We start from the raw sequence: 72,089 nt of genomic DNA on the forward strand, positions 1-72,089 counted from the left end.
CCTTTGAGCATATGATTTGGGATTGTTATGAACATTCTGGAATGGGGTCACTACGAGGATGAATGAAGTTCTTTTGATACATCTGGACTTTGATTTATACAACTGTCATTTTGGGTGAAGATGACATGGTGGAGGATCTCTCTTTTCCGCAGAGATGTTGGTTTTTCAGGACGTCAAATTCTGCAAAGAAAATCATATTGAGAAAATGGAAAAGTGATGACAGACCGACAATTTCAGAATGGATGGATGATCTGAAACAAGTATCCAGAATGGAGAGATTGATTTTATACAGGGATAAGAAAATGAACTTGTTTGATCAAATTTGGGGCAGATTTTTTGATTTATAAGACTGTTGTTTTCTTGGTTTAGATCTAACCCATAATTTTCCTATAGGGATGGTGTATTCATAAATGTGATGATCATGGCTTTATGTTTTATGTTCACTTATTGGCTGTATATTTTGTGTTGTATTATATTTAAAATCAATAAGCATGTAAAAAAAGATCCTTCAGTAATGGTGGCAGCTATTGCAGAAGTATGAAGAAAGGTGATTTGCACATTAAAATGCAGGTGCAAAACACCAGTTGCCTCGGAGTTCCTCGATAGAAGCAAACACAAAATGAAGCGACCATTATAAAATGTTGAAGAATTGTTGGTAGCACCAGGATAAGCAAATATATAGCTGGTCATGTAACAACAAATACATATGTCTTAAAAGATGCAAAAAAAAATAATGAACCATATAGAAAAACCAACAAGTAGATGAAAATTTGAACAACTAAATAACAATGCTGTGATGCATAAAATACAACGTTTCAATGCACATTCCTGGTAATATCATTACATTTACAAACGATTCGAGGAAAGACTAGAAAGAATAGAAAGGTTATCAAGGGATCAGAATCAACGGATAGGAATCAGTATCCTGCCCAAAAATATGAATACCATGTTCTGCAAACTCAATAACAGACACTGAAGGCCCGTGTTATGAGTATGGATGGCTGAAGTGGTCCCTTGAATACTGCTTATTTGTAATATTTTACCTAATTATGAGTTGTGATCACATATGACATTTACCTAATGAGGTATGTAGACAGTTACTGCAGAGGCAAATATGTGTAATTTACACCAATTTAGGACTTTCTCAGCACCCATGCAGTAAATACCCTACATATTTTTAGTGTTGGCTACCATGTGGTGCTAAAGGCTCCACTCGTGAGCCATCACATGTAAAATGGATTAAAGTTATGTTCAGTAGTAACCCTCTAGGGTTCACGTCAGGATCTTTCAGTTTTTCAAGAATGGCTGTGCAATCTGTTCTGTCTGTTCGAGGACAAGATGTTTGTTGGAGGTCAAGGCAAGTGTGCCAGTAATTCAAAATGAATAGTAGGAGATGATGGGGAAAATCAATATTGATTTTATTTGCTAAAGTTTGCAGTCTGTTGTGAACGTGTGACCTTGACTGGAGCACATGGAAAAAGACTAGGCAGCTACAGCAGAGAAGTACATACATATGTTATGTTATGTTATGTTCCCCAAGGAGAAGGTGATTCACAGCTGGCTTTATTTATTTGGATTTATAAAGCGCCCAGTGGCCCGGAGGCATTGTGGTGCTGTTACAGTATATTCACTTAATAACACAGCAATACAAGTTATAACAGATATTTCATGTGCAATAGTAAAGGTTAACATGACATAGCTGATGGTGGTCCAGGTTACAGAGGAACAGTCTTGGAGGCAGTACATTTAGCAACTAGTCTAAGGGCCTCATCACGAGTTGGGCGGTAATAGCCCTACAGCCAACCCCCCCGGCGCTATTAGCACCAGATCATGGGTTTGGCTGTAATGGAATTCCCATTCCCCACTGAGCCCATTCGGGAATGCCCCATTCCCAATAGGGATCAATGTGGAATTTTCACGCTCTTACAGCCGGCGGATTTCCCGCCGCTGGTAATAGCACAAATTTTCGGCAGATTTCCCCCCAGCTCAGAGCTGGGGAGAAATCTGCCGAAGCCCTGATTTGGCAGACCCTTAAATCTGGTGGTAATAGCGCGACCGCCGGATTTAAGGGTTACCGCCAAACTCGTGATAAGGCCCTAATTATATTGCTTAGTTTTAAGCACCTTCCTGAATATTATAAGAGATTGTTCATTTCTTAAGCTGATTGGGGCTAGGACTTCAAAGCTGGTGCCGCCAGCTTTCGCTCTTTTAAAGCCTGGGACTGAGAGTAGGTGACCCTATTGGTCACATTTTGGTCTGTAGGCTGGTGCCTGGTGAACTCTGTCTGCTAGGTATGCTCATCTTTGGGTGAGAGATCTCCATTACTGGGCCCAGGAAAGAGAATTCCAGAATCAAGGATATCGGTTAGCTTCATAATCGTATTACACACACTTCCCTCCTTACAGACACACAAACACACACACACACACACACACACACACACACACGCACACACTTAACAAAAGCACAGAACATAAGAACTGCAAACGTGCCCATGAACCTGGAATAATACCTACGAACAGTAGATCTAACAATGCAGAAATCCATTTGCAAGTTTCTTATTGTACTTCAAACAGAAGAACAATGTATACTAGGTTAGACCAGCATTGTTCATATAGCCTAGCGTAGGTAAGAGAGAAGAGTTGCAGTCAAAAATTTGCACCCAGTGCCGTCTGTCTGAATATCAGCTCCCGCCCGTTTTGCCATAGGAATTGCTTACAACTTTTCAGCATGTTTTGGACAAGGGACAGGGGAAAAGATTTAGACATCGCATGCATTCTTAAATGTCCCCTCTGTAAATGATTACCTAACACTTTTCGGTTTTGAAATGTTTAAAATATTGTAATAACGTAAAGTACACATTCTTATCAGTAATTACAGAAAATATATTGTGTGGCTATTCAAACACCACCGTTCTAACCAATGAACAAACTACTTTAATTCGGTAAAGTAAATAATGTGGGAACATTGAATATATTAGAGAGAGTTGTGGGTGCGGTCTATGGTGCATTATGGCTAGGAAGGCATCATGCATGTTCCTGCAGGGTGAGCAATAGGTTCTATTATTACTAAACAGTTGTTTGAAATGGTTGAAATGGAAACTAAAATGTGATGGGTGGCTGAGTGAGACGGGAAAGAGAATTGGGTATGAGCGTGGGGAGAAACAGGAATTGGAGAAGTGTAGGAAAGATGGATGCATAGCTGGGAGTGGGGGGAAGGAGGAAGGACACCCAGATGAAGGTGATGGGCATAGCAAACAGAAACCAAGCATGTTAAGGAAGCCTCTGAACAATGTAGCCACTTTGGGGATATAAATAAATGAGTAATACAAAAGTCAGACAATCTTATTATGACGATTGCCTTGAAGAACATAGAAGGAGAAGTGATGTTGAGGTTTTAAGATGGAAATGAAATCAAAGAATAGGAGCGTGGAGAAGGAAGGTCACAAAGAATAGGAGCGTGGAGAAGGAAGGTCACAAAGAATAGGAAAGTTGAGATGGAAGGTCACAAAGAATAGGAAAGTGGAGATGGAAGGTCACAAAGAATAGGCACGTGGAGAAGGAAGGTCACAAAGAACAGGAAAGTGGAGATGGAAGGTCACAAAGAATAGGAAAGTGGAGAAGGAAGATCACAAAGAATAGGAGAGTGGTGAAGGAAGGTCACAAAGAATAGGAGCGTGGAGAAGGAAGGTCACAAAGAATAGGAAAGTGGAGATGGAAGGTCACAAAGAATGGGAGCGTGGAGAAGGAAGGTCACAAAGAATAGGAAAGTGGAGAAGGAAGGTCACAAAGAATAGGAAAGTGGAGATGGAAGGTCACAAAGAATAGGAAAGTGGAGAAGGAAGGTCACAAAGAATAGGAGAGTGGTGAAGGAAGGTCACAAAGAATAGGAGAGTGGTGAAGGAAGGTCACAAAGAATAGGAGCGTGGAGAAGGAAGGTCACAAAGAATAGGAAAGTGGAGATGGAAGGTCACAAAGAATAGGAAAGTGGAGATGGAAGGTCACAAAGAATAGGAGAGTGGAGAAGGAAGGTCACAAAGAATAGGAAAGTGGAGATGGAAGGTCACAAAGAATAGGAGAGTTGTGAAGGAAGGTCACAAAGAATAGGAGCGTGGAGAAGGAAGGTCACAAAGAATAGGAAAGTGGAGATGGGAGGTCACAAAGAATAGGAAAGTAGAGATTGAAGGTCACAAAGAATAGGAAAGTGGAGATGGAAGGTCACAAAGAATAGGAGCGTGGAGAAGGAAGGTCACGAAGAATCGGAAAGTGGAGATGGGAGGTCACAAAGAATAGGAAAGTAGAGATGGAAGGTCACAAAGAATAGGAAAGTGGAGATGGAAGGTCACAAAGAATAGGAAAGTGGAGATGGAAGGTCACAAAGAATAGGAGAGTTGTGAAGGAAGGTCACAAAGAATAGGAGCGTGGAGAAGGAAGGTCACAAAGAATAGGAAAGTGGAGAAGGAAGGTCACAAAGAATAGGAAAGTGGAGATGGAAGGTCACAAAGAATAGGAAAGTGGAGAAGGAAGGTCACAAAGAATAGGAGAGTGGTGAAGGAAGGTCACAAAGAATAGGAGAGTGGTGAAGGAAGGTCACAAAGAATAGGAGCGTGGAGAAGGAAGGTCACAAAGAATAGGAAAGTGGAGATGGAAGGTCACAAAGAATAGGAAAGTGGAGATGGAAGGTCACAAAGAATAGGAGAGTGGAGAAGGAAGGTCACAAAGAATAGGAAAGTGGAGATGGAAGGTCACAAAGAATAGGAGAGTTGTGAAGGAAGGTCACAAAGAATAGGAGCGTGGAGAAGGAAGGTCACAAAGAATAGGAAAGTGGAGATGGGAGGTCACAAAGAATAGGAAAGTAGAGATTGAAGGTCACAAAGAATAGGAAAGTGGAGATGGAAGGTCACAAAGAATAGGAGTGTGGAGAAGGAAGGTCACGAAGAATCGGAAAGTGGAGATGGGAGGTCACAAAGAATAGGAAAGTAGAGATGGAAGGTCACAAAGAATAGGAAAGTGGAGATGGAAGGTCACAAAGAATAGGAAAGTGGAGATGGAAGGTCACAAAGAATAGGAGAGTTGTGAAGGAAGGTCACAAAGAATAGGAGCGTGGAGAAGGAAGGTCACAAAGAATAGGAAAGTGGAGATGGGAGGTCACAAATAATAGGAAAGTAGAGATTGAAGGTCACAAAGAATAGGAAAGTGGAGATGGAAGGTCACAAAGAATAGGAAAGTGGAGAAGGAAGGTCACAAAGAATAGGAAAGTGGAGAAGGAAGGTCACAAAGAATAGGAAAGTGGAGATGGAAGGTCACAAAGAATAGGAAAGTGGAGAAGGAAGGTCACAAAGAATAGGAGAGTGGTGAAGGAAGGTCACAAAGAATAGGAGAGTGGTGAAGGAAGGTCACAAAGAATAGGAGCGTGGAGAAGGAAGGTCACAAAGAATAGGAAAGTGGAGATGGAAGGTCACAAAGAATAGGAAAGTGGAGATGGAAGGTCACAAAGAATAGGAATGTGGAGATGGGAGGACACAACGAATAGGAAAGTGGAGAAGGAAGGTCACAAAGAATAGGAAAGTGGAGATGGAAGGTCACAAAGAATAGGAGAGTGGTGAAGGAAGGTCACAAAGAATAGGAAAGTGGAGATGGAAGGTCACAAAGAATAGGAGAGTGGTGAAGGAAGGTCACAAAGAATAGGAAAGTGGAGATGGAAGGTCACAAAGAATAGGAGAGTGGTGAAGGAAGGTCACAGAGAATAGGAGCGTGGAGAAGGAAGGTCACAAAGAATAGCAAAGTGGAGATGGAAGGTCACAAAGAATAGGAGAGTGGTGAAGGAAGGTCACAAAGAATAGGAGCATGGAGAAGGAAGGTCACAAAGAATAGGCGCGTGGAGAAGGAAGGTCACAAAGAATAGGCGCGTGGAGAAGGAAGGTCACAAAGAATAGCAAAGTGGAGATGGAAGGTCACAAAGAATAGGAGAGTGGTGAAGGAAGGTCACAAAGAATAGGAGCATGGAGAAGGAAGGTCACAAAGAATAGGCGCGTGGAGAAGGAAGGTCACAAAGAATAGGAAAGTGGAGATAGATGGAAGGTCACAAAGAATAGGAGAGTGGTGAAGGAAGGTCACAGAGAATAGGAGCGTGGAGAAGGAAGGTCACAAAGAATAGCAAAGTGGAGATGGAAGGTCACAAAGAATAGGAGAGTGGTGAAGGAAGGTCACAAAGAATAGGAGCATGGAGAAGGAAGGTCACAAAGAATAGGCGCGTGGAGAAGGAAGGTCACAAAGAATAGGCGCGTGGAGAAGGAAGGTCACAAAGAATAGGAGCGTGGAGAAGGAAGATCACAAAGAATAGGAAAGTGGAGATGGAAGGTCACAAAGAAAAGGAAAGTGGAGACGGAAGGTCACAAAGAATAGGAGAGTGGTGAAGGAAGGTCACAAAGAATAGGAGCGTGGAGAAGGAAGGTCACAAAGAATAGGAGCGTGGAGAAGGAAGGTCACAAAGAATAGGAAAGTGGAGATTGAAGGTCACAAAGAATAGGAGAGTGGTGAAGGAAGGTCACAAAGAATAGGAGCGTGGAGAAGGAAGCTCACAAAGAATAGGAAAGTGGAGATGGAAGGTCACAAAGAATAGGAGAGTGGTGAAGGAAGGTCACAAAGAATAGGAGCGTGGAGAAGGAAGGTCACAAAGAATAGGAAAGTGGTGAAGGAAGGTCACAAAGAATAGGAGCGTGGAGAAGGAAGGTCACAAAGAATAGGAAAGTGGAGATGGAAGGTCACAAAGAATAGGAGAGTGGTGAAGGAAGGTCACAAAGAATAGGAGCGTGGAGAAGGAAGGTCACAAAGAATAGGAAAGTGGTGAAGGAAGGTCACAAAGAATAGGAGCGTGGAGAAGGAAGGTCACAAAGAATAGGAAAGTGGAGATGGAAGGTCACAAAGAATAGGAGAGTGGTGAAGGAAGGTCACAAAGAATAGGAGCGTGGAGAAGGAAGGTCACAAAGAATAGGCGAGTGAAGAAGGAAGGTCACAAAGAATAGGTGCGTGGAGAAGGAAGGTCACAAAGAATAGGAGCGTGGAGAAGGAAGGTCACAAAGAATAGGCACGTGAAGAAGGAAGGTCACAAAGAATAGGTGCGTGGAGAAGGAAGGTCACAAAGAATAGGAAAGTGGAGAAGGAAGGTCACAAAGAATAGGCGCATGAAGGAAGGTCACAAAGAATAGGTGCGTGGAGAAGGAAGGTCACAAAGAATAGGAAAGTGGAGATGGAAGGTCACAAAGAATGGGAAAGTGGAGAAGGAAGGTCACAAAGAATAGGTGCGTGGAGAAGGAAGGTCACAAAGAATAGGAAAGTGGAGAAGGAAGGTCACAAAGAATAGGCGCGTGAAGGAAGGTCACAAAGAATAGGTGCGTGGAGAAGGAAGGTCACAAAGAATAGGAAAGTGGAGATGGAAGGTCACAAAGAATGGGAAAGTGGAGAAGGAAGGTCACAAAGAATAGCAAAGTGGAGATGGAAGGTCACAAAGAATAGGAGCATGGAGAAGGAAGGTCACAAAGAATAGGCGCGTGGAGAAGGAAGGTCACAAAGAATAGGCGCGTGGAGAAGGAAGGTCACAAAGAATAGGAGCGTGGAGAAGGAAGATCACAAAGAATAGGAAAGTGGAGATGGAAGGTCACAAAGAAAAGGAAAGTGGAGACGGAAGGTCACAAAGAATAGGAGAGTGGTGAAGGAAGGTCACAAAGAATAGGAGCGTGGAGAAGGAAGGTCACAAAGAATAGGAGCGTGGAGAAGGAAGGTCACAAAGAATAGGAGAGTGGTGAAGGAAGGTCACAAAGAATAGGAGCGTGGAGAAGTAAGCTCACAAAGAATAGGAAAGTGGAGATGGAAGGTCACAAAGAATAGGAGAGTGGTGAAGGAAGGTCACAAAGAATAGGAGCGTGGAGAAGGAAGGTCACAAAGAATAGGAAAGTGGTGAAGGAAGGTCACAAAGAATAGGAGCGTGGAGAAGGAAGGTCACAAAGAATAGGAAAGTGGAGATGGAAGGTCACAAAGAATAGGAGAGTGGTGAAGGAAGGTCACAAAGAATAGGAAAGTGGAGATGGAAGGTCACAAAGAATAGGAGAGTGGTGAAGGAAGGTCACAAAGAATAGGAGCGTGGAGAAGGAAGGTCACAAAGAATAGGAAAGTGGTGAAGGAAGGTCACAAAGAATAGGAGCGTGGAGAAGGAAGGTCACAAAGAATAGGAAAGTGGAGATGGAAGGTCACAAAGAATAGGAGAGTGGTGAAGGAAGGTCACAAAGAATAGGAGCGTGGAGAAGGAAGGTCACAAAGAATAGGCGAGTGAAGAAGGAAGGTCACAAAGAATAGGTGCGTGGAGAAGGAAGGTCACAAAGAATAGGAGCGTGGAGAAGGAAGGTCACAAAGAATAGGCGCGTGAAGAAGGAAGGTCACAAAGAATAGGTGCGTGGAGAAGGAAGGTCACAAAGAATAGGAAAGTGGAGAAGGAAGGTCCCAAAGAATAGGCGCGTGAAGGAAGGTCACAAAGAATAGGTGCGTGGAGAAGGACGGTCACAAAGAATAGGAAAGTGGAGATGGAAGGTCACAAAGAATGGGAAAGTGGAGAAGGAAGGTCACAAAGAATAGGAGAGTGGTGAAGGAAGGTCACAAAGAATAGGAGCATGGAGAAGGAAGGTCACAAAGAATAGGCGCATGGAGAAGGAAGGTCACAAAGAATAGGAAATTGGAGATGGAAGGTCACAAAGAATAGGAAAGTGGAGATGGAAGGTCACAAAGAATAGGAGAGTGGAGATGGAAGGTCACAAAGAATAGGAGAGTGGTGAAGGAAGGTCACAAAGAATAGGAGCGTGGAGAAGGAAGGTCACAAAGAATAGGCGCGTGGAGAAGGAAGGTCACAAAGAATAGGAAAGTGGAGAAGGAAGGTCACAAAGAATAGGAGCGTGGAGAAGGAAGGTCGCAAAGAATAGGAGCTTGGAGAAGGAAGGTCGCAAAGAATAGGAAAGTGGAGATGGAAGGTCGCAAAGAATAGGAGCGTGGAGATGGAAGGTCGCAAAGAATAGGAAAGTGGAGATGGAAGGTCACAAAGAATAGGAGCGTGGAGATGGAAGGTCGCAAAGAATAGGAAAGTGGAGCTGGAAGGTCACAAAGAATAGGAGCGTGGAGAAGGATGTGGGCATCCAGGAGAAGGGAGGGTTAGGAAGGAGGGACAGATTGAGAGCATAGAGGAAAGATGCCCTGCCTGATCAATGCTGCTCTGTTTTAAGTGTGTATGCATGATCTGCTGTGGGAACACCATCACAAGACACAATGCTGCTAAGGTTAGGCAGAATAACCTATTTTGAATCAGGATATGGAATCTCCTAAATCAGGATGCGTTAGGGCTAAACAGGGGTAAACTCAGCAAGTTAACAACTGGGAGCTGCTCTCTGATGCAGCTCAAATTCCATCTCGTGGGTTCAATGCGCGTTAGAGATGTGGAATATTTTGAGAACAAAATACAGACACAGCAAGATGGAGACGGGTATTGAGTTGTAGGCTTGCCAAAAATGTACCCCAAAGTCACTGTACATTACAAAACCTAAGCAAAGTTTCCAAATGTACGTCCCACTACCTGGCCATCAGCTGCCACCATGGAAGAGAGCAGGCTAAAGGTAAAGAGAGTGCAGAAAAACAACAGAGGGAGGAAGAGTGAAAGAGGGGAAGAGCAAAAGAAGCCTTTTTTTTAATTAGCCAAACCTTTTGAAAAAAGATCATCATGGTTGACTGTTGACATGCAAGGGCCATACATCTTACCTGGGAACAGGTAGACAGTTGAGAGGGAAATTAAATGCATATTAAATAAATAATAGAGTATCCCGGGCAAACATGCATTATGACATATCAGGATAATCACTACATCATCTAACGGGACTGGTGTAAATTGCTTAGGGCTGCCAGAATATGTACAGTTTCTTCCGTTTAATTACCAATAACTCAGTAAACCTCTTTTACATCTATATTACAAACGTATTTTTACATTTCTCAGATCTGGATATCATATCCCTGGGGCTTGTTCTGTATATAAACTCTGAGCGTGACTGTCACAGCTCGAATCTTCAAAGGTTATTGTGCAGTTCCTTCAAATGTAATTTTTTATTTTTTATTTTAAAAGGCCAGGCTACGAAATTGCTTTAAAATAGGTTAGGTGTACTGGGCTATGAAGCGTAGCTAAGGTGACAACCACTATCACTATGGCTACTAAAAGGCACTCATAATTGGAAGATAATGTGGGAAATGTACCTTTTATCATTTCCTGCTGTTCACTTGCAGAGCTCTAGAGACGAGTCAACACAGATGTCCATTTTGTGGCTTTTCAAAGTTTGTGTTGTTTGCTGAATGTAAAGAACTGTTCAAATAGCTGGTAGATGTGATCTTACAGTTACACTCACTGACATACTAAAGAGTATTCTTTTGTACACGGTTTGCAGTTTTCATTGCCCAGAAAGAAGCTGCTTGTTTCAGGTTAATTGATTAGGAAGTCTTATGCAGACTAGACAAGATAAACCTTAGTGAAAGCACAGTATTTGCATTTGTTCATTCTCATTAAGTTAATTCTATGTTGTGGACGTAGCCATATAGCAGTATAGGCTATTCGGATATGGCGTGGGATGAACACGGCAAACGATGTGCACAATGTGTGAAAGTTTACAGACATTAAGCTAGCAGAGATTTACAAGCCTGAGGCAGAGATTGAGGGTACCATAATTGCAGCTCATCATGGATAATGTGGTCATAGATTCAGGATGCTTGGCTCTCTTGGCCTTGTGTGTGGGATTGTTTATTTGAATGCAGCTACTTATTTTATCTGTGTTTATATAAAAGTGAAATGTAGGGATATGTGTGTGTGTGTGCGTGTCTGTTTGAAATGCTCAGCATACTTCCCAACATGCTACAAACTGGCGTCTGGGTAGGTTCTGTGGTGTAGACAATGTAATACGTATAAAATAAAACTTTTTTAAGATTTATTTTTTAAGCAGCCTGCAATTCTTACCCTTGCCATATGGCTCTTTCTGCCGTAGATCTGCCGCAGTTCTACGTTCAAAGTTCAACGTTCCTAAAGTTTATCAGTTCATGAAAATTTGACAGTTCATTGTTCCTAAACTTTCCACACTATCAGCATTCTAGCTGACATTAGCGGTACTTTTGAAGTCATATGGGTGACACAAAACTGTGTTTTTGTAGTAATGCGGTTGACAGGAAACAGTGCCTGCAATGACTTTGTCTGTCACATCATGTCAATAGGCTCATGATAATTACAAAAACTTAATTTCCCACGGAAGTTGCTGAATGTTAGCCGTACACGTCTGCGTACTGCACTTGAAGCTTACATGGTTCAGCCCTACATGTACTGAACTTATATTGAGGTTGCTGCTGCCTCTGCTGTAGATCAGGACACCAATAATGTTGTGTCACAATCTCAATGTTACAACTCAAAGTAGCTGGAACCGATTTGCTGGAAGCATGCAGCATGATTTTCTGTTGGTCAGCTTTAATTTGCTTGCTCCAGAGTTGGAAACACAGACAATTTGTTCTCACTAGCTCCTACATGAAAGACCTGCTATATTGTCTACAAAGAAGCATAGGTTTAGTTCATTATAAAAAACATCAAACTTGGACTGAATTGGGAATTACTGTGCAAAGCACCTGCTATATCATATAACAATAAAAATATATTTTGAGCTTCAACCTGGCTTCAGGGAGAAGTGAAGCACAGTAATACAGGATTAGAGGCATACATTACAGGGATGACATTCTTTCAACATAGCATTAATAACCTTCATGGTATTTTAGCTATAAAGTAATAGTTAACATTTACAGTTAAAGGGAAAATGTAATTGTCCTTGAAGGAGTCATGGGGGACAAGTGAGGGTGGTCATCAGGATGAATACTGGGCTTGGTGGGTTTTCCTAAGGGAGGTCGATGTTATAGTGTGTGTGAAGAAGGTGCTGCTTGATGAAGAGGGTCTTGATATGTTTTCTGAATGTATGAGGTTAGGGTCAAATCTGATGACAGGTAGAATGTTCCACACTCCTGGGGTCATGGGCCGAGAATGATTGTTTTGTGGCTCTTTGATTTGTTAAAATGTTTGCGGCTCCAGTCTTGCCACATCCTGACTTGTTCTGAGATGTTGACTTTGTCTGGCAGGTAGGATGGAGCGTGCTTCTTAAAAGATTTGTTTAGCCAATGAAGTTCAATGAGCCAATGAAGTTCAATGAGCGTGTTAGCAGGGACCTATGATGAGTCAGGTAGTGTCATGGGCAGACACTTCTCATAGGTTGCAGGGCATGTCCTCAATCCAGGTAAGTTGGAATTTGGTGTTTCATGAGGAATTAGGCAAGATCTTTCCCGAACTGTCTGAGATGAGAAGTGTCTTTACATCACCAGGATCTTGCTCCACCTTTACATTCAAACATTAAAAATATCGAACCTAAATAGCCTGGCATATAATAGCAGTAATTGTGTCAGCTTTCGTCAAAGCCATGAGTTCTAAATCACTACGGTACCGATAGTTACTTAATTGACATATTATTTCCGAACGTAGGAAGCTTATTTAAAGCAGCTGCCCCTTGAAGCTAGAGTCTAAAAATAGAAAGATAAGTCTAATTAACCTCTTAACTGCTGATGTTTAATTTGTGCATTTATAAAAAACTTCCAAGAAACAAAGTGAAACCACTTTGCTAAGAAAGGCACATCTCAGTTAGCCCCAAATAGGTTGCTAATCTTTAATATATTAGAGATTCGGTATCCAGTTTATGCTACAAAAGTAATGAATTTCAAAGAAATATTTTCCAAAGAAATATTTTAGCAGGAATTGTTTAATTCACATTCCTGTAATAGTTGCCGCCAAAATTTGTTCATGTAAATCACACAATGAGTTTGCATCTCAAATTGCCCATAATACTCTAGTGCCAATGCATTTCGGAATTAATCCTTCTTCAGGGCAGTATCATAGCAACAAACAATTAATATAGCATGACTTATTACATTGTTAATAGTACATGTACATACAACAGCCATTGTTTAAGGGTTATTACAAAAATCACATACCAATCCGCGAATCACGTCCATTTGTAGAGATAATGAGAAAAGCAAAACGGAATACCAATTAGTTAACTGGAGTACATGTGCATATTCTCTCTTTCAACTATGCGTGCGTGTCATACCTTGGTCATGCCGAACGCTGAAATCGTGGTGTTGTGCGAGGATACAACACGATCTACAAAAAAGTTTAACAAAAACACTATGTCATCCTCAAGTCTTTCCGTAGGTAAGGCCTGTAAAATCTAATTATTGCTGCTGTACTTACTAAGCTTCTGTTGTGCACAAAGCGTGACCGCAGAGTGAGCCGCTTGCAACGGGCTAGCGTTAGTTTCCCTTTCGTTTTAAAGGTTACCATGGAGACGGTGCGAGGCGTCGTGGTCCAGTTTGGAGCACGTACGCCTCGCGCCCCACCCTTGGGTGCAAGCCAGGGGGCGGGGATGTCTCCATGGTGACCAACCCATTCGAAGTAGACGCGCGTGATTGTAATCTCATGTCTACTGAGCCAGAGCAATTAGGGGACTGGCAGTGTGTATTCATTTAGCGGATCCTAATAATGTATGCAAGGCTAAAGGTTCAAAGTGACTTAATCTGGGAAGTAGGGCGTATGAAAGTAAATAATCCATAGTAATCCAACTCTGGAACATGTATTCTATTACTATGATGTTATTTAAGCAATGAGTTTTCCACTATTATGATGACATAAACCTAGATCTCGTGTAATCTTAGAGAAAGACGTGGCAAGGAATATAAAATGCGGTTAAATAGCGGAACAATAGCAGCGGTTGTTTTCATAGAAAATATCGATCTACTGTAAATAAAATATAGAGTTGATTCTCTTCTACAGACATGATATTACAAGAAACACATAAAGTTTATTTCTTCATTGAGCCCCCTTGGAGTAAGGGAACTCAGACGGTCTATCCAAAAGGATTCTCTTTGATCCATTTTCCTTTGGAAATTCTCGTGGGTGTCTCTTTTCGAAACCACTTCTAGGATAACAAAGCGGATTTGAGCCAGGTTGTGTCTCTTCTCATCCCAATGTCTTGACACCGCTGAGTTCAGATTGTGGTTCCTTATGCATGATCTATGTTCATTCCACCTAAATTTTGCTACTCGTAATGTCTGACCTACATAGTACAGTCCACACGGACACTTGATGGCATAAATCACATTAATAGAATCACATGTAGCGAAATCTTTCAATCTGATTGTCTCTCCTGTATGGGGGCCCTTTATTAGAGTATCCTGCTCCATATTCTGCTGTTAGGATCCCACTTTGCAGATCTTTGCATATTGATGGTCCTGTTTACAATGTGAGTAATGGCACTCCTAAAAGTAAGTATATGGAAAATATAAAGTACCCTACCAGAAATTATGAAAACTATGCATTTGGCTTTCGGGTATAGTGGTGGTAAAAATGGTGAATACAATCAAGAAAATAAATCTAATTTGACGATGTTTTTACAGCGGATTAAGTATGCAGCACAAGTAAAAGGGTTTCATTTATTTTGCTGGCACACTGGCCAGCAAACTTTAATTTACCAACCATACTGAACATTTTCCATCAAACACTTGTATACATATATTTATGCACCAACAAACTAGGTAGCAATCCCGGGTCAAATGTGTATTTGCAGATTTGGTTTCTAGCCACGAAAATATGAAGACATCCAAGTAGAACATGTTACACTAACTCGAAAGCAATAGAACTCTTGCTGCATTTTTGCATAAACCTTACTTTTTTTGAAAAAATGCAAAACCTTTGAGAATGAAAGCTTCATCCCTTAACGTCTACAGCTACATTTGTTACGTTTTTTTAAATGTACTCTATTGGGAAAACAGTAGACATGTAGTCAACAATGTTATGAAAATAGCAAAACAAAGAAACATCCACATTTTCACTGCTGCTTAATTTGATGCATTGATTTAAGAAAGGCACCACTGTTCAGGGTATACTATCTTTAATGTTTTTCAACTTTTACCATTGTTTAAATCAAGTAAGGCAGTTATATCTACCCTTGTTCACTTCAAGAGTCTTTTCAGAGGTTGCATTTCCTCATCACAGTCTTAGCATGAGAAAGCAGTCTCCTTGATCCCTGTAGAGTATATTTTGGGCAAAGCTCTGCAACCTGTGGCTCTCCAAATTGTTAGGAACAATACTCCCAGGATCCCTCTCATATAATATACTGGGTAAGGCTGGTTACAGTTGTAGTCCAACATATGTGGAGACTCAGGGGTTGCAGGCCTCTGTTCTAGAAGTGTTTGACTACCCAGATCGCCATCTTGTACATCAAATTGTCATGCACACAGACAATCTGTCTTTGATGTTTTTAGATGAACCTGCAAGAAATCGCACGTGGTGATGTTTTTTCCATTGATATTAAATACATTACAAAATTCACATTGCAAGGACATTGTACTCCATTGTGAAAGGTAACTTAAACATATAGTTCAAGTCGAGTGTAAAAGGGATTGTGTTCTATCTAAGCTACAGATATATTGAAACAAACTTGTTTTGTGGCATTCTCTTCATAAGGGTGGTATCAGATAGCTGTCTTTCTCTGGTGCCATGTCAAGCCTCCAGGAATGTTTCCCTTAGTGCAACCCTAGCTGGTGTGAGGATAGATGGGCTGACACCTATTCTCTGGGAGCAAATGAAGACATGAATGTGACACAGTTCTGCTTAGAGGGTAAGGCACAACAGTAACATAATTTGAGGTATCTGACTCTAGGTAATTATGCTTCACCCTTTCCACGACTGTGACGCCTGTCGCCTCAATCCTAACAATGCTACTCCATCTGGAAGGTCACTGTCTTGGATTAGCATATGATATCTCACACTCCCATCACTCGTAGAAGGCATCCCACAAAGCATCAATAGTAGTTATTGGATTTGCCAGGAGAAGGAGAAAGCCCAGTCTCCAATGGAATGAAGGAAGCCCAGACCTAACCCAGCAATTGTGTAGGGGAGATTCATGGCATTGCAAACCATTAGGCAAAGGGACTGCCTCACAGTATCCTGCAATTGAAGATGACAATAGGAATAGAACTATCATATGAAAAAAATTGGCCATTTCTATGAATCTAAGATTACCCCAGCAATATAGGAAGGTCTAATAGCTCTTCTGGAGGACATGTTGGACGTGGCTTCTTGCCAATGAAGCCAGGTGGGTATGTTCCTAGCCCATATAACAATCCAAGGAACACCCAGCAATGATGAGATGTGATAATGATCGATCTCCTGCAATCTGGTATATCAATGTGTGTACATACTACAAGAGGAGAAAGACTAAATTAATGCAATCAATCTTTCATAAGCATGCTCTGCAAACAAAAACTGGGCAAATGTGCCTTGTTTGGAATTTATTTGGGATAAAGTGATCAAAATCAACAATTTCATATGTGGTACTTCTTACATGTTCGAGAAAAAAAACAAATGGTGTGACAAATTCATAAGAAATATGTAACAACATTTATGTGAACACCTTAAAAGACAGGAAGAAAACAAGTTCTGTACACACCTTTACATGAATTACAAAACACTGATTTATTATTTGGATCGCAAACAAAGTTTATCAAACAACGAATGGATATTGCGTAACAAAACCCCACAGTTGTAAGTTTTACCTGAAAGCCTATTGTAACAGGGCAGAGATTTGTACATGATTCTCTGTGTGCTAACACAGGTATATAACAAAACAAAAATATGATTATGTGTTAAAATACTAAATATATCTGCCCTAATTGCTCCTATGCTAGAGATATCTCTTGGGTGGAAACTCTAAATAACAATTTAACCACATGCTTAACAATCTCAAACCACATCAAAATGTCCAATGCTGGAGGAGCCTTCAAGAGACACATCAAGAGCACCAATACACACAGCATACCACACTGGTGTAGCACACATGGTCTGGAATGAGATGCTGTATCTCATGGACAATATACATATGTATGTTCCTGAACAATCTCCTTTGAAATGCGCTCCATTTCATCCTTTCTGCATGCAGAAGAACCTCTCTTTTCTTCGTTCTGTTTTATCCTAATCCAGATTGAATTATTCTTTCTAACAGTTCTACCATTAGACTCAGAAATACTGTAGCTCTTGTGTTAAGTCTCCAGAACACCATAAGTGTATCAGAGTATTGTAGAGTATTGATTGTAGGTAATTTCCCTCTCCCTTCTTCTCTCCTCACTCTTTGTGATGCACTTGCACTGTTTGACAAGTCATTAGTCATAGTATGGTAGTTTACTGATAGCACACTCTTCTCCTCCCCTTTCCCCTCTTCCTCATTCCTTCCTGTCATGCTGTTGACTAGTTGAAATGTCTCTGGCCTAGTATTCTAGTTATCTCTGTTAAGATTATTCAGAATCTTCAAGGCCTAAGAATGACAACTTTATTCCCTTCTCCCCCCCCCTTGAAGTGCTTTGAAGCGCTTCAACTGTGTATAAGCACTTACAACTAAACAATTACAGGATTATCATATCTGACATTCCCTCTCACAGCACAACAGTTCTTCAGAATATTACTATGTGTCATACCTATGACCAGCTGAGCATAATCATCAGATCTAAATGAAATGTTCTGTCACTGTTATAATTTTACGCCGGTATCCAGTGATAATATTGCAGGTAATAATAAAGTATGAATTTACAGAGCTGAACAAATATTGCAAGAAATAACAGAGTGGGTGATAAAATACCTAAAAGCAGAAAAAATATCGAAATAAAGAAAAGAAATGTAATGATAGGGGAGGATTTTAGGTGTAGAAAAACAGATTTAGGTTAAAATTGGTATAAAGGGGAGGGAGAATTAAGAAGAGTTTAGGTGTAGGAGAGGAAAGGATGGGTCAGAGGTCCCTCTCCCGAAAATAGGTATTTTTACAATGTGCACTGTGAAGGGCATTTCAATATGTTTTTATGCATATTTATTACACTTTGTAATTGTACGTCATTGCTATCTCCACTATAAAATGCAAGTAAACCTTTTACGCAGTCTTTGCAGATTTCACCAAAAGGTGTACCCTTGCTTGCTTATATACGGGTCCAGGTAACTAAAGGGACAGCTCAAGGAAAGTGGGAGGACTTAAGAGCTATAATACTGGAAACAAAAGGGTGGCGTCCTACCACATATATTTAGTCGCTTTACATATTCATTTGTTGTATATAGAGAGCTATGTAACTAAGCTAACTCTCATACAGTAGAGGTGAGCAAACAAAACTCTGAACGAAACCACTGTAACTTATTTATTTAGCCAGTGTTATAGAGGTGCAAATGCTATTTCGCATTGTGTTTTCTTGACACTTTTAGAGTTTCATATTCGAGGTCAGATAAAACAGAAGCATTGACTTAATCAAAATGCATGAAGGAATATACATAAACAAACACGCGCTGAGCAGATTTTAAAGCCGTGTCAACATTAGTGGTTAGCCTTAATATGTGACATATATAAAAGAATAGTCTGGAGTTCTTTCATAAGACAACCAACTAAATAATGCACAGGAAGTCAAAAACAAAATCAAAGAATCATTCTTTCTGACATTGAGTGTTTTGAAGTTGACTGGAGGGAAAACGGACCTAGTCGTTGGTCTACGTCTGGTAATGGATCGAATTGTGGTACGGGATGGGGGTAGTTAGCCCTCAAGATGGAGTTGTCCCGTGACGTTTCGGCATGGAAGCCTTCTTCATGGGCCTGGACCGGGTATCCCTGCATGGGGAACAGAACAAGGGGTATGCGCTCAGACTTAGTGGGGAACACCTAAAAACAAGGCATATTAGATCTGGTACTAGCATGTATTAAAATTGAGACCGTAAGGCTGGACAGTGTGCCTGAACTGTGCAGTTGCTTGCAAGCACCAGTTACTGGCCTGGACAACAAGTCGGATGTAGCACTACTTCCAGTGAGGGAGAGGCGTGGGGATCAGACTCCGTTAGGTGGGGGGAGTAGACTCCTTAAAACTGGTGAGGCAACTAGTGTGCTGGATTCACTGGAGGGGTGGAAGATGAGAGAGAACAAGAACACAGGGTGGCTGTCAGTGAATGTAAACAGGTCATGCACAATAATGCACATGGCTGTGTAAAGAGGTGAAGGCAATACCTGTGCTGCTGAGTAAGGAGCTGGTAGAGATGCTGGTCGGCGCAGCGTAAATGGAACACCAAATGCTGCTGTCTGTATAAAAAAATAAAGTGAACTGCCATAAGTGGGGAGAACACACGGTGGTTCATGTGCAGATTCATGAGGTACTAGGTCCTGCATATGATCGTATGGCGAAAGACCCAGAAGAAGAAAGAGCATCATACCTGGGTGTTCGTGGTACGGACCAGGTTGATGTCTGGTCAGTATGGTGGCGGGCATCTGAGAGGCTAAATTCATTTATGTCTCGAGGGCCCTGTGAATAAAAAAACAAAAAAAAAACAACAATCTGTAAGGGCCGGGATTGCTGGCGTGAGCTGGCAGGCGCTGACAATGTGGTGTCAGCCCGGGTGGAAGAGGGCTGACCCAAAGTTGGGAGTCCTCTAAGGGGGGAAAAAGTTACCTGAAGGAGCGGGTGCGTAGCAATCGCACTGGTCGCGGTCTCCATGGGAGCAGCTAGTGAGTGCAGCTGTCCGACGAGAAAGCTGTGCCGCTGTGTCACACTGCGCATGCGCCAAAAGGCAGTGTGTCTGTGAGGGCGCATGCACGCTGCTGCGCGTATCGATGTTGAAATGACAGCTTGAATTGCAACGTCGCGGAAGGAGCGGTGGGCTCAATGATATGTTTGCGATCAAGGATGTGATAATAAGGACCTCCTTGTATGGTGGCAGGTGTGGGGTACACAACCAGGAGATACACATGAAGAATAAAGGAAATTCTAAGAACGTAGCACGACCACTCATGTAGGCGGTAGGTAGTGGTGCCCTGCTAATGTGGTGGCGGTGCTACTGTAGGTCTACTGAGGAGGAAGGAAAGTGTCCGCTCAGTCTACGATGTGGAGGGAATGTAGGGGGCATTGGGTGCATATTGGCGACCCAAGCTAAATGGCCCAAGGGAAACCGGACCAGAACAGCGTGGTTGCGGAGCTGTAGGTGGACCCTATGGGCTGGGTGCTGGAGTACTCATTAAGAGGTAGAATGGGGTGCCGGGACACGAGAGGAGAGATGTGGCACATGTTGACCTCTGGAATGTCACCAGGGGCAGGGGTGACGGGGTGCTGCCCCCCCGTTGGAATGGAAAGAGCAAATAGTCTGGGACCTGGGGCAAAGCCGGGTGTGTAATGGCTCATGTGTAGGTTGTAGGCATCGCTTCATTGAGCCCTTTGGTGGTTGCTTTGATCTTGAAAATCCACCAGGATTCTTTGTGGTTAAGCGCGTTGGAGGCATTCGTGGTGTTGGGAACAGTATCAGTGACCCACCAGTGCATGTCGTCTGCACTATGCTGGTACTCAATGTAGTGTGAGACCAAGGGTACTGTATGGACACGGCAGTGGATCCTCGAGTGATGCTCGCCAATCCTTTTGTTTACTTGTCTCTGGGTTTTTCCTACATACCTCAGACCACAAGGGCATTCGATTATGTAGACAGCATTTGTAGTTTTGCAATTGGAAAAATGTTTTCTCTTCCATCCCTTGTCCTCGATCATAAATGGTGTTGTTTTCTTCGTGAATCTGCATACATTACATGTACCGCAGGGATGGTGCCCCACTATTTCGCGCATGCTCCAGAGTTCCGTTCTTTGGGACTTTTTGTTGAGCCTGGCGTGTGTGAGCATGTCTTTGAGGTTCCTGCCCCGTTTGAGTGCCATCCTCGGGGTTGGTTCATTTGGGAGGCTAAGTTGTACCAGTGGGCAAAATTTTTTGATGGTAGCCTTGAGTCTGGTGGTATTGGGTCCAAAGGTGGTCACGCACATCATCAGATGTTCACTACCTGGATCTTGTGTTCTCGGAGTGAGCAGAGTTTCCCGTGGGATGTGTTGGGCTCTCTTGATAGTGTTGTGAACCAGTTTTTTCGGGTAGCCTCTGTTAAGGAGTTTGCTTTATAGTACAGTAGCATGTTTTTTGTATTGTGCAAGCTTCGTGCAGTTGCGTCGAAGTCATGGAAACTGTCCAAATGGTAAGTTGTTCCTAAGATTGCTCGGGTGATTGCTCCTATAGTGAAGAAGGATGTTCCTGTCTGTAGCCTTCCTAAACAGGGAGCAGATGAGTTTGTTTTCTTTGCCCGTGATTTCAAGGTCTAGAAAGTTGATGCTTAGATTGCTTTTGCAGAGGGTGAATTGAATTTCTGTTGTTTGTTCACTGGCCCAGTTCAGAAAATTGTCCAGAGTGGTATCATTGTCCTGCCATAGAAAATAATATCATCGATATAGTGGTACCACTGCGAGATCTTGTCTCTGAAGGGATTGTTGGTGTTCAAAATATGCTGTTGAATATGCCATGAATATGATAGCCATGCTGGGGGCGAATGCAGCCCCCATACTGGTCCCGCTGACTTGGAGATAGAAAGTTTCGTCAAAGGAAAAGAAATTGTTCGTGAGGGCCAGTTCTAAGAGTTCCACAATGAAGTTCGTCGGGACTCTGGTTTGAGACATGTGATGGGTTAGATGGTAACGGATGCACTCTATGGCAGAGTCTTGTGGGATACTGATGTAGAGGCTGGCGATGTCCATAGTGACCAATGGTTCTCGTGTGGGGTGGAAAGCTTGGTTCTCAAAAATGGAAATCGTGGCCATGGTGTCCCTTAAGTATGTCAGTGTTTCCTGTCTAAGAGGTTTGAGGAAATAATCCACAAACTTGCAGATGGGTTCAAGGATGGACCCACAACCGGAAACTATGGGTCTGCTGGGCGGGTCCAGTTGATTTTTGTGGATCTTAGGGAGGGCATAAAATGCCAGGGTACGTTCCTCCGAGGTGTTGAGGAAGGTCTCTTCCTTGTCGGTTAACTACCCATGTTCGAAAGCAAATTTGGTAGTTTCCTGGATTCTGGTTTTGATTTCCAAGGTGGGGTCTTTCTTCAATTTTTTATAGTTGCTTGTGACATCAAGAAGGTTCCTCACCATGCCTTTGTATTGATTCTGACTTTGTACAACTATACCCCCACCTTTATCAGCCATCTTAATGACTATCTGTTTGTTGGTGGAGGGACTTTTAAGTGCTCTATGTTCGTCTGGGGACAGATTGGATCTTAGTTTGGTGGTGGTAATCTCTTGAAGTTTGGACATTTCCTTGTTGATGCATTTTTCGAAGGTAATAATAGAAGAAGGGACTTCATTTTCTCTAGGGTTGAAACTAGACGGGACCCTTAAGCCTGGGTCATCCTCCCGTTCGCTAGGTTCTTTGTCCTGGAAGAATGCTTTGCGTCGTACTGTTCTGAAGAAAGTGGACAGTTCTTGGTGTAATAAGAACCAGTTGGTCATGCTGGAAGGAACAAAGGAAAGTCCTTTTGTCAAAACCGTAATTTCTGCTTGGGAGAGTAAAATCCCAGATAGATTAAAGATTGGGATGTCTTCTAGTGTCTCTGTTGGTTGCGATGCCCCCTGGATGTGTGCCTCCATTGTTGGTAATTGTAAGGGTAAAAGGGCATGGGCATTGCCGGTAGAGGGCCCCAGAAACATCCTCTGGGGCTCCCTCTCCCTAAAAAAGAAACCTGGGGAGGTGGTGGTTGAAAATAACCTCCTTGTTGTTGTCTTCCTAGGGTCTGTGACTGGTCATCTGACGATCCCGAGCTGGAGGTGTCCGAGAAGGTAACCCGTTTTCTGCGGCCCCTATTGGGCCCAGTCTGATTGGCTGCTCTTTCTTTATCTTATTTGTCTTTGTAGTCTACTGCTAAATAGGGGTAGACATTCTCAATCTTGAAGTTCTCGATATCTTTGACCAATTTTTTATGTTTCTTTTCTAAGGTCAATGCCATGAACTGGTTAAATGTGTTGTTTATTTCTTTTAGTTTGTCGCGTGCATTTTGTAAATCCTCATTGTGGAGGAAGTTCTCTTCTTCTGTGGCTAGCTCCAATTTGATTTTAGCATGTATCCTCTGTGCCCTGGTGATCGTTAAAACCATGAGGTCTCGTGAGCATTTGGTGGAAATTTTGCTGAAACCAAGCATGTATTCCTGGTCCTCCAGGAATAGTGCCGGTTCGTTACGGATCGTGAGTCCCAGGGGGACCATGTTCACCCTTAGATATTCTCTGAGGAAGTGCCCATGTACTTCCGTCCGGAAGCACTTCTTTTTGAGTTTTAACAGGTCATCTCCTGATGCTGCGGAAGCGATGTGTTGTTGGACCCCATCCAGGTTGAACAGAGTGGGTCCCAGAATGATGTCTGAAGTTTCTGCTTCCGAGAAGCTTAGAGTTTGTTCCATGATGGGTGTGCAAAGGTGGGTAGAGCCAGGGGCAGGAACTAGGTGCAGTGCATATACGGGTCCAACCCAGGAACATTTGTATTTGAAATGCATTGTCTTCTTATGAGGGTTATTCCTCAGCTGCTTTGCAGAGATCAGGATGGAAGATTGAACTACAGAAGGAAGTCATCCTCCAATGTTTATGTTTGCACCAAAGGCACGCTTTTTGATTGCCTGCTGTTTTTCTCTGTCTATTTTGTACTCGGCAGCCACATATCTTGATTGTAAGACCAGTGATCAGCGTGCTAAAGCTGTCAGATGTTGATGTAATGGGCAGTGGTGTAGCAAAAAATGTGCAGACTTCCCTGGAAGCGATGCTGAGGGTCCCCCGCTAGACCGGCAACAAATCACAGGTAGCATCACACTCTGGGCCTGCCTAGATTATCACACTTGCGCAATATGCAAAAACATGCTGCTGCAGGCATACGCTGCACACTGCACTAGGAGAAAGATATATATATATGTATTTGAATACATTATGCAGCCAACTTTCTGAAAAAGAAATGGCTAAAAAGCCAGAGCGTTTGCAATTGTTTTGTAGTGTAACACCAATTCAAAAATTCAATACATGCAAGTCACCAACAGTACAAAGGATCATTCATGATTTAATTAATTGAACGCTTTGCTATTAAAAATGCCATGCCACAATGAAAACATGTCCAACTGGCTGCATAATATAGAACAGTCTACACACATAAAAACATATACACTGAATCATGGCACACCGCATTTAGACATACCTAGACTGGTTGCACCAAAATTCCAGTAAAAGCAATAACACTTATCATGGTTATTTAATCTATGTATTTATTTATTAGATTTGTAAAGTGCACTAGCAGCCCAGAGGCATTGAGGCGCTGTTGCAAGAAAGTGTCTTAGTTACAGGATAATTATTTGGTCAGGGTTACACTGAGCGTGGAGCCTACAGTGTAGGGGGCAGATGGTTACATACAGGTTACATTCTTACATGTAGAGGTGATTACTGGTTACATAATCAACAAATCCTTCGAATTTACAACGCATGGTGAGTAGAAGCAAACCGTACAAACAGTATAGGTATTGTTAAAGGAATAGCAGACTATCTATGGCTTTCCTGAAAGCTATGTGTGAATCTATAGTTCTGAGATGGGTTGGTAGGGCATTCCAGTGAAAAGCTGCCATAACAGGGAAGCTAGTGTGATGGTTTCTAATGTGTATTTCGCCTTCCGACCTATTTCCAACATGGCCGCCACTTCTGCACCAGGAAATCGTCCACACCACAGTCTAGTTGAAACTGATTCCAAGATGGCCGCCGCAGCGGTTACCATCGCTAGCATACAGTTCAGGCTAGTTGTTAATTCCCAGGAAGCCTCTCAACCTTCCACCATCACTTCCTGTTTACTCTCTTATAATCCAGCGACAACAGAAGGAAGATGCGTTGCTACTCTCTCAGGAGCCGGCACACGCGTCGTAAGTTCGCCTCACTAGGATTACGAAGACTTTCTCTCCCAACCATTCTTGTCTTCTTTACTCACCTTCTTGCTTTCCATTCCTCCCTTTCATTTCAGAAGGCATTACGGAACCTTTCATTTTCATTTCTGGGATCGATTCTACTTCCAAGCACGGTTAGACCCGGAACCTCCTCCATACCTCCCTCTAGGGAGTCTCTAGGTACAAATCTATTTTCCATCTCACCTCTTCGATCGCCCCCGGTGATCGGACCTCCGTTTCTAACTCCTCATCCTTCCTTTGAAGCAATACATTGTTGGGAACCTCCAGATGCTCCTTATCCACTCAGGCTGGCTCAAAAAGACTTGGAAGTGAAAGGGTAGGCTTTTCTCCTAGTTCATCCTACTCTTATAGGACTAGATACATCCACCCTAAATCTTACGGGTCTTTTCTTTCCCTCATCATAGTGCCATCTTACTTTTGCAATACGACGGAGATTCCTTATCTCTCCGCACTCTTCATGTTTAACGCATGGTAAGCTCTTAGAACCTTCTATAGGAACCCCTCCTTTCCTTACTATCAGGAATAACTGTGTTAATTTTACCCACTATATTTAGCTCAGTTTCAAAGGCAACTCGTCTTAACACCCAGAAGAATATCCAGACCAGATTTCTCACCGGGTCTCCACAGGAAGACAACACACACCAGCAGCTCTTGCAGGGTTTTATTCCCCACAAGGGTTTCCCTCAGAGTTTCACAAAGGACAAGCTCTTGCAGGTCCTTTGAGGAGTTCTCAGGGGGATTTCTCTTACTCTTCGAAGGTTCACGCCGAATTCGAAGAAACACCAGGGTTTCTTCAGACACCTGTTCATCCTACATAATCCCAGGTAGGTGGTCTTTTGTTTCTTCCCAGTGTATTTCGGAACAAATGTGTTGTCTATACAAAACAGTTAACAGCTAGAGCCTCCTGCGCAAATTCTTAGCGTCTTGGGAATGGTGATGCGGCTGGTGTATGCGGTCCAAGTGGGCCTGCTCGCGACCGGTTTGGTGATTCTCTGTGATAAGTACTGGGGGGCAGTGTCGTGGATTCACTTATGTGTGAGGGCAAGAGTTTTAAAGATGATACGCTCTCTGATGGGAAGCCAATGAACTTGTTTTCTGGTTGCAGAAATGTGCTCCCTCTTGGAAATGCCAGTGGCGGCCATGTACATTCTGTATTTTACAGATCTTTTTTGAGGAAGTGCCTGCTAGGAGGGCATTAAAATAATCGAGCCGAGACCTAATTATTGCTCTCGCTATAATGAGGCAGATCTGCTCTGAGAGGAAGGGTCTTGCTGCATTGAGCATTTTGGAATGGTAGGCCACAGCAGATAATATGGCGTTGACCTGCCTGACCATTCAGAGGTTGGAGTCTAAGTAGAACCCCAGGATTTGACCACTTGGGAGACGAGGATTGGAGAGTTGTCAGTTATGAAGAAGCTATACTGTTTGTCGAGTCTATTTATGGTTGCAGGTGTTCCGATTAGTAGGAGTTTGGTTTTTTCACCGTTAAGGCAGAGCCAATTTTCTGCCATCCAGGTTTGGATCGTGGAGTAGATGGAGTTGAGGGTTTCTGTGTCTTATTCCTAGTCACTGGAGAGGGGGATGAGGACCTGCGTGTCATCAGCATAGTTGGTATAGGTAATGTCTTGCACGTCCAGTTTGTTGAAAAGTGGCCTTGTGAATAGGTTGTAGAGAGTGGGTGAAATGCAGGAGCCCTGTTGCACTCCGCATTTGATGATGTTCGGGTGAGCGCAGGCTTGGTTAGAGAAGACTTTCATAACTTTTTCCTGGAGAAAGGAGGTGATCCAGGCTGTGGCCAGGGGGGAGATGTTTGCGGCATTGGAGAGATGATGGCATATGGTATTATGGTACACCAAATTAAAAGCCGCAGATAGACCAAGGAGCAGAAGGGGGGCTGGTGTGCCTGAGTCTCTGAAATCATCCATTTATTTTTGAGGTGTAATAGAGCGGTTTTAGTACCGTGGCCATGATGGAAGCCTGTTTGCCAGAGAACAAGAAGGTTATTATGCTCAAGATATTTGGCCTTGCAAATAAGCTGCTTTGTCAAGCATCTTCAATAGAAAGGGAACTGTGTTGTAGTTTCCTTGTATTTTGCGGTCTAGCAAAGGTTTCTTCAGAAGAGGTTGTACCCAGGCTTCCTTGAGGCAAGTTGGGACATGGCCTGTTGTGAAGGAGGGATTGATAAAGGATGTTAGGAACGGTGCAAGTGTGGGAGTGCAATCTTTGATAAGATGAGCAGGGCATGCATCACATTTCCAGTTGGATGGATTAATTGATTTGAGGAGGGTGATGACTTCTTGTTCATTCATTTCTTTGAAGGAGAAGGGAGGAGAGTCATAGGAGGTGCTACTCTGGAGATAGGCTATTTGGTGGTTGAGTGCTTTTTGGTGGGTGATGATTTTCTCTTGGAGCTTGTCAAGCATGACATCTTGAACATTATTACACCACTCTTTGTCTTTTGTAAGGGTTTCCGGAGTAGGAGTGGGAGTTTCCAGCTCACCGAAGATGGTGAAGATTTCCTTTGTGTTTGATTTTGCGCTTGTAATCATTGTGTTGAAAGAGGTGGCTTTTTCTTTCATTATGGCAGCTTTGTATTTTTTGGAGATATTCTGGAAGGCTAGTTTGGTGGAGTTACTTGGTGTGGCTTTCCACAGGGAGTGTGCTGCCCTCTTCCTGGAGCGCAACATCAAGAAGCTCCTGAGAGAACCAAGCATTATCGTGCTTGGATAGCTTGGCTTTCCTAAGGGCGAGTGGAGTCGATGGTGTCCACTGCTTGGGTGATGATGGAGTTAAAGGAGCTAGCAAGGGTTTCAGGGTCACTGCAAAAAGGAGGTTTGAGGGCAGGAACCACGTGGAAGGGTGTGAGCCTTTCCTTGGTAAGCTGGCAGGAGCTCCTAGTGAGTACGGGTGGGAGGGGGTTAATTTGCTTCAGGGACTCCTTTGGGGTGTTAACGTCAAAATGAATAATGTGGTGGTCAGACCAAGGAGTAGGTGCAATGGCTTTGATCATGATGGGGCAGTTATGGTGAGCCACCCAGTCAAGGGTGCATCCCTTGATGTGTGTAGGCTGCGTGTTTGAAGCCCATGGTGGATAGAGCTTTGTTAATAGTGGCTGCTTGTAAGTCATTGGGGTCATTAAGGCCTAGGTTGAGGTTTCCTGGGATGATGGCTTTAGTGGATTTTTTCAGATTACTCTGGAGTGTGTGCATGAGGGCTTCTTGGAAATCCAGGTCCCAGAGGTCGGTAAACAGTATGGAGGGCGATGGTGCAGTTAGCTGAGGGGTTGACTTTAAGAAGTAAGTAGTCGCTGTTGTAGCAAAGTTCTCCTTCCGCCTTTCTAATCTGTATGGTCTCTTTGGCTATGGTGGTCTTACCTAAAAATAGTGTAGCCTGGGGGGAGGGCTAAGGAAAGAGGAAAGGGGAGGAGATCTAAGTTGTTGCTTATGATAAGTGTGTGAATGTCCAGAGCATGGGCAGGTAGAGAGCGGGCGCTGATAAGGGTGCATCTAAACAGTGGCTGGGTATTAAGAACTGGCCTGGTAGTATCAACAATATCTACATTAGTAGGGGATGGCATGGGGGCATACACAGAGGCATCCGACTTATTGTGCACTGGCAGGAGAGCATACAATGAGACATCAGACTTATTATGCACTAGCAATGTTGTATTAACAACAGCACCAATATCAGGTAAGAGCAGGGACACATACAGAGAGGCATCAGACGTAATAAGCAATGGCACACGCCTTGGTCTACTTCTCCACTCCACCCCAGGGCACCAGTCTCCCATGGTGGCACTTCGAGCCTGACACAGTAGGAAATAAGTGCTGCATCCCAGAGATATATTTTTTCTTGGCCAACACCATTTTATTGCTTTTTACGCTTTTTTAATGATGGTTAAATTGATTGGGTTTGCAAGGATATTCACACTATGAATGGTCCCGTACAGTGTTTATTGTGTTACGTTAGGGATATGATCTTACAATGTTTGTATGTTTCCCTTTCTCTTTTAGTAAAATTGTGCTTTCCTGATGAAGACATTGCTAAATAATTTTCATACGTCGAAACCGATCAAGAAATTGGGGATATGATCGTGTTGTACATCCATTTGATCCACCCCAGAAGTTGACCACATTAGTCATAACTTCAGTGGTCATGTACATTGAATGCACTTTATAAAAATTAAATGTGGCATCTATAACTTTGAGTATGGTCTATCATATATGGATTGTAGTTGGGTAGAAATTTTATGGGTTGTTGTATGTATGGTGGCTGTATATGGACGAATGAGTGAATGATTTATTGTCAACTGTATGAATTGTTTTGTTCTTAATGATTAATTTTCCTGCAATGTAAATAATTTGTGTAAGTGCTGATTAAGTCCCAAATAATTGTCCTATCAGGTTTAATAAAATTATTTTTGATACTTTGCTTATAAATTAAATTCCTCTAGACTATTTCTTCTGAGCTAATCTGTTATATTAATACCCAAGCCCAGAGTGTAGGGTCTCCTGTGTCTTTCAGTGACATATAGATTTCAGCCCTTGCCTGTGCAGGTTATTTTCATTGTTAACTGTGTTTCTATCCTGTTGAGGAATATTGTTTACATTTAGTGTTTCCTTGTGTGTCATTTGGCATACCACTAGTGGTTGGAGTGTAGCAGTGCCATGGCTGAATCAGATACCATCTCTTTTACAGAGGCACAGATAGCGAAACTCATTGACGGGCCCTCATTTTTTGAGAATCTGCAATTGCCGAAACAAAGTCAAGGTACATCAGGTGAAGCCCTGTTAAGTTTAAAAAAGAAACAATTCCGGACAGAGATGCATGGGCATGTGTTAAGCTGGATTTCTGAACTCTGACCTGGAGGGGCAGAGGTTCAGAAGGCCAGTCTAGTTTCTTGGAACAGGGTAACCTCTGGACAAGCCAGACCAATCAGGGTAGCGATGGCGGCAGTCAAGACTAAGTCCAAAGAGGTTTGAGGATGACTGAAAGATCTCAATGAGCACACAGAGCAAGGACACTTACAAATTACTCCAGACAGGTGTTATATTAAAAATATAGACACATTTATTACAAGGTCTTTGTAACATCGACCATAGCAAAGAATCACAATAATACTAAAGTAAACCAAAGCATCACAATCAATACAATATATATACAAGACCGGGGGGACTAAGGAGTTATCAGCATGGAATATGAAGGCCTTCTCACACTCATCAGTCCAAGTTACCTTCTTGGGTTTCTTTGGAGTGGTGAGAGCAGTCAGAGGGGCAGCTATGGTACCATAGTCTGCCATGAAATTTCTGTAATACCCAGTGAGTCCGAAGAAGGCTCTCACTTGGGTCTGTGTAGTGGCGGTAGGCCAGTCTTGTACTGCTTGTACTTTACTGGGTAGAGGCTGTATCCTCCCTCCACCTACTTCATGTCCAAGGTAAACCTCTGAGCCTTGTCCAGTCTGGCATTTACTGGCCTTTATGGTCAAGTGGGCCTGCAGAAGAGCCTGTATCACAATCCCGAGGTGTTTCACATGGTCTTCCCAGGTGGCGCTGAAAACTGCTATATCGTCCAGATATGCAAGACAGAATTCATCCAACCAATTCAACACATGATTCTCAAGCCTCTGGAAAGTGGCAGGTGCATTCTTCAACCCAAAAGGCATTACCCTGAACTGGTAAAGACCCTCTGGAGTTGAGAATGCTGTCTTCTCCTTGGCATGTTCTGCAAGGGCTATTTGCCAATAGCCTGCAGTGAGGTCAAACATGCTGCGGTACTTGGAGGCACCCAAAGTATCCACCAGCTCATCTGTTCGAGGCAAGGGGTGTGCATCTGTCTTGGTGACAGCATTCAGAGCCCTGTAATCCACACAGAACCTCAATTCAGAAGTACCTGCTTTTGGAACCAAAACCACAGGGCTGGACCAAGGACTACTAGAGGGTTCAATCACCCCAAGAACCAACATTTTGTTGACCTCTGTCTTAATGTAAGACCGGACTTTGTCTGACATCCTGTATCCCTACTTTTGGTAGGTACACTGTCTCCTGTGTCTATGTCATGTTTGCATCAAGGTGTCAAACCAGGGGACTGTGAAAAATGGGGGGGGGGAATTGCCTAAGAAAAATTTTCACCTCAGCCTGCTGATCAGAAGTCAGATGAGGGGCCACTCGGACACCCTCAAAGGAGCTATCTGAAGGACTGCTTTGAAAAAGGTCAGGGAGAGGTTCAGACTCCTCCTCCTCAACATCTGAAGCCAATAGCAGTGCTGTGATTTCAACTCTTGGGATGAAAGCCTTCAGCCTATTTACATGGAACACTTTTGGAGCCTATCCAGGCCTTCCAAGGTCCACTAAATAGTTGACCTCACCCAAGGGCTCCACCACTGTGCAAGGGCCTGACCACTTATCCTGTAAAGATCTAGGCCTTATGGGATTCATGATCAGGACTTGCTGATCAGGTGTGAAGTTGATGAGGGAAGCTTTCTGGTCATACCAATGTTTCATCAGAGCTTGTCCTGCCTTCAACTTGTCACTAGCCAGACCCACCAGGAGTACCATCCTTTTTATGTGCCCTAACACATAGTCTACTACGTTGGTAGTAGTAGGGGGAGTTGGCATCTTCCATCCCTCCTTGACTATGGCTAAGGGTCCCCGCACAGGTTGACCAAACAGAAGTTAAAAGGAGCTGAAGCCAACATCCTCTTGTGGTACCTCTCTGTAGGCAAACAGTAAGCATGGTAAACGAAGATCCCATTTTCTTCTTTGGGGTTCTTCCAGAGTCCCAATCATACTTTTCAAGGTCCTGTTAAACCGTTCCAACAGACCATTGGTCAGGGGGTGGTATGCGGAAGAAAACGTACAGGTGACCCCACATTCTTTCCACATAGCCTGCATATACTTTGACATAAAGTTGCTGGATCTGTCAGACACCACTTCTTTAGGGAAGACAACCCTAGTAAAGATGCCAAGTAAAGCTTTTGCAACTGACTTGGCAGTCACAGTTTTCAATGGGATGGCCTCAGGATACCTGGTGGCGTGGTTGACCAGCACCAGGATAAACCTATTGCCTGAGGATCTTTGGGGGTCAAGGGGACCAACAATGTTGATCCCTACCCTCTCAAATGGTACCCCAACTGGGAGTGGTACCAATGGAGCTTTGAATGATGAGCCACTCTTACCAGATAACTGGCAGGAGGCACAACTCCTGCAGTGACTTTCTACTTGCACCCCCATCTTGGTCATTGGGGTCAAATACTTCAGGCATCACCACCTCCTTGTCAGGTCCTGGTGATTGACCAACTACCTCCACCTCAGTGGTAGGCGAGTTAGGGGGAATATTCTCGTTCCCTCTTTTTGGTTTTTTGACTCGTTTAGTCTTGGGTTTCCCCTTTGGCTGGGGCAGGGCATTGGTCTTGGCCAGTGCTGCCCTCGTTTGAGACCTTGTGCAGGGTCTGTCGGCAGAAGGGGAAGGTGGTACCAATGGAGCTTGGATTGTTGAGCCACTCTTACCAGATAACTGGCAGGAGGCACAACTCCTGCAGTGACCTTCTACTTGCACCCCCATCTTGGGCCAGTAGAAGTGCATGGATAACCTTTGCTTGGTCCTCTTAATACCAAGGTGACCAGCAAGGGGCACCTCATGCACCAGCTGCAGGAGGAAGGGTCTTACAGCAAGGGGAACCCCCAACCTCCTATGGTCTCCTTCTGTAGACTCTGTAGGCTCACTATACAGGAGCCCACCTTCCCAATAAATCTGATGCTTCCCAGAGGTTCATCCTCAAGCTGGGAGCAGGCCTGTCTCCTTAGGCCTTCCAGAGATGGGGACTCACGTTGACCTTTACTGAATTCTTCCCTGTCAGGACCACCTTCTAATAACAAATCGTTTAGTTCAGGATGGTCATTGGGGTCAAATACTTCAGGCATCACTACCTCCTTGTCAGGTCCGGGTGATTGACCAACTACCTCCACCTCAGTGGTAGGTGAGTTAGGGGGAATATTCTTGTTCCCTCTTTTTGGTTTTTTGACTCGTTTAGTCTTGGGTTTCCCCTTTGGATGGGGCAGGGCATTGTTCTTGGCCAGTGCTGCCCTCGTTTGAGACCTTGTGCAGGGTCTGTTGGCAGTATCTCCCACAAGCCCTAAAGCTCTGAGATCATTGCCCAACAAGACCTTTCCTGGGACACTCCTCTGAATGCTCACTGGAATCCTGACTGCTGGACCATTGATAGTAAGATTTACAGGTATTACTGGGAACATGAGAGGTGGGCCATCAGCCAACATAGAGTTCTGTTATCGGAGGCTGACCTCCACTACCCAGTGAGTTCTCTTGTGTCTTACCCTTATTTTTCTTTTTGTGGCCTTTTTGGGAAGAAGATTTATCAGTTTAGCCATCCTCCTTATCTTTGGACTTTTTCCCTTCATCCTGCTTACCAGGATGAGTCTTCTCCTTATGGGACACTTGATCTGACACCCATAAATCTGCTGCAATGACTAGCTTCTTAGGATCTATCTCCTTTGAATCTGCCAAATGCTGCTTAAACTCAGGGGAAGAAGATGCAACAATATGTTCCAGTATGACAAGACTTATCATACCTTCAAAGGTAGAAACCATATAACCTTTGACCCAGCCAGTCAAGTTTTTTAAGGATTTAGTTACATAAGATACCCCAGTACCACCTTCTTTTTTCTTATACTCTCTGAATCTTTTTAAGTATTGGGCAGGAGTCTTTCCAAACTTTAAGATGAGAGTTTGCTTCAACATTGCAAAATCTGCTCTCTCAGCTTTCGACATTTCCATAGTGGCACTGCAGCCAGAATGGGGCAGTCTGCTAAGTAACCAGGCAATTTTATCAGCATTGTCAACTTGTTGAACTTCACATGCATACTCAAATGTATTCAGCCAGTCCATAATGTCATTCTTTTCCTCATATAGACTGAGCAGATCTTTGGAAACCTTGGATGAGAGGAGGCCCCAGACCCATGTCCAGGACCCTTGGACCCATTGGCAACTTGAAGCTTGGCCATTTCCAACTGGTGATCCCTGTCTTTTTGTTTTTCTGCCTGCTCTATCTTTAGTTTGGCCATACTGAACTCAAGCTCCTTCTGCCTAAATAGCAGCTCTTGCTTCTTGAATTCCAGTATGGCACCCCATCAGCACTGACAGAGGAAACGTTAGACATTACATCCTCCATGTCTTCCTGGTTACTGTGGACCAGTGCAGTGGCAGAACTATCAGTTCTACCAGTGAGAGCAGCCCCACCTCCTTCTGCACAGTCCTCTGTAGCTATAGCACTAAGCTGAGCTTCGTGCAAGGCCATGATTTTTTGGATCATTTCCATTTTTGTGCCTTGAGAGGAGACGCCTCTCTCAGCACACATCTTTTTCAATGTTTCGTATTTAGAAGCATTTAAAGTTAACAAGGTACGTGTTTCCATATTGTTAGATAGGACTATGGCCTTTAAAAATGTATACTACAACAATTCACTATGTTTCCTGTTAGAAATAACTCAAAATGCCTTCACTAGTATGCAACACTGGATACCTTCAGTCCTATCCCACCGCTGTACACCAATTTGTTAATATGGATTTCTGAACTCTGACCTGGAGGGGCAGAGGTTCAGAAGGCCAGCCTAATTTCTTGGAACAGGGTAACCTCTGGACACGCCAGACCAATCAGGGTAGCGATGGCGGCGGTCAAGACTAAGTCTCAAGAGGGGTGAGGGTGACTGAAAGACCTCAATGAGCACACAAAACAAGGACACTTACAAATTACTCCAGACAGGTGTTATATTAAAAATATAGACACATTTATTACAAGGCCTTTGTTACATCGACCATAGCAAAGAATCACAATAATACTAAAGTAAACCAACACATCACAATCGATACAATATATATACAAGACCGAGGGGTCTAAGGAGTTATCAGCATGGAATATGTAGACCACCTTGATGGGGAGGAAAACGGCAGTGCAAGTAATCTTTAGACCCAGTCCATCATCAGAAATACACCTAACTAAGAGGCAGTCCAAGCCCTACGAAGAGAGGAGCCTTATGCTCAATAGTACCTGTACGCGCTGGTGCCAATGGACAAAATAGGGTCTCTTCCGGGTCTCTGACAGTTCAGGATGGTGGGTGAGGCGATGAAGACCGAGTCCCCACTAGTCAAGCAGGGCCTCCACTTGTGGGCAGAAGCAGGTTGAGATTGCGGGTTGGAGTCGCTGTTTCGCAACAGCAGTAGAAAGGAAATGGGCTCCTGTGCTAGGGGCCACCAGTTGGGGAATGGACTACTCACCGGTCCCCGACGCAGGCAGACCCAGACTTCACCAGTTCAGTTCACGTTGCTGGCAGGTTCAGATGCGACAAGCAGGATGTCTCGACACCGTGTAGATTCCGCGGTAGCAGGTTTCAGAGTCAAGGGGATCACAAAGGCAGCGAATGTGCACAGGTTGTTTCCACAGCAGGGCAACACGGCAACCGCATTTACTCTGGTCCAGGCACACTCGTCTCACTTCAGACCTGGGAATGCCAAGTGTACGAAATTCGGTGTGAGGGTGCCGTGGAAACAGAGCTAGCAGTAGGCCACATTTTGAGGGATTCCCCAAAATGGTGGCGGTGACAGAGCAAACGTCCTGTGTAAACTGCTCAGCCCACTGGTTGGCTCAGGGACACTTCCGAAGAGGCTTACTGGAAGGGTTTGATGAAGGTGCCGAGAATAGTTGGTCCCACTATTCTAATGGGTCAAGACTCTCTGGCACTCCAGACTCTCTGGCACCCAGGATGCGTATTGGGAACAGACATCCCAGCCCACACCCTGGAGACACACACACAAGGCATGCAGAAGCCCACGAAAGCGTTGGGTTTTGCGGGAAAGTGCATGACCAAATAAGGACTGACCCGGGTCGACTCGACCTGGGGAAGTTGAAGGGGTAAGATGGCCGAAGGACAGGTCAAAGAACCTCGTGGCATGGCGATTTTGGAGCCAGGCCACCTATTCGTGCCAAACGCGGTAAGCGCAGATAATATGGCAAAAAAGGGTTCAAAACATAAGATAAATGATAGCTGCCACCAGTCCTGTCGTGACACACCTGCACAGTTCATGATAAGTCCAGCGATAGTTTCTAGGGCCTTTGGAATGACTAGAGGGTCCCAAGAGTGCGGTAAAGTAAGTTACATTGCACTCTTGTTACATGTTGCACAAAAGCTGTAACATGAGGAAAGGACTAAGGGAAACAAAGTCTCCCAGTAATGACTGTTTTAAGGGCATGTCAGTTTCCCCATAAGAATTGAGCGAAAGCCCAGAGGAGTGCAGCAGAGGGCTACACTTCTCTGGCAACTTTTAGATCAGGGTGTAAAACCGCAGCAAAAAGTTTGGGGGTTTCCACATGGAGGGAACATTACATTCAAATATGAAATCTTTCCTAACAACATGTACTGAAAGAAAACCTACAATCTAGTATTATACCACAGGGCCTACAAGTCAAGATTATCCCATGTCTCTTTTTGGATGACAATGAATATAAGGTTGCATTTAGTCAAGAGGCCACTACATGTAGCTGTGACCTTTTAGTATTAACTATAACCACAGCCCAACGAGTTAGTGTCCAAATTATGGAGGCCCTGTTAGAACAAGACAAACTTTCCTTACTAATGTGGCTATTTTGGAAGCCAAAAAAAAACTGGAGCAGATAGAGAAATCTTTCCAGGAATTCAAAGTATAACAATTGAAAAAAACACTAACAAACTTAAGAAAGATATTTATCTTTTTTTTAAAAAAGAGGTTTACCCATATCTTGCAGAAGATTTTAGCCTTCAAACAGTTTGGAAGAATAATGGGGGCCCTAATATGGGCACGAACAATAAGAGATGGGTCACTTTTTCTGACACATCTTCAAGCAATTCAGGAAATTAAGACACGATTAATAAAACAGTGGAAGAGTACCCTTTTTGAGGAAGGGGCAGCTGCAGAGGCACCCCAAGGTCGAGCAGCCCGCCATAGGCCCATGCAGAATGCTCCCCCCCGCAGGGGTTGATGCATCAGGATTTCCAGACGCACAATCAGGCCTACAGATGGTTGATGAAGTGTTGCCCATCTTTAATCTTTCCTCTCGAGTTTTGACACCTTTTAAAATATCTATTCTTAAACAAGGTTTATCTTTTGATCGGACCCAAACTCCTAGTGCGATGTCGTTGATAGGTAAAATTAAAAGTTTCTTGAGAAAACTCAGGTTGCGGTTCTATTTTATGACCGAACTATGATTACTGAACCAAATATTTCTGGGCTGTCCAGACCATCATCTTTCACTCCCAACTCAGTCGACATCCCTCCAGAAGTTGTGATTTTTGAAAAGTTGGTACTTAAAGAAATAGAAGATCTTATACAACATCCAAGAAACCCGCCTGGGCCTAATTTGAAAGAATCGGAATTTCATGCTATAGAAACTTTGGCTCAAGATCCATCTATAGTCATTAAGGCTGCCGACAAAGGTGGAGAGATAGTGGTGTGGAATGTGAATAGCTATGATCAAGAAGTATTAAGACCTTTACATATCCCAGGCCACTATACCAAGATAGCCAATGATCCATCTAGTGGGATTAAGAAAAAGATACTTCAGCTCACAGAAGAAGCTAGTCAGGGAGGTTTTCTTTCAATCAAACAATCTGAATATATGAACTACTCAGAAAAACGTATCCCTCTTTTCTATATTATGCCTAAAGTGCATAAGGATATTAGAAACCCACCAAGACGCCCAATCGTATCGGGATGTGGGACGATACTTGAATCCTTGTCAAAGTATATTGACTTCTTCATTAAGCCTTTAGCTATGGGCACACCTACCTTCCTTTTGGATTCAAGGGACGTTATTAACTTGCTAGAGGGCCTAGCGTTTGATACTAACAAACAAATTCTGGTAACGCTTGACATCGAGGCCCTCTATACAAATATACCCCAAAATAGAACAGTCCATAGCTTAAGAACCATGTTGGATAGACGTCTTCCTCCACATAATGTCCATATGGATTTTCTATGCAAATGTGCTGAGCTAGTCTTACCCAATAGTTTTTTCAAATTCAAAGAAGAATATTTTCTACAAAGCAAAGGTACAGCGATGGGCTGTACATATGCCCCTTACTTGGCCGTTTATTTTTATGGCATTGCTGGAGGAGACGAAAGTCCTGGTCCAATACTAATCCATTCATGGAGCAGATCAAACTATACATTGACAATATTCTAATAATTTGGGAAGGCAATGTGGAATCTTTATTGTTTTTTGTGAAATGGCTGAACCACGTCAACCCAAATATACACTTTATATTCGATTATTCCACATCAAGAATCTCCTTCTTAGACTTGTCTATTTTCAATCAATCTGGCTTCATTTAGACTGAACTTTATAGGAAGCAGATTGAAAGACATACTACACTCAAGTTTGATAGTCTACATCCTACCAGTCTGCTATGTAATTTACCTTTTGGTCTGTTTTTATGACTTTGTTGTAATTGTACTGAAATTACTAATTTCTATAAACATGCAGACATTATGGAAGTGAGACTTCTTGAGCGGGGATACCCAAAAAAACTCATTAAACAGTCTAGGAAAAGTGCACGATATATTAACCGTGAGTCATTGCTCTCACCCAAGACAAGAACTAGCAACCAGGAGCTGATGGTATGTGTGTCCACATTTTGCCAACATAGTAATGCCATTAGAGTCATTATCCTTAAAAGTGGATGATTCTCAATTAATCTGAAACCAAAATGCAAAAACCTTTGTTTGAAATCAAGAAGAGTAAAAACCTTAAGCAGAAAATGACTCGAGCAAGTAGAACATCTTCTAAGGCTACAACTATTAGAGATGTTAACTTTAGCCCAGTCGTGGGTCACTATCCATGTACCTCTTGTATGCCGTGCACTTGCAAAAAGACTACTGTGTTTGTTGCAGAAGGAAAAAACCTGGAACTTACATACTTTTACAACATGTAAAAGTAAAAATGTAATCTATGCGGTGCAATGCACATGTAAAATGTTTTACTTTGGGAAGACCACAAGAGAAGTGAATCTACACATTAATGAACACCACTCGAAAATAACAACACGCAACTTGAATGCTCATATGGTCATGCATTTTGTAGAGATGGGTCACACTGCGGATCAATTACTATGGTTCTGCATAGAAAAAAGTAAGTGCACCCAATGCTGTACAAATGACAAACAATTTGGCTTACAAAGAACAGTTATGGACCTTTAATCTTAAGTCCCTTACGAAATGCTCAACTACAGTTGTATGATACAGGCATCCTTTAGACTGTACATAGTGCCACCTTTGGTTACCCCTCTCGAGTCCATCCGGGGATGGGACGTTACGGCTGTGTCTATTAGGCCACAGGTGCAAGGGCTATCAAGTGATCTGTTTCTCTAGACACCGAGTTTGTACAATTTGAGGCAAAATTGTGGCTCCACAGTCTAATATTGACATCCACTTATGGCCATTATTTTGCCATACTCAGTTCCATGGCAATTACATAGTTCTGTGGCCATTGCTTTGCCTTTTTGGCACTTAGCATATCGTTTGGGTTCTAATATCTGAGCAACCCATAGACATGTGGCTGCACTTTTTTATAGCCTATACTGCTGGATAACGGTTTGTGCTTCAGAGAGTAAGGGGGTAATTCATAGAAATTAGCGCACAAGTGTCGCACGTGGCTGGCGCACAGTGTGCGCGTACGGCTGTCTGCCCCAGCCACGTGCACCAAAACCCATTTCAACGCACAGCGTAGTCATGGATTTTAACATCCATAACTAGCTGTGGTGCAGAGTGTCGCAGCGACCTTGCAGCAGCGCCAGTTATGCCCCCAAACCCGCCCCATGTGCCATGAACAGCGCACAAATCCAGTACATGGCGCAAAGGCCAGAATACAGCCCCCCAACCACGAAAACACATGTAAAACTCCCTGCGCACCCCTCAGAATACACGTACCCCTCTCGCACTAGCGAAATCGTGAGTAAAACTCCCTGCGCACCCCTCAGAATACACGTACCCCTCTCGCGCTAGAGAAATCACGTGTAAAACTCCCTGCTCACCCCTCGGAATACACGTACCCCTCTCGTGCTAGCTAAATTGCATGTAAAACTCCCTGCGCACCTCTCGGAATACACATACCCCTCTCGCGCTAGCGAAATTGCGTGTAAAACTCCCTGCGTACACCTCGGAATACACATACCCCTCTAATGCTAGCGAAATTGCGTGTAAAATTCCCTGCGCACCCCTCAGAATATAGGTACCCCTCTCGCGCTAGCTAAATCGCGTGTAAAACTCCCTGTGCACTCCTCGGAACACATGTACCCCTCTCGCGCTAGTGAAATCGCGTGTAAAACTCCCCGTGCACCCCTCGGAATACACGTACCCCTCTCGCGCTAGCTAAACCACGTGTAAAACTCCCCGTGCACCCCTCAGAATACACGTACCCCTCTTGCGCTAGCCAAATCACGTTTAAACTCCCCGCGCACCCCTCAGAATACACGTACCCCGCTCGCGACAGGTAAATTGCGTGGAAAAAGTCCCCTCTGTGGTGTGGGCTGCCTGTGGGGCATGGCCAGGGTGGATGGGGTGCCTGTGGGGCATGGGGAGAGTGGACGGGCAGCCTGCACGAATGTCGTGGGTGCGCAGAAAGTTTCACACGTGATAGGCCATGTGCAAGCGGAATATGTGTAACGCTCACCTGATTCCCACGGAGGCGCTGGTCTTGGCAGGAAGGTGTCTGTGACTCGAAAGGTGATGTGCAGAACTCGATGGGCTTCTGGGGTCGAACCTCTTTGCACTGTGTGTCGAACTCGTAGGGTGAGGTTTCTGCAGGTGAGAGAATATGGGGGTTAATGGTCTGGGTTGTTCAATGTCCCTCTTCCTCTCTCTCCCGAGCTTCTCCGTAGAGCCCCCAGGTCAACGTACTCACCTTAGATAGGTGAATGCTGGGCTCTCCATCTGCGTCTGGTGCAGGGCGCTGTTGCCAGTTCCTTCACTGGTGAAACATAGGCCTCTTGGACTCAGAGGACCGTTACCGTCGTTAACTGCACGAGCAGTGAGTTTCCAGACACCTTTTTAGTCTTTATAGTCTTTAGGTGCAAGGCACGTTAACATTGAACAGGACTTCGTATAATGCTTTTCTCCCTTTTGTATTGCAGGATTCTTGAGGAAGATGGAGTGAAGCGCCTGGAAATGCGTGAGTAAATGCAAGCGCTCTAACTGTCTTTTCCCTTGCAGCGTAGTTCGTGCTGAAGAGACGCCGGAGTATTTGCAGGCGTTCTATTGCAAAGAGCGCGATGGGCGTAAGTAAATACCTGTCTAATGTCTCTTCTTTTGTCTTTCAGAAGTTGGTTTGCAGCGCCGGAGTCCGCGGAATGCCCGTAAGTAGATACAATGCTTTTATCTCCGCAGGCGGCGATGCAGCGTGAAGAAATCCAGAATTCACTGAGTGCCGGTAAGTAATGACAATGCTTTTGTCTTCACAGGCGGAGGTGCAGCGTGCCGAAATGACCGCAGCCGATGGATCAGGTGAGTAGCCTGCGAGTTAAGGCTGCCTTGCTAACCTGCTGTTTCTTGTCTCTGCAGGTGCTGCTGTCGACTGGATACAGGAATGGTGAGTATGATTCTTGCAGATTCAGGATCGAAAGAAGAAAGGTTGGAACAGACTCGGTGAGCGTTCTGCTGCAGATGCAGAATAACGCGAAGCACGTTTCGTCTATCGGGTGTGGTTTAAATAGCCTTGGAGTGATGAGGCGTCTTCCTCCACGGCCCCGCCTAGGTAAGAAAAGCGTTCCAGTTCCAGAAGCTTTCCAGTGCTGAATCCAGGGAGTGGAGCTTGCCCCACCCAGGTAAGAAAGTAGTTCCTGTTCACAGAGGACTTCTAAGTGGCTGGTAAGTAAGCAGCATGGTCTGCCGCAGGTAAGTCCACCCAAGCATCTGCACACATATTATGAGCCCGGCGCTTCCAGTGCCGGGACAGATGATTCTGATGAGCCTGGTGCCACCGGCGCCAGGACAAGGTCCAAAAGGTCCCCGTGGGGACCGGCTGGTGCCTAGGATTAGGGTTAGGGGCCTGCTTCCAAGGATGTTGGGCTGGTCCTGGCTCCTTGGAAGCAGTGATCATGACAGTACCCCCCCTCAAGGCCCCTCCTAAGCGTGTCTTCTCTGGGGGTTTTGGCTTGTCGGGGTGATTCAGATGGAATCTCTTGACCAGACGAGGTGCGTGGACATATTCTGAGGGTTCCCAAGACCTTTCCTGGGGGCCGTATCCTTTCCAATCAACCAGATAATATAACTTAGATTTGGAGATTTTGGAGTCTAGGATGTTCTTCTCCGTCTACCAAAACAGGTTCTGGGAGTTCAGTCAATCGGGTTTCTGGTTGTACTGGTTTTAATAAGGAGACATGGAATACTGGATGTATTTTCATATGCGCAGGTAATTCCAATTTGACCGCCACCGGATTAACTATGGTAGAGATGGGGTAGGGTCCAAGGTATCTCGGGTTGAAGGTGCGGGGTCCTTTTAGAGGCAGGTGCTTAGTGGATAACCAGACCTGATCTCCTACTGCGTAGTGAGGGGCCTCTTTACGGTGTCGATCTGCTCCTTTTTTGACTTGAGCTTTAGCTCTTTGCAGATGGGCAGTGGCTTCCTTAAAAGCACGGGTAATCTCAGAGTGTAAATGATCCACAGCAGGTGTTTCGAATTCTTGGGGAGGATCCAGATTAGAGGTTCTAGGATTTTGTCCGTATAATAGGAAGAAGGGCGTCTTCCCGGTTCCAGAATAAGTCGAATTGTTGTAAGCGTATTCAGCGATCCAAAGAATATCCTTCCAAGGGTTTTCAGTTTGTTGGAGCATGCAACGCAGATATTGCTCTAGAGTCTTATTTGTCCTCTCGGTTTGTCCGTCAGTTTGGGGATGGTGACTGGTTGATAGTCTTACATCAATTTGGGCTAGACGACAGCAACTTCGCCAAAAGTGGGAGATGAATTGACTTCCCCTATCGGAGATTAAAACCGAGGGAAAACCGTGTAACCGAACGATGTTTTCTAAGAATTCCCGGGCCAATACCGAAGCCGAAGGTAGGCCCTTCAGGGGAATGAAGTGAGCCATCTTGGAGAATAGATCCACGACTACTAAAATGGTATTATACCCTGAGCATGGAGGTAAGTCTGTGATGAAATCCATGGACAGGGTATGCCATGGACAGGGAAGAATATCCAGAGGGTGTAAAAGGCCGGCTGGTTTCTCCTTCTGGCTTTTATTCTGGGCACACACACCACAGGAGATTACAAAGTCTTTAATATCCTTCTTCCATGATGGCCACCAGAAATGTCTTTTGATCTTTTCCATGGTTTTGGTAATGCCAGGGTGACCCTCCATTAGAGAGTCGTGATAACCGGAGATTACTTGTTTTTGCATTTTCTCACAGGGCAAGTACAATCGCCCTTGGAAATATGGTAGGTCTTGATCCACTGAGAATTCTTTTCCCTTTAATTGCCAGTCGTGCAAATCGGCCGGAGTTAGGAGTGACTTGACTGTAGTCTTGATGTCTTCATCAGGATTGAGCGCTGACCAACCCCAAAATCCTTTGTTCTGGGATTATGGGTATTGGTTCTGGATTGGTCAAATGTTCATCTACTCCCATCCGAGAGAGGGCATCTGCTTTTCCGTTTTTACTGCCGGGTCGATAAGTAATTATAAAGTCAAACTCAGCCAGAAACAGAGCCCAGCGAAGCTGTCTGGAAGACTGAGCTTTGGCCGTCTTCAGATATTGTAGATTGCGGTGATCAGTCATTACGGTGACTGTGTGTCTGGCTCCCAAAAGATAATGCCGCCAGGCTTTAAAGGCCGATCTGATAGCTAAAAGTTCCTTGTCTGTAATTGAATGGTTGATCTCGGAAGCCGAGAATATGCGGGACCAAAAGGCTACTGGATGTAATTGGTGTGTGACCGGATCTCTTTGTGATAACACTGCCCCCATAGCAAGGCTAGAAGCATCCGTTTCCACGATGTAGGGGAGTTCTGGGCAAGGATGTTTTAGAACAGGTGCAGAAATGAATTTAGCTTTTAAGTCCTGGAAAGCTTGTTCTGCTTCAGTAGACCATTCAAAACGTTTGTTCTTCTTTAACAGAGCGGTGATGGGCTGGACTATCCGAGAGAATTCAGGAATGAATCTGCGGTGAAAGTTAGCGAAGCCTAACATGCTTTGAACTCCTTTTACCGAGGTTGGTGATGGCCACTTGATGATTGCATCGACCTTCTTTGAATCCATATGAACCCCATTAGGTGACAATATGAATCCCAGGAACTCAACTTCAGTTACGTTGAAAACGCATTTTTCAAGCTTGGCAAAAAGGCTATGTTGACGCAGTCTCTCGAGAACCTTTTTAACGTGTCTCTGATGTTCCTCTTCAGATGATGAATAGACAAGGATGTCATCAATTTAGACAACAACACACACATCTATGAGTTCTCTAAGGACATCGTTCATAAAATATTGTAAAGCGGCAGGAGCGTTACAAAGTCCAAAGGGCATCACTTGATATTCGAATAGCCCATACTTGGTGCGAAAGGCCGTCTTCCATTCATCGCCTTCTTTTATTCGTACCAAGTGGTAGGCTCCTCTGAGATCCAACTTTGTATATATACATGCTTCTTTAACTTGGTCCAGGAGTTCAGGGATCAAAGGTAACGGGTATCTATTTTTAATGGTGATTTGATTCAGGGCGCGGTAATCTATACAAGTCCTAAGGTCTCCTTCCTTTTTCGGAACGAAGAACAAAGCCGAGGAAGCTGGAGATTTAGAAGGACGGATAAACCCGTTAGCTAGGTATTGGTCCAGATATTGTCTGAGGTGAAGATTCTCTGGCTCGGTGAGGGCATACATCCTACTGCAAGGAGGAGTTGTTCCGGGTATCAGGTCTATTTGACAGTCGTAAGACCTATGAGGAGGCAGGGTGTTAGCTTGATCCTTCCGAAAGACATCTTGGAATTCTTGGTAGTCGGGAGGTAATGTGGGAACCTCAGAAGAGATTGCCGCCACTGAAACCTCAGGCAGAGGATAACAAGTGGTAAAACATTCTGGAAACTGAACCGTCTTTGCTCGCCAGTTGATCTGAGGATTGTGCTTCTCTAACCAAGGGATTCCCAGAATGATCCGGAACTGAGAGGCCTTGATCACATCGAACACGATTTTCTCCCGGTGTCCATCTTGGCTCACTAGCGTCACTTCTTGGGTGGCGTGCGTTACTGGTCCGGAGGCTATCTCCGTGCCATCCACAGTAGTAATGACGTCTTTTACTGCCTTAGGGACAAGGGGTAGATTCATCCTTGATGCCATTTCACGGTCCACATAATTGCCGATTGCTCCTTTGTCGATGTAAGCTTCAATTGCATGCAAACGATCCGGACGTGCAGGACTAATGAGGACCATGGGCACCACGAAATGCGAGGTCACGGGACAGATCTTAACGCTCGGCAAGAGGACCTCTACACTTGCCGGGCTAGGTCGTTTCCCTGCTCAGAACTTGTGGTACTGGAATCTGCGGCTCCTACAGCCTTCTTAGCTGGTTTCACTGGACAGTCTCGAAGAAAGTGCCCCGAGTTCCCGCAATAGAGGCATAATTGCAGCTGTCTTCTTCTTTCCCGCTCCTTTTGGGTTAAAGGACCTTTCATCCCCCCTATTTGCATGGGTTCCACAGTGTAAGCTCCCTTAGTAGAAGTCTGTGGTTTAGAAAACACTCGGGTATCAAATTTAGAACGATCAGCCTTCCTGTTCTGTAATCTGTGGTCCAATTGGATGACTAAGTCAATATAGTCTGAACATTCTTGTGGCGGGTTCACAACTTGAGCTAACACATCCTTGAGCTCTCCACGCAGGCCTCTGTAGAAAAGCGTTATTCTCTTATCCTCGGGCCATTGAGTTTCCACTATGAGTCTGTTGAATGAGGCTATATAGGTCAAGAGGTCTTGATTACCCTATCGTAATGAAAGAAGTTCATTGTCCAAGGCCTGCCCTTGTGCATGTCTTGCAAACAGTTTCTCATTGCTGGACTGGAAGGCCTGGAAATCATGTAAAACCGGATCATCCTGGGTGACTAAAGGGATCGACCAATCTGCGTTGCTGCCACTGAGATAAGAAAGCACGAAAGCCACTTTGGTCTGGTCTGTTGGGAATGCAGCTGGTCGACATAAGAAATGTAAGCGGCACTGGTTGATGAACACTACAAATTTCTTTGGGTCACCAGAAAAACGTTCGGGCGGAGCCAAGGGCACATTACCAGGTAGATTGATTTGCACTGGATTTACAGATGATGCAGAAGGATAGCTTCCTCCTGGAGCGGGCAGGGTTGTCTGTCCTGCCTGCGTTTGTAGCAATTGCCTAGCGAGGTCCTCTGTTCGCTCCTTGGAAATGATCAGTTCTCTTCTTAGAGAGCTTGTTTCCTGACGAGCTGCATGTACCTCTGCTCTTAATTCCCCGAGCAACTGGGCTAAGTGATCAGTGTCTGAGGTTTCCATTGCGCCTGGGTAGGAGTTTTGCGGTGGGCTTCGCGTTCTGTAACGCTCACCTGATTCCCACGGAGGCGCTGGTCTTGGCAGGAAGGTGTCTGTGACTCGAAAGGTGATGTGCAGAACTCGATGGGCTTCTGGGGTCGAACCTCTTCGCACTGTGTGTCGAACTCGTAGGGTGAGGTTTCTGCAGGTGAGAGAATATGGGGGTTAATGGTCTGGGTTGTTCAATGTCCCTCTTCCTCTCTCTCCCGAGCTTCTCCGTAGAGCCCCCAGGTCAACGTGCTCACCTTAGATAGGTGAATGCTGGGCTCTCCATCTGCGTCTGGTGCAGGGCGCTGTTGCCAGTTCCTTCACTGGTGAAACATAGGCCTCTTGGACTCAGAGGACCGTTACCGTCGTTAACTGCACGAGCGGTGAGTTTCCAGACACCTTATTAGTCTTTATAGTCTTTAGGTGCAAGGCACGTTAACATTGAACAGGACTTCGTATAATGCTTTTCTCCCTTTTGTATTGCAGGATTCTTGAGGAAGATGGAGTGAAGCGCCTGGAAATGCGTGAGTAAATGCAAGCGCTCTAACTGTCTTTTCCCTTGCAGCGTAGTTCGTGCTGAAGAGACGCCGGAGTATTTGCAGGCGTTCTATTGCGAAGAGCGCGATGGGCGTAAGTAAATACCTGTCTAATGTCTCTTCTTTTGTCTTTCAGAAGTTGGTTTGCAGCGCCGGAGTCCGCGGAATGCCCGTAAGTAGATACAATGCTTTTATCTCCGCAGGCGGCGATGCAGCGTGAAGAAATCCAGAATTCACGGAGTGCCGGTAAGTAATGACAATGCTTTTGTCTTCACAGGCGGAGGTGCAGCGTGCCGAAATGACCGCAGCCGATGGATCAGGTGAGTAGCACTGCGAGTTAAGGCTGCCTTGCTAACCTGCTGTTTCTTGTCTCTGCAGGTGCTGCTGTCGACTGGATACAGGAATGGTGAGTATGATTCTTGCAGATTCAGGATCGAAAGAAGAAAGGCTGGAACAGACTCGGTGAGCGTTCTGCTGCAGATGCAGAATAACGCGAAGCACGTTTCGTCTATCGGGTGTGGTTTAAATAGCCTTGGAGTGATGAGGCGTCTTCCTCCACGGCCCCGCCTAGGTAAGAAAAGAGTTCCAGTTCCAGAAGCTTTCCAGTGCTGAATCCAGGGAGTGGAGCTTGCCCCACCCAGGTAAGAAAGTAGTTCCTGTTCACAGAAGACTTCTAAGTGGCTGGTAAGTAAGCAGCATGGTCTGCTGCAGGTAAGTCCACCCAAGCATCTGCACACACATTATGAGCCCGGCGCTTCCAGTGCCGGGACCGATGATTCTGATGAGCCTGGTGCCACCGGCGCCAGGACAAGGTCCAAAAGGTCCCTGTGGGGACCGGCTGGTGCCTAGGATTAGGGTTAGGGGCCTGCTTCCAAGGACGTTGGGCTGGTCCTGGCTCCTTGGAAGCAGTGATCATGACAATATGTGTATTTGTGGGGTACGCCGGGAGTTTCACATGCGATAGGCCCTGTGCAAGCAGGGTACATGTATTTTGGGGGTGCGTGGGGAGTTTCACATGCAATAGGCCCTGTGCCAGCAGGGTACTTGTATTTGTGGGGTATGCGGGGAGTTTCACACGTGATTTGGCATTTGGGGCCTCCCGGGTGTGCGGTTTTGCCCCCACCCATTGTCCTGCAGGCAGCCCACACCACAGGGGACTACCCTACAACCCTCCCCATGCCCTGCAGGCAGCCTACACCACAGGGGACTACCCTACAACCCTGCCCATGCCCTGCAGGCAGCCCACACACTGGGGACTACCCTACAACCCTCCCCATGCACTGCAGGCAGCCCACGCCACAGGGGACTACCCTACAACCCTCACCATGCCCTTCAGGCAGCCCACACCACAGGGGACTACCCTACAACCCTCCCCATGCCCTGCAGGCAGCCCACACACAGGGGACTACCCTACAACCCTCCCCATGCCCTGCAGGCAGCCCACACCACAGGGGACTACCCTACAACCCTCACCATGCCCTTCAGGCAGCCCACATGGCACCATGCACTTGTGAGCACACTTGTGAGCCCCGACTCATGTCCCCCACCCATCCACCCACTCCCAGTGATGGGCACCTGCCAGCAGGCCCCAACTCATGTCCCCCCACCCACTCACCCACCCACCATTGATAGGCACCTGCGAGCAGGCCCACTCATGTCCCCCCACCCACTCACCCACCCACCATTGACGGGCACCTGCCAACAGGCCCCGACTCATGGCCCCCCACCCACTCACCCACCCACCATTGAAGGGCACCTTCCAGCAGGCCCCGACTCATGTCCCCCTGCACCTCCACCCACCCAGCAGTGACGGGCTCCTGCCAGCAGGCCCCGAATCATGTCCCAACAAACAACCTGTCCTAACAAAACAGAGCCATGTCCCTAAAGCCAACCCTAATCCTCCTTGCTTCCCAGTCCAAGCATGCAACCATCCACAGAACCCACTCCCAAATTACCCATGCCATGATACTCTAAATGAACCACCATGCCCATGCAGGAATGCACAACGGAGCCACACAGTGGCAACACATGACTGAGGAAATGTTCAATAAGACATGCACAAAACCAATGACAGAACACAACACCAATTTAGAAGTTAGAAAAAATGTATAAAAAATATAATGAACTGACTTGAAGGAATTGTAAAATGAAAATCAATGTACAATGAAAGATGAAGAAAAAATAATTGTAAATCCAATGAAGTAAAAAAAAAGAAAAATCATGTACAATAAAAAAGTGGTCCATTGCCAATGTCCATTATAAAATCATAATCCAAATTAAAAGAAACCATTGATCCATGGGAATATAGAAAAAGAAAGTATGTTCAACTATATACAATGAAAGTCCAAATGGTCCATGATCCACAAACAAAAGGAAACCTGCAAAAAAGTCCTATGAAGAAAAAACTATATACACAAAGTGGAGCAATGTCCATTAACTCCAAAATAATAGAAAAACAAAGGAAACCTAAGACTAATGAACTATATACAATGGCGATGGGCAAGTTCTATGGCTCACTCAGTGATATTCCGGGCAAGGGCATCATCAAACTCCATGTCGATGTCCCTGAGGAGGGCCTCTCCCCTGTCCTCGAGATCTCGCAGGGATGCAGTCATAGCCTGAGCCCACCTTAATGCCCTGCGCATGGGGTTCTCCGCCCTGACCATAGTGAAATGTGCATCCTCCACCTGGTGCCGCTCCACATCTATCCGCTGGCCCAACCGCTGCCACACGGAAGACACTCCCATTCCAGAGTCCTCCTGCCCTCCAGCCAATGCCTGCCCCTCTGATGTTGATGGCCCCGAGCCATGATGCCTCCCACTCTGAGCCTGCTGCTGCCTCTGACGCAACTGCCCCTGCCAGCACGATGGCATCCAGGCTGATGGAATCCACCGGCGCCGTTGTGCACGTGCCCTGCCCGATGATGCCGGCACATCCTCCATCTACTGGGGTCCAGTTGCTTGGGTGTCCACCCCTGCTGGACCTCCGACTCCCGACTGTGGCAGGGATGGGATCTCCAACGAGCTGGCTGCGTTGGTCAGTGCAGGTCCACAGGGGGCCCTGGTGGCATCTGGGCCAGAAGACGGCATGGAGAACGACTGGTGCATAGTCTGCACAGAGGAGGAGAGGGCCGCCGGAGTGCCTGACACATGTAGGAAACCCCCGACCATGGCCCCTCCCAACTGGGCCACGTTGGCATGCAGCTCTTTGTGATGACGTGCCTGCTCCCCCCAGGAAGCATGCACGTCATCACGACTGTCACGCGTGTGCAACGCAACACCAATCAGGACGGTCTCCATACGGTCACGGGTCCCCTCGTCTGCAGGTAGAGGAGAGCCAGATGATGTGGACCTCCCCCCTACCTGCGGATGGGACTGGGATGGGGCATCCCTGCTGGTGCATGGTGGTGCTGTCACAGTGTCAGGGACAGTGACATGCACAAGCCCCTCCACGGCGACCTGTAGTGCATCCTTCCCCTGGACTGCACCACTTGCACCATTGGTACCACCCCCACCAGGCCCCATGTGCGGCTCAGTAGAGGCCTCCTCCTCGTCTGTGCACACCACCAACCTGGATGGCTCCACACCGTCTTCCGCCGTCGCAAGCCCCTCTGGGGGCTCACCCACCCCTTCCGCTGCAGCTGTAGTGTCAGTTGTGGCACCAGTCCCCTCTCTCTCGGATGATGGTAATTCCTGGGAGGGTGACTGGGCCTTGCGTCGCCGGCTGGTGGAGGCATCCCCGCCGCTTTGCTCCACAGCGCCGTCTCCGTCCTCTTCTTCACTTGCCTCTGTGTAGAGGGAGACATAGAACACAAGCATCAGGGTACTGTACAATAGTCCCCTAGACAGGAAGCAAGAGCACATGAGTGGCACTGTCAAACGTCACTTCCATCATGTCCCTCCACAAAACATGGGTCAGCGCAGGCATCACACATGCAGAAACAGGCATGGCGGATGCAATGAACATTTGCATCCATGTCCAAAGAACTGTTCAAACATACAATGGCGTGTTGAAAATCACATGCATCATGGGTCATACTGATCACATGCACACACATCACCGTAGTTACATGCATCTGGGCTTGTACATCCCAGACACAGTGGATACAAGGATGATTAGGCTGCATCAGTGATTCAACACATCGTCACAGACATGTGTCATGCATCCATGGCGCTTACAAGTCACACACACGCTACTCAGACACACAAACATGTACACCATACATGTCCATGACAGCAGCACCCATCTCTCACACCCCAACCATGTCCAAGGACAGAGACAGGCATGCATTCATGTGTGCATTCCGCATGCTGCTCCGCATGCTGCTCCGCATGTTGCATTCTAACACATACACCATCGATGTGTTTCATGCATGACTCGTCTCACATGCAGCACCATCATATCCCTGCATGCACACATCCATACATGGCCCATGTCACACATACAGGCAAGTAGCTAACTACCAACACACTGCAACATGCCCTGGTTCACACAGCAATGCATGGCCACTTACCGCTTGACTCCAGACGGGCCTGCATCCTGAGGATCTGGTGGTGAAGCCCCGGGACAAATGCACTCCAGGATCCTCATCTGCTGGTTGTTAAGCTGGCCCCGGCACCCCACTGCATCCGCTGCTTCTAAGAGGTGCCGGGCCCTCTTGAGGGTCCTGGACTTGTAGTCCTCCCAGCGCTTCTGGGCGTGTTTGATGTCGCGGGGTGCCACCCCCTCTGCGTTGATGGCACCCACTATGTTTGTCCAGATCCTCCTCCGTCCTTCCTTGTCGGCGCGCAATGGTGTGAAGAGGGCATCATACTGCCCCAGGACTTGCTCCACCAGGATGCCAACTTCATTGGAAGTGAAGCTGGCAGCCCTCTTCCTCTCACCGCCGAGGCAGGTGTGGGTGGGCAACTGGGTCCTGGTGCTGGGCTGTGGAGCGATGGAATACCAGTCGGGTGTCCTCTGTTCCAGCAGGGGTGGTCACAGCAACTGGACCCGTGGAGATGGCAGATGTGCAGGCGCCAAATGGCAGGGCACGGTGGCAGCAGGTAGGCAGACAGCAGCAGATGGCTTGTGGGAGGATGCTTGGAGGTCTGGGGGGCAGTAATTCGGCCTTCTGGGCAGGAGCGTGGTCTTCCATGTGTTGGGGCGTGGCCAGCTTGATACGCAGTGAATGGGCACATGAAAAAACAGCACGTCAGAGTGTAATTCGAGGAAAGGCCCTTAGCGCGTAAGCGCGTCTGTGATGTGACACGCGCGGGCGTTCCCCTGGCATGGGTTGAAGATCCCACGTGGGTTTCCATCGCTCTGTGCGTGCTTTTCATGGGAAGGGGTGCATGTGTTTTCCAGGCATTGGGGTTCACATGCGATTACTTCACAGCAGGTGGGTGTTGGCTATGCGTTCTTCTTCTACATGTTAGGCAGACGGTGAGTCGCAATTGCTATTTTTCCCACTGCGGGTGTCCATGTTTGTCACGTACCCCTTTTTTTTGGGCATACTATCCTGCGTGTTGATATCGTATGGATTTTTTGTGTTCCTGGCTGCCACAGCGTACTGCGTGTGTTTTTTTACACTCACGTGGGCAACAGGGGTCGCTTATCTCTTTTTCTAGCTTTTCTGGGATGCATGTGCATTGCTTGACACGTCATTTCTCCTAGGGGGTCACAGAACGGGACATTAATCGTAGCTGTATATACGTGTTTTTTGTAAGCGCACACTTTTGTAATGTGCAGCGACGCTACCACCTGCCTTTGTGTGGCGGACGTGTTTAGGCTTGTGCGTGTCTTTGGCCGTGCACAGGTTTTCCCTATTCGATTCCATGAATACGTGTGGTTCGCGTGTGTGTGGGCGTTCCGTGTGCTTGACAGCAGTACATCTCCAGTTACGCCCTTAATTTCATGCGTTGTTCCCCATTCCGCGCCTTACGCTTCGTGTTCCTCCTCCTTTTTGGTGTGTGCGCTAATGTTGTGCGATTTTTCTGTGTGCCTTGCGCACGGCTTTCTGCATGTTGCAATGATGTATGCGCCCGTGTGCGCCACGCATGGGTTTGGCGCACTTCCAGGGGGAAACACGCGCATTGCCTTCCATGATTCGCACGCGTGCACGTGCGCTTGCTTTTTCACGCTTGCGCCGGCTTGCACCGAGATTTTCGGTGTACCTTTCTTCCATGAATCGGCCTCTAAGTAGCGTGTGACGTTTTGCACGTATGGCACCATGTAAGCAGCTTTGTAAGATGCGGCAGAAATCTAGTGCCGTGTCAGTCCGAGACGTGCTCTATCAGGTGACTACTCTCGTGATACGCGGTGGCCGACTAGTTGATTGGAGGAAGCAACGCGAAAGCCTGTTAGATATGTGTTAGAAACGGGTAAAAAACAGAAATACTACTGGTAGGACCCAAAGAATCCCAAAAAAAAAACTGGATGACAAATACAGCTCTTTCAGCATTGAGAATACTACCATTAACACCTCTGCTACAGTGAAAACCCCTGGGGTCTATCTCGACTCCACCCTATCAATGGATAGGCAAGTCAGCGCAATATCATCATCAGCAGCTCTCACATCTAAAAGTATAAATGCTGTGAAACCCTCCCTATGACAGGAGAACCACCTCAATTTCGCAAGAGCCACTATCGGTGTAAAATTGGATTATTGCAACATCCTGCTCCTGAGCACCTCCGCAAAAACATCAGCAAACTACAAACTGCACAAAACAGCGCCCTTAGAGCTGCCCTCAGCATCCCTAGTAGAGAGCACATCTCCCAGGCAAGAAAAGATGCCCATTTGTTCCCTGTCTAAGAATGCATAACATTCAAGGTCCTCACAATCACACACAGATGCCTTGCTCAGACCGCCCTAGCTTACCTAGCTGAAAGAATACACCAGGTCCGGCCCATAGGCCAATACGTGACCAATACTCACACCGACTCTCAATCCCAACATTCAACAGAGCCAAAGCTGGCAGAACCAGGTTTGAAGTACTAGCCCCCAAATCATGGAACTCTCTTCCGCATAATCTAAGAAAGGAAGAATCCCTCACCACCTTCAGAAAAGTTCTAAAAACAAAACTGTTAAACGAACCATACCTTACTGCACCTCGCAATCATTGTTCCTCTGTAACCTTGGAATAACTGTCAACACTGTAATTTCAATGTCTACTATGCAACAAATGACACAACATGCTTAGAGTGAATATTCTGTAACAGCGCCACGATGCACCAGGGCCACTGGGCGCTTCATAAATCCAAATTAAATAGCGTTTGCACGAATTTAGACGGCAGTAAGCTAGCTGCGTCAGACGAAAGGCTTCGTCTCTGGGCCATTGTTGTGCCTAGTTACCAGACCTTTCAAAAGATGTGCGTGGTACACGGTAAGCGGTTCAGACGTTTCAGATGTCATATTGTTAATAAGTATTACCATTGGCAATCTATGGAGGGCTAGCAACTATATCTTATGGGGATTGCGATCCTGAACAATGACAGTTAGGTATATAATAGTGGTGCTTTCTCCATTAGTAGGCACTTGGAGTATGTTATCCGAATTGGTTTTCTGCAGGACAGCATATACAGACGCTTGAACATTAGTGTGCATCGGTCGAGTGCCCATTATACCACTCGAGTATTAGTCCTTTGGGCCAACTGTGGGTGGCAGTATTGATGTCAGTTCATGCTGCCTCCATGAGATTGAGATTAGCCTATTGTACTTATGTATTGCACACCTTTATACCTACACATGTACATGTAATGTATCTCTTTTTCTACCATACAGATGATTTTAGTGCTAGTTGATGCACGAGACTTCCTGATTCGATTATCACCTTGGGTCATGATATAATGAAGCAATATGACCCGAGCAGCGGGGGCATTACCGGCTCAGGTAATGCCCCGGGGCCCATAATAATAGGGCCAAGCGAAGCGAGGGTCATATTGCTATTAGTACCCCGGCCCGCATTATATGAGTGACCGGGGCACTAAAAGCAGCCGTTTCGGGACAGAAAAAAAAACGACCAAGAAAATGGCCGCCGGGGAAGGGAAAATGGGAGTCTGTTTTCTCTTTCCATGGTGGCCTTCGGGAGCGGACGCGCTGGGAACACAAGTGGGGAGGCTCGGAGCGGGGATGGCCCCACTTTGAGCCTCCTCATTGGCTGAGGGGCTGCAACGCCCCCCCGCCGAGGACAAGGCAGCTGGAGTCCAGGCCGAGAATCGAAGGATTCTCGGCCGGGTAAGGACCCGGCTAGAGCCAATCAGAATGCATGTTGCATTCTGCTTCACTCCAGCCGGGTACTAATATCGATTCTTCGATCTCTGTGATGGCAGTTGCACCCCTTTCAATGTGGTAGGTTCTTTGCACTGAGATGCATTATTTCATCTAAGTAGACATGATTGATGGGTGAGCCTTAATTTTATTTTCCCTTATAGGCAGGAGTGTTGTTAGGCCTGGAAAAGACCCGGGGCTAAACTGATGTCGGAACTGTCAGGACTGTGGGCTAGCTAGCCTTTTGGTTGTAGCTCCTGAGATTCTATCCAGGGCTACAACCAAAAGACCAGGGGCTATAGACCCCTTAGCCCCCTCCGCCCACTAGTAACGCCTCTGCTTATAGGAACTGTTGACTTTTTGGCTGCGCTGGCCACTTACGTTGAAGCTTCTGACATATTGGGAAGCTGATGCCTGTTGTTCAGCTTCAAGGTCAGTTATATTATACTGCCTGAGATCCCCTTGCAGGCTATTTCCGCTATTTCTGCAGGCTATGTGTGTGGCACTATGTGGCCACCATAACTAGTAAATGCCATCCCCTTTGGGCATGATCTGGCCAACTCCTTTACCACATTTTATGACTAAAAGCATACCATCCATTCTTTCTTTGACACGGTTGTTTGTTTGTATTATTCATATTTATATAGCGCACAATAGTCCGAGGACTCGTGGCACTTGTTACAAGACAATACTTAGTTACAGAGTAAGGAGGCATGCATTTGTTACATAATGAGCATATTGAGCAGGGACAACAATATATATATAGTTTACAATATAGTTATATTACATTTGAGTTTATATTGCAATATACATGACATGAATAGAGAAGGACGTCGCAGTGCTAGTTGAGGAAAGTGGTCTTGAGATTGTTGCGGAAGATGGAGATGGATGTTTCATCTCTAAGGGAGGTATGGAATGCGTTCCACAATTTCGGTGCAATGTAGGAGAAGCCGAGACCTCCAGCTGTAGCTTTCTTGATGCGTGGTATGTGTAGCTGGTTGGAGTACTGAACTCTGGTGGGACGAGTGGAGGCGGTTCTTTATATAGCTTCAGATAGGTATGTGGGTATGTTGGAGCAGTGTTGTTGATGCATCTGTGTGTAATGGTAAGGATTTTAAGAGTAATATGATCTTTGACCTGTAGCCAACATACTGAACGTCTGGCATTGGATATATGGTCTCTTCTGGGGATGCTCATAGCGGCTCTTAGGGCATTGTTTTGTGGGGTTTGCTGTCTGTGAATGTTCTTGGAGGAAGTGCCAGCTAGAAGAGCGTTGCAATAATCGAGTTCAGCGCCTATAGTTGCTCTGGCTATGGCCAGGCGGTTGGGAGCAGATAGGTAGGGTTTGATGGCGTTGATGAGTTTGGTGCTGAAGGCTGATGCAGAGGCTATGGCGCTGACTTGTTTGTTAATTGATAGGTTTGCGTCAATGTGGACACCTAGAGTCTTGACAGAAACAGAGATGGTTGAATTGTCTATGTTGAAGTTGGCTTATTTGGGGCTCAGCTTAGTTAATGTGTTTTTTCTGACCATGGATGAGAAATTCAGTCTTCTTTCCATTAAGACAGAGGCCATTAATAGCCATCCATGCTTGGACAGTAGCATAGATGTTGTGTAGGGCCGTGGCATCTTGGTGGTTGTGCACACGCCTTGGCCTACTTCTCCACTCCACCCCAGTGCACCAGTCTTCCATGGTTGCACTTCCAGCCTGACACAGTAGTAAATAAGTGGTGCATCCCAGAGATATATTTTTTCTTTGGCTGCACCATTTTTTTGCTTTTTACGCTTTTTCAATGATGGTTAAATTGATTGGGTTTGCAGGGATATTCACACCATGAATGGTCCCTTACAGTGTTTCTTGTGTTACCTTAGAGATAGGATCTTACAATTTTTGTATTTTTCCCTTTCTCTTTTAGTATAATTATGCTTTCCTGATGAAGACCTTGCTAAATAATTTTCATACGTTGAAACCGGTCGAGAAATTGGGGATATTATCGTGTTGTACATCCAATTGATCCACCCCAAGAGTTGACCACATTTGTCATAACTTTAGTGGTCATGTACATTGAATGCACTTTATAAAAATTAAATGCGTCAGATATGACTTTGAGTAGGGTCTACCACATATGGACTGTTGTTGGGTGGACATTTTATGGATTGTTGTAAGTATGGTGGCTGTCTGTGGATGAATGAGTGAATGATTTATTGTCAACTGTATGAATTGTTATGTTCTTAACGATTAGTTTTCCTGCAATGTAAATAATTTCTTTAAGTGCCGATTAAGTCACAATTAATTCGCCTGTCCAAACGATGTATCAGGTTTAATAAAATCCTTTTTGATACTTTGCTTATAAATTAAATTCCTCTGGACTATTTCTTCTGAGCTAATAATGTAGTATTAAAAAAACATTAACAAACATCAGGTGAAGGCAGGGGAGCATACATTGAGGCATCAGACTTATTCAGCAATGCCAATGTAGTATTAACAACATCAGCAAGTGATGGAATGGGAACATTGTGTGCATGATCAGTAGTAGAGTGGTGGACAGGCGTGGCCGTAGTACCCGTAGGTGGAGGAACTTCTGTCTTCAGTGTGGTAATGTTCGGCTTTTCATACAATGAGGCAACTTCGGGAGTTTCAGGTTCAAGCAGTATGGTGATGGCGGGAGGTTCTAGGATATGTGCAAACACCAGAGCCTCTGGTGCAAGAGCTAAACCTTCCGAGTTGTTAGTGGGTGAGGACAGATCACAGATGCAAAGAAAATATACAATGCCACAATAAGAAACAGCTTGACTGGCGGCAGGTAAACACATTTCGAAGGACATCTTTATCAGAGATGCTAAGTTAAAACAAAGTCAAGCCAAACTAAGAAATGACTACGCAAAACAGAGGGGGTCTGGGAAACTCTCTACCAGCATGAACACAACCCATTGACTTGCTCTTGGGTGAGTGGCCCCTTGGAGAATCTCAACCAAGTCTTTAGCTCACTCTTCTTTTCACAAAGAAGACATTTCCCTGCATATCTGTCTTTGTCCTGCCAGGGGCAGTCCAGCACTGAAATGCTAGGCAATTATCCTCTGAACAAGAGTACCACAGCAACCCCATACACATGTTTCAGCCTAGTTAGGCATCATCAGTGAGGTGAAGATGTACCTCTCTAAGAGCAATGAGCAAGAGGTCCACATCTGGATCCCCTGATAACTTAGGGTGAGACCCAAAGTGTCTTGGTATGCAAAACAGAGGGGGTCTGAGAAACTCTTTGCCAGCATGAACAAAGCCCATTCACTTGTTCTTGTGTGGGTGGCCCCTGGGAGAGTCTCAAGCACGTCTTTAGCTCACTTTTATTTTCACAGAGAAGACATTTTCCCACATATCAATCTTTGTCCAGCCCAGGGGCAGTCCAGCACCGAAATGCTAGGCAATTCTCCTCTGAACAAGAGTACCACAGCAACCCCATACACATGTTTCAGCCTAGATGGGCATCATCAGTGAGGTGAAGCTGTGCCGCTCTAAGAGCAGTGAGTAAGGAGTCCACCTCTAGATTCCCCTGGTAACTTAGGGTGAGACCCAAAGTTTCTTGGTATGCAAAACAGAGGGGGTCTGGGAAACTCTCTGCCAGCACGAACACAACCCATTCACTTGTTCTTGGGTGGGTGGCCCCTGGGAGAGTCTCAACCAACTCTTTAGCTCACTGTTCTTTTCACAGAGAAGAAATGTCCCCACATATCAGTCTTTGTCCTGACCAGGGGCAGTCCAGCACCAAAATGCTAGGCAATTCTCCTCTGAACAAGAGTACCACAGCAACCCCATACACGTGTTTCAGCCTAGTTGGGCACCATCAGTGAAATGAAGCTGTGCCTCTCTAAGAGCAGTGGCAATGGGGTCCACATCTGGATTCCCCTGGTAACTTAGGGTGAGACCCAAAGTTACTTGGTATGCAAAACAGAAGGGGGTCTTGGAAACTCTCTACCAGCACAAACACACCCCATTGACTTGTTCTTGGGTGAGTGGCCCCTGGTAGAGTCTGAATCAACCCTTTATCTCACTGTTCTTTTCACAGAGAAGAAATGTCCCTGTATATCAGGATTTGTCCTGCCCAGGAGCAGTCCAGCACCAAAATGCTAAGCAATTCTCCCCTGAACAATAGTACCACAGCAACCCCATACACGTGTTTCAGCCTATTTGGGCATCATCAGTTAGGTGAAGCTGTGCCTCTCTAAGAGTAGTGAGCAAGGGGTCCACATCTGGATTCCCCTGGTAACTTAGGGTGAGACCCAAAGTTACTTGGTATGAAAAACAGAAGGGGGTCTTGGTAACTCTCTACCAGCACAAACACACCCCATTGACTTGTTCTTGGGTGAGTGGCCCCTGGGAGAGTCTGAACCAAGTCTTTATCTCACTGTTCTTTTCACAGAGAAGAAATGTCCCTGTATATCATGATTTGTCCTGCCCAGGAGCAGTCCAGCACCAAAATACTAAGCAATTCTCCTCTGAACAATAGTACCACAGCAACCCCATACACGTGTTTCAGCCTATTTGGGCATCATCAGTTAGGTGAAGCTGTGCCTCTCTAAGAGCAGTGACCAAGGGGTCCACATCTGGATTCCCCTGGTAACTTAGGGTGAGACCCAAAGTTACTTGGTATGCAAAACAGAGAGGGGTCTGGGAAATTCTCTACCAGCACGAGCACAGCCCATTGTCTTGTTCTTGGATGGGTGGCTCCTGGGAGAGTCTCAACCAACTCTTTAGCTCACTGTTCTTTTCACAGAGAAGAAATGTCCACGCATATCAGTATTTGTCCTGCCCAGGGGCAGTCCAGCACCGAAGTGCTAAGCAATTCTCCCCTGAACAATAGTACCACAGCAACCCCATACACGTGTTTCAGCCTATTTGGGCATGATCAGTTAGGTGAAGCTGTGCCTCTCTAAGAGCAGTGAGCAAGGAGTCCACATCTGGATTCCCCTAGTAACTTACAGTGAGACCCAAAGTTACTTGGTATACAAATCAGAGAGGGTTCTGGGAAACTCTCTACCAGTACGAGCACAGCCCATTGTCTTGTTCTTGGATGGGTGGCCCCTGGGAGAGTCTCAACCAACTCTTTAGATGGGCACCATCAGTGAGATGAAGCTGTGCCTCTCTAAGAGAAGTGGCAATGGGGTCCATGTCGGGATTCCCCTGGTAACTTAGGGTGAGACCCAAAGTTACTTGGTATGCAAAACAGAAGGGGGTTTGGAAACTCTCTACCAGCACAAACACAGCCCATTGTCTTGTTCTTGGGTGGGTGGCCCCTGGGAGAGTCTCAACCAACTCTTTAGCTCACTGTTCTTTTCACAGAGAAGAAATGTCCCCACATATCAGTCTTTGTCCTGACCAGGGGCAGTCCAGCACCGAAGTGCTAAGCAATTCTCCCCTGAACAATAATACCACAGCAACCCCATACACGTGTTTCAGCCTTGTTGGGCATCATCAGTGAGGTGAAGCTGTGCCTCTCTAAGAGCAGTGAGTAAGGAGTCCACCTCTAGATTCCCCTGGTAACTTAGGGTGAGACCCAAAGTTTCTTGGTATGCAAAACAGAGGGGGTCTGGGAAACTCTCTGCCAGCACGAACACAACCCATTCACTTGTTCTTGGGTGGGTGGCCCCTGGGAGAGTCTCAACCAACTCTTTAGCTCACTGTTCTTTTCACAGAGAAGAAATGTCCCCACATATCAGTCTTTGTCCTGACCAGGGGCAGTCCAGCACCAAAATGCTAGGCAATTCTCCTCTGAACAAGATTACCACAGCAACCCCATACAAGTGGTTCAGCCTAGTTGGGCACCATCAGTGAAATGAAGCTGTGCCTCTCTAAGAGCAGTGGCAATGGGGTCCACATCTGGATTCCCCTGGTAACTTAGGGTGAGACCCAAAGTTACTTGGTATGCAAAACAGAAGGGGGTCTTGGAAACTCTCTACCAGCACAAACACACCCCATTGACTTGTTCTTGGGTGAGTGGCCCCTGGTAGAGTCTGAATCAACCCTTTATCTCACTGTTCTTTTCACAGAGAAGAAATGTCCCTGTATATCAGGATTTGTCCTGCCCAGGAGCAGTCCAGCACCAAAATGCTAAGCAATTCTCCCCTGAACAATAGTACCACAGCAACCCCATACACGTGTTTCAGCCTATTTGGGCATCATCAGTTAGGTGAAGCTGTGCCTCTCTAAGAGTAGTGAGCAAGGGGTCCACATCTGGATTCCCCTGGTAACTTAGGGTGAGACCCAAAGTTACTTGGTATGAAAAACAGAAGGGGGTCTTGGTAACTCTCTACCAGCACAAACACACCCCATTGACTTGTTCTTGGGTGAGTGGCCCCTGGGAGAGTCTGAACCAAGTCTTTATCTCACTGTTCTTTTCACAGAGAAGAAATGTCCCTGTATATCATGATTTGTCCTGCCCAGGAGCAGTCCAGCACCAAAATACTAAGCAATTCTCCTCTGAACAATAGTACCACAGCAACCCCATACACGTGTTTCAGCCTATTTGGGCATCATCAGTTAGGTGAAGCTGTGCCTCTCTAAGAGCAGTGACCAAGGGGTCCACATCTGGATTCCCCTGGTAACTTAGGGTGAGACCCAAAGTTACTTGGTATGCAAAACAGAGAGGGGTCTGGGAAATTCTCTACCAGCACGAGCACAGCCCATTGTCTTGTTCTTGGGTGGGTGGCTCCTGGGAGAGTCTCAACCAACTCTTTAGCTCACTGTTCTTTTCACAGAGAAGAAATGTCCACGCATATCAGTATTTGTCCTGCCCAGGGGCAGTCCAGCACCGAAGTGCTAAGCAATTCTCCCCTGAACAATAGTACCACAGCAACCCCATACACGTGTTTCAGCCTATTTGGGCATGATCAGTTAGGTGAAGCTGTGCCTCTCTAAGAGCAGTGAGCAAGGAGTCCACATCTGGATTCCCCTAGTAACTTACAGTGAGACCCAAAGTTACTTGGTATACAAATCAGAGAGGGTTCTGGGAAACTCTCTACCAGTACGAGCACAGCCCATTGTCTTGTTCTTGGATGGGTGGCCCCTGGGAGAGTCTCAACCAACTCTTTAGATCACTGTTCTTTTCACAGAGAAGAAATGTCCCCACATATCAGTCTTTGTCCTGACCAGGGGCAGTCCAGCACCGAAATGCTAGGCAATTCTCCTCAGAACAAGAGTACCACAGCAACCCCATACACGTGTTTCAGCCTAGATGGGCACCATCAGTGAGATGAAGCTGTGCCTCTCTAAGAGAAGTGGCAATGGGGTCCATGTCGGGATTCCCCTGGTAACTTAGGGTGAGACCCAAAGTTACTTGGTATGCAAAACAGAAGGGGGTTTGGAAACTCTCTACCAGCACAAACACAGCCCATTGTCTTGTTCTTGGGTGGGTGGCCCCTGGGAGAGTCTCAACCAACTCTTTAGCTCACTGTTCTTTTCACAGAGAAGAAATGTCCCCACATATCAGTCTTTGTCCTGACCAGGGGCAGTCCAGCACCGAAGTGCTAAGCAATTCTCACCTGAACAATAATACCACAGCAACCCCATACACGTGTTTCAGCCTTGTTGGGCATTATCAGTGAGGTGAAGCTGTGCCTCTCTAAGAGCAGTGAGTAAGGAGTCCACCTCTAGATTCCCCTGGTAACTTAGGGTGAGACCCAAAGTTTCTTGGTATGCAAAACAGAGGGGGTCTGGGAAACTCTCTGCCAGCACGAACACAACCCATTCACTTGTTCTTGGGTGGGTGGCCCCTGGGAGAGTCTCAACCAACTCTTTAGCTCACTGTTCTTTTCACAGAGAAGAAATGTCCCCACATATCAGTCTTTGTCCTGACCAGGGGCAGTCCAGCACCAAAATGCTAGGCAATTCTCCTCTGAACAAGATTACCACAGCAACCCCATACAAGTGGTTCAGCCTAGTTGGGCACCATCAGTGAAATGAAGCTGTGCCTCTCTAAGAGCAGTGGCAATGGGGTCCACATCTGGATTCCCCTGGTAACTTAGGGTGAGACCCAAAGTTACTTGGTATGCAAAACAGAAGGGGGTCTTGGAAACTCTCTACCAGCACAAACACACCCCATTGACTTGTTCTTGGGTGAGTGGCCCCTGGTAGAGTCTGAATCAACCCTTTATCTCACTGTTCTTTTCACAGAGAAGAAATGTCCCTGTATATCAGGATTTGTCCTGCCCAGGAGCAGTCCAGCACCAAAATGCTAAGCAATTCTCCCCTGAACAATAGTACCACAGCAACCCCATACACGTGTTTCAGCCTATTTGGGCATCATCAGTTAGGTGAAGCTGTGCCTCTCTAAGAGTAGTGAGCAAGGGGTCCACATCTGGATTCCCCTGGTAACTTAGGGTGAGACCCAAAGTTACTTGGTATGAAAAACAGAAGGGGGTCTTGGTAACTCTCTACCAGCACAAACACACCCCATTGACTTGTTCTTGGGTGAGTGGCCCCTGGGAGAGTCTGAACCACGTCTTTATCTCACTGTTCTTTTCACAGAGAAGAAATGTCCCTGTATATCAGGAATTGTCCTGCCCAGGAGCAGTCCAGCACCAAAATGCTAAGCAATTCTCCCCTGAACAATAGTACCACAGCAACCCCATACACGTGTTTCAGCCTATTTGGGCATCATCAGTTAGGTGAAGCTGTGCCTCTCTAAGAGCAGTGACCAAGGGGTCCACATCTGGATTCCCCTGGTAACTTAGGGTGAGACCCAAAGTTACTTGGTATGCAAAACAGAGAGGGGTCTGGGAAATTCTCTACCAGCACGAGCACAGCCCATTGTCTTGTTCTTGGGTGGGTGGCTCCTGGGAGAGTCTCAACCAACTCTTTAGCTCACTGTTCTTTTCACAGAGAAGAAATGTCCACGCATATCAGTATTTGTCCTGCCCAGGGGCAGTCCAGCACCGAAGTGCTAAGCAACTCTCCCCTGAACAATAGTACCACAGCAACCCCATACACGTGTTTCATCCTATTTGGGCATGATCAGTTAGGTGAAGCTGTGCCTCTCTAAGAGCAGTGAGCAAGGAGTCCACATCTGGATTCCCCTAGTAACTTACAGTGAGACCCAAAGTTACTTGGTATACAAATCAGAGAGGGTTCTGGGAAACTCTCTACCAGCACAAGCACAGCCCATTGTCTTGTTCTTGGGTGGGTGGCCCCTGGGAGAGTCTCAACCAACTCTTTAGATCACTGTTCTTTTCACAGAGAAGAAATGTCCCCACATATCAGTCTTTGTCCTGACCAGGGGCAGTCCAGCACCGAAGTGCTAAGCAATTCTCCCCTGAACAATAGTACCACAGCAACCCCATACACGTGTTTCAGCCTTGTTGGGCATCATCAGTGAGGCGAAGCTGTGCCTCTCTAAGAGCAGTGAGCAGGGGTTCACATCTGGATTCCCCTGGTAACTTAGGGTGAGACCCAAAGTTACTTGGTATGCAAAACAGAGGGGGGTATGGGAAACTCTCTACCAGCACAAACACAGCCCATTGTCTTGTACTTGGGTGGGTGGCCCCTGGGAGAGTTTCAGCCAACTCTTTAGCTCACTGTTCTTTTCACAGAGAAGACATTTCCCCGCATAACAGTCTTTGTCCTGCCCAGGGGCAGTTCAGCACCTATATGCTAGGCAATTCTCCTCTGAACAAGAGTACCACAGCAACCCAATAAACGTGTTTCAGCCTATTTGGGCATCATCAGTGAGATGAAGCTGTGGCCCTCTAAGAGAAGTGAGAAAGGGGTCCACATCCAGACTTTCCTGCTAAGTTAGGGTGAGACCCAAAGTTACTTGGTATGCAAAACAGAGGGGGGTCTGGGAAACTCTCTACCAGCATGAACAAAGCCCATTGACTTGTTCTTGGGTGGGTGGCCCCTGGGAGAGTCTCAACCAAGTTTTTAGCTCACTGTTCTTTTCACAAAGAAGAAATGTCCCCGGATATCAGTATTTGTCCTGCCCAGGGCAGTCCAGCACCGAAATGCTAGGCAATTCTCCTCTGAACAAGAGTCCGACAGCAACCCCATACACGTGTTTCAGCCTAGTTGAGCATCATCAGTGATGTGAAGCTGTGCCTCTTTAAGAGCAGTAAGCAAGGGGTCCACATCTTGATTCCCCTGGTAACTTAGGGTGAGACCCAAAATAACTTGGTATGCAAAACAGAGGGGGGTCTGGGAAACTCTATACCTGCACGAACACAGCCCATTGTCTTGTTCTTGGGTGGGTGGCCCCTGGGAGAGTCTCAACCAAGTATTTAGCTCACTGTTCTTCTCACAGAGAAGAAATGTCCCTGCTTATTAGTCTTTGTCCTGCCCAGGGGCAGTCCGGCACCAAAATGCTAGGCAATGCTCCTCTGAACAAGAGTACCAGAGCAACTCCATACACGTGTTTCAAACTAGTTGGGCATCATCAGTGAGGTGAAGCTGTGCCTCTCTAAGAGCAGTGAGAAAGGGGTCCACGTCTGGATTCCCCTGGACACTAAGGGTGAGACCCAAAGTTAATTGGTATGCAAAACAGAGGGGGGTCTGGGAAACTCTCTACCAGAATGAACACAGCCCATTGACTTGTTCTTGGGTGGGTGGCCCCTGGAGATTCTCAACCAAGTCTTTAGCTCACTGTTCTTTTCACAGAAAATAAATGTCCCTGCATATCAGTCTTTGTCCTGGCCAGGGGCAGTCCAGCACCGAAATGCTAGACAATTCTCCTCTGAACAAGAGTACTACAGCAACTCCATACATGTGTTTCATCCTATTTGGGCATCATCGGTGAGGTGAAGCTGTGCCTCTCTTAGAGCAGTGAGCAACGGTCCATGTCTGTATTTCCCGGTAACATAGGGTGAGACCCAAAGTTACTTGGTATGCAAAACAGAGGGGAGTATGGGAAACTCTCTACCAGCGTGAACACAGCCCATTGCCTTGTTCATGGGTGGGTGGCCCCTGTGGGAGTCTCAACCAAGTCTTTAGCTCACTGTTGTTTTCACAGAGAAGAAATGTCCCATATTATCAGTCTTTGTCCAACCCAGGGTCAGTCCAGCACCGAAATGCTAGGCAATTCTACTCTGAACAAGAGTACCACAGCAACCCCATACACGTGTTTCAGCCTAGTTGGGCATCATCAGTGAGGTGAAGCTGTGCCTCTCTAAGAGCAGTGAGCAAGGGGTCCATGTCTAGATTCCCCTGGTAACTTAGGGTGAGACCCAAAATTACTTGGTATGCAAAACAGAGGGGGGTCTTGAAAACTCTCTACCAGCACAAACACAGTCCATTGACTTGATCTTGGGTGGGTGACCCTTGGGAGAGTCTCAACCAAGTCTTTAGCACAAGTTTTTTTTTTCACTGAGAAGAAATGTCCCTGTATGTCTGTCTTTGTCCTGCCCAGGGGCAGTCCAGCACCGAAATGCTAGGCAATTATCCTTTGAACAAGAGTATCACAGCAACCCCATACACCTGTTTCAGCCTAGTTGGGCATCATCAGTGAGGTGAATCTGCGCCTCTCTAAGAGCAGTGAGCAAGGGGTCCACATCTGGATTCCCCTGGTAACTTAGGGTGAGACCCAAAGTTACTTGGTATGCAAAACAGAGGGGGGTCTTGAAAACTCTCTACCGGCAGAAACACAGCCAATTTACTTGTTCTTGGGTGGGTGGCCCTTCGTAGAGTCTCCACCAAGTCTTTAGCTCACTGTTTTTTTTCACAGAGAAGAAATGTCCCCGCATATCTGTCTTTGTCCTGCCCAGGGGAAGTCCAGCACCGAAATGCTAGGCATATTATTCTGAACAAGAGTATCACAGCAACCCCATACACCTGTTTCAGCCTAGTTGGCCATCATCAGTGAGGTGAAGCTGTGCCTCTCTAAGAGCAGTGAGCAAGGGGTCCGCATCTGGATTTCCCTGGTAACCTAGGGTGAAACCCAATGTTACTTGGTATGCAAAACAGAGGGGTGTCTGGGAAAACCTCTACCAGCACGAAAACAGCCCATTGACATGTTCTTGGATAGGTGGCCCCTGGGAGAGTATCAACCAAGTACCTAGCTCTCTGTTCTTTTCACAGAGAAGAAGTTTCCCCGCATATCAGTTTTTGCCCTGCCCAGGGTCAGTCCAGCACCGAAATGCTAGGCAATTTTCCTCTGAACAAGAGTACCACAGCAACCCCATACACGTGTTTCAGCCTAGTTGGGCATCATCAGTGATTTAAAGCTGTGCCTCTCTAAGAGCAGTGAGCAAGGGGTCAACGTCTAGATTCCCCTGGTAACTTAGGGTGAGACCCAAAGTTACTTGGTATGCTAAACAGAGGGGGTATGGGAAACTCTCTACCTGCGCAAACACAGCCCATTGACTTGTTCTTGGGTGGGTGGTAACTGGGAGCGTCTAAACCAAGTCTTTAGCTCACTGTTGTTTTCACAGAGAAGAAATGTCCCAGCATATCAGTCTTTGTCCTGCCCAGGGTCAGTCCAGCACCGAAATGCCAGGCAATTCTCCTCTGAACAAGAGTACCACAGCAACCTCATACAAGTGTTTTAGCCTAGTTGGGCATCATCAGTGAGGTGAAGCTGTGCCTCTCCAAGAGCAGTGAGCAAGGGGTCCACGTCTAGATTCCCCTGGTAACTTAGGGTGAGACACAAAGTTACTTGGTATGAAAAACAGAGGGGGGTCTGGGAAACTCTCTACCTGCATGAACACAGCCCTTTGACTTGTTCTTGAGTGGGTGGCCCCTAGGAGAGTCTCACCCAAGTCTTTATCTCACTGTTTTTTTCACAGCGAAAAAATGTCTCGCATATCAGTCTTTGTCCTGCCCAGGGGAAGTCCAGCACCTCACAGCCTAGAGTGCCTCTTGTGCCTGGACATGGATGACCATTAGCACACAATTACCTCCAAGTCCATCTTCCTTGTCCAGTGTTTACGTATGAGCCACCTTGCCTCATAGATAAGTACTGGCATGCGGAAGATTGGGAATAGGAGTAATGAATATTACGGCTAACTAAGCCAGGCATTACCTTCATATCCCGCTTCCTCATCCCTGTACTTGTGTATGAGGCAAAGTACTGGGATGAAGAGGAATAGGGCTAGAAGTAATGAAGATTACCAATAAGTAATCATAGCATTCAACACAAGCAGTGGTGCAACACCATTAATCCGACTGGGCTTCATCAACCCCCCACCCCCGGAATGTTGGACTATGTTAACTCAACCTGGTTGACCTACAGAGCGATTGCCGGATAGAACAAAACACAGATGTTAAGTAGTGCCTGGGTTTCGCGTGTAGCAACGGATTCTAATTACCAGTGTAAAGCATTTCACTGTTAGTACCTGCATTCAAATGCATAATTATTTAGGCAATTGAATTTGTGATCTGGGTTTAGTACTTGCATGTCAGGGGAGTGATTGGAAGGGTAGAGCGGGGACAGGAGACCACTCATTCTCAGAGACATCCATAAGTGGCTGCTTTCAGACTTAAGAGAGAGATAACTGCTGGTAAAATTGAAGCTGCAGTAGAATAGTCTCATTAGAATACGTTAAGAAGTTAAATGTCGACACACAAATAAGTTTGCCCCTCGACAACACCCGTGAAGTTAGCACATCTCCTAAAATATGAAGCATTAGCTACCATAAATGTAGGTTTTGTTGCACCCCTGAACACAAGCACACACCATTCTCCATACACACAGACATACACCCAGCCACCCATACATTTAAGTGTGCTCCCTTTCACAGTACACTCACACAGGCACACCCAGGCAGCCACTGATGCATCATGCACTCACTCATTCATGCACATTGGATTATATACATATTAAAGGGTCTGCGTTAGTGGCCCTGTAGTTATGGTAAAGTTGCTCAATTCATAGAGCACTTTTTGGGCAGCAAAAAAGGTTTGCTCCCACGTACAGCCCAAACCGCAGGAAGTATATTCACCAAAGTTGCATTAGGAGTAGCTTCTTGGTCCTGAAAGCATGCTTCTGTAAATTTGTTGTAAATCCGTCCAGTAGTTTTTGAAAAAATGGGCAAACAGTATTTAAAAAAAAAGTGATATCTGGGTCCGTTGTCCGTGGAAAGCGCAGTGGGGAATAAGTCTGGAAAAAGCATTTGAAGTTATTTGTTGGCCAAAAGAGGGTTGGGAATTGATGGGAGAGTGGAATATAGTTAATATGGAGCTGTTTTTATAGGTGAAAAAAGGGTCTGCAGGTGCCGCTGTGTCCACGGACATCAACACTGGCTGCAGACAGCGTAATGAGAATGAAAGTGTGGAAAAAACATTTGGGGTTATTTGGTTGCTGAAAGAGAGCCTGTAAAGAGTGGGGGAGAGGAATAAAGTTGATAGAGCTGTTTTTATAGGTGAATAAGAGCGTTGCGTATTCTAGGAGCTCCGGATTCGAGGCGGGTGTGGCAGAAGACTGGATGCTGGCTGCAAGCACGCGGGCGTGGCAGAAGACTGGATGCTGGCCGCAGTCACGGTGAGAGTCACGCTGCTGGATGCAGAATAACACAAAGCATGTGCTGCTGTTCGGGCGTGGTTTAAATAGCCTCCAAAGTAGTCCCAGGAAAGAAGTTCCCCTGGACCACACCCCAGTAAAAAATAGTCCCTGTAGTAAAATAGTCCCATCCAGGCCTCACGTTGGCTAGGATTTATTTGCAGCATGGTCTGCATGAGGTAAGTAAAGTCTATGAGCCTGGCGCCTAAGGCGCCAGGACTGATTTTGACTATGAGCCTGGTGCCAACGGCGCCAGGACTGAACCCAGATAGCCCCTAGCTGGGGCTGCTGGGGTTTTTGTAAATGTCTGGATGCCTGCTCCCGGGGCTGATGGGCTTGATCCGGATGCCCGGGGGTAGGCCTCATGACAGATTCTTGGATCCATTCATTGAAGGTTTATAGTGAATCACATGGCTTCTCTGCTAATATTGGATTTGACAAAAGTGGAAGTTTCGTGGGTTAAACTGGTTAACCTTATTACAATTCTGTGAGAGGATCGGTCCCTTTACATGTCCAGATATTATTGTTGTGCATTTTAGAGACAACAGTTTGGGCTATGTGACTCTAGGATCTTTGCAGATTGCACTGAAGGATATGTTGAGAAGCCTAACAGAACCTGTTCCAGCTGCAAAGATTTTTCTTTTTCTTAAATAAATCTAAGACAAATATGAAGACATCCACATTTGTTTTGTCCTCAAATGGAAGAAGGTAGACAGCTTGTTAATTGAGGTGTATGTGTTTTGTACATGTTTTAGAAATTGCATCTTTTCACAGTGAAAGTATCAAGTTGAATGATGTAACCAATTTTCGAGGCAATGGAGTGAATTTGACTGTCGGAAATCATATTTTTCATTTCATTATCCAAAATGCACTGAAACAATAATTGTGAACTTGTGTTGTATTTTTTAGTTGTTGTAGTTAATAAAAAAACAAAACCAGAAAAAGATTAGAAACAGTTTTTGTGAAAGTTGGAAAAAATACATAAGTTCAGTAGAACATTTGTTAGTTCAGTATATAAAACCTCCCAAAAAATACAAAAAAGGTTATTTTAAGAATTATAATTTTTTTACAAAAATCTATTAAAATTATTTTAACTCCCCCGACCCATTCCTGGAATATTCTAGGTGTCTGCAGACTATGGTACTGTCTGTGGACAATGAAGGCTGCAAAAAGTCCTGTGATTTCTTTTGAAGGGATATCAGCCATAGCTATGGAGGGGCAGTTGGACAGGGGAAGATGTTGGCAGGGCCTTAAATGAAAGGTAGGGGGCAGTGTTTCTCATGCTCCTTTACTGAACTCTAGAAAGTACTTTAAAACTGCTCCACTCTATAAAGCAGTGTGTCGTAGTACATGCAGAGAACTATGACCCTCGAAGGATAAGGATCGACAGCCTCTGGTATGTCATGCAAGTCAGCTGGCGGGATCCTCTGCCCCACAGCAGTACACTGTGTGGTTGCAGGAGCGGTTGAGGAAGATGGGGTAGAGGACATTAAGCTGCTTCTCACTGTAAAAGAAACAGCCTTTCTGAGAGCCCATGGATAGTTGGATCTGGTGTGGCAGTGCATGGAGGTAGCCCAAAGGAGTACCACCTGTGTTGTCTGCAACTTGTGTGACCCCACAATCAATGCATTCAACAAAGTCAGTCTTAGCCTTTGGGACGCTCCTACGGCTGTAAAGAACAACCACAACCATGACTGTCTCTGGGCACTGGAGGTAGGCACTTCCTCTACGTATTCTTTGTGTTCTCCGTCATCCTCTTCTGCATCACTTTTAGGAAGAGTAGTTTTTGCCATTTGACAGATTGTCACCCAACTTTACGAATTGTCACCAAAGCTCTGCTTTTCGACTGCTCAGCACGCATCCTAACTGTGTATGAACAGCAGCCCATCCGTGCCCCCTTGTAACTGTCTTTTTTTAATATAATAGTTTTGTAGCTTGTAGAGAGGCGCACGCTGATTGGATGTTTGAAAATGTGAGGTATGTCATATTTTTCAAACAGTGGCCATATTGGATGGGCAAGTCAAGGCTTTTTCTGCAGACAGCGCTATGAGGAAAAGAAGTCTGGAAAACATATTTGGGGTTATTTTGTGGATGAAAGAGGGCTTAGAAAGGGCAGGTGGTGGAAACAAGTTTAAATACAGCTTTTTATATAGGTGAAAAAAGCTGGCTAGGTAATGGCGGGTGTGCTGTGAATTTATGTATTTTTGTGGGTGGAGAGGGGTCTGGGTGAGTCTTGTTATTTGAAGGTGTATTTTACATAATTATGAAATGGTTTAATTCTATAGTGGTGGATGGGGCTGGCCACATACAGTATAGTAATATGTGTATAGTTA

Source organism: Ambystoma mexicanum, chromosome 2q (assembly GCF_040938575.1).
Source record: "Ambystoma mexicanum isolate Mex_15411 chromosome 2q, UKY_AmexF1_1, whole genome shotgun sequence".
Lineage (NCBI taxonomy): Eukaryota > Metazoa > Chordata > Amphibia > Caudata > Ambystomatidae > Ambystoma > Ambystoma mexicanum.